This window comes from Talpa occidentalis, unplaced genomic scaffold (genome assembly GCF_014898055.3).
Source record: "Talpa occidentalis isolate TD23 unplaced genomic scaffold, MPIMG_talOcc4v2.1 talOcc4.2, whole genome shotgun sequence".
NCBI classification, from domain to species: Eukaryota; Metazoa; Chordata; class Mammalia; order Eulipotyphla; family Talpidae; genus Talpa; species Talpa occidentalis.
The window spans coordinates 103,304,969-103,367,721 of record NW_023602073.1 but is presented as its reverse complement, the minus strand read 5'-3'; the positions used below and the strand labels follow the sequence as shown (position 1 = coordinate 103,367,721).

General features: G+C 42.8%; 1 protein-coding gene across 2 annotated transcripts; it reads left to right on the top strand.

Moving 5' to 3' along the window:
• The first annotated feature begins 6,117 nt into the window (after positions 1-6,117).
• FAXC (failed axon connections homolog, metaxin like GST domain containing) lies at positions 6,118-61,964 on the top strand. 2 transcript variants are annotated; one of them, XM_054699046.1, is made up of 6 exons: positions 6,118-6,140; positions 12,641-12,776; positions 22,463-22,659; positions 31,860-32,083; positions 53,711-53,827; positions 58,351-61,964. In XM_054699046.1, exons 2-6 carry the CDS (start codon positions 12,738-12,740, stop codon positions 58,638-58,640), a joined length of 867 nt encoding a protein of 288 aa, XP_054555021.1. In that variant the 5' UTR covers positions 6,118-6,140; positions 12,641-12,737; the 3' UTR covers positions 58,641-61,964. The 2 variants fall into 2 exon arrangements, with proteins under 2 accessions (XP_054555021.1, XP_037376037.1); XM_037520140.2 differs by lacking the exon at positions 6,118-6,140 and adding an exon at positions 6,735-7,000.
• The last annotated feature ends 789 nt before the right edge of the window (positions 61,965-62,753 follow it).

Below are 62,753 nucleotides of genomic sequence, written 5' to 3'. Positions count from 1 at the left end.
AGCTTCTCACCCCCACCCCCACACCTCTGGCCTACACCCCAGTTCTTGTGTGCAAAAGTAAATCTTTAAAAAAAAGTGTGGCCAAAAGATGAGAAATAGAAATATCTATCCACTTATATCTATTTAAAATCAGCACTAAAATACTGTCATGTGGAAAATAGTCTTTACTCAACATAGTTTGTAGAAAAAGAAAAATACAGTCACTCTTCTCCTATATTTGTAAAAGTGAACATGAAGCCTATCAAAAGTCATAAAAGGCAAAATCTTCAGCAATATTTAAATTACCCTTTTTGGTTATTCTTTTTATATTGAATGGGAAAGACTTTCTAAGAATCTGTTTTTAGACTTAATTTTGTTTTTTTTTTTTTTTCCCCAGGTTGGGATGGGCCAGTCTGGATTAATTAGCATATTTTTATAATGTTTAAAGAATTTCAACTCATAAAAAATTGCTGATTTTAAATAGATATAAGTAGATTAATAGATGACCAGATGGATGGATAGGTGGATAAGTGGGTGGGTGGATGTATGGATGAGAGATGTTCTACCACGATGTTGTCAAAGAATCTAAGGGGACTGATTTAATGCAGATGATTAACCATGTACCTCAACTCCCCATCCCAACCACTCACACCCCCTCACAGGTGTGACCTGGACCCCAACCTACAGTGAACGGGTCTTTGTCCTTTTAGGCCGCTGCTTTTTCACTTCTTAAAAGTCTTCCTTTGAAATCAATTAGTTAAGTCTTAGGTGATTGGCACTCAGGCACCTGCTGAGGTCACATAGTTTTGACATTCTTGTAGCCTAAGTAAGCATAACATCTATTTCTAGTCATTGTCCAAGATTTGGACACCCAATACCAATTCTTTCATTGAATCTGTCCCTGATACAGTTTTTTGCATTCATCTTCCCTAGCTCTACCTCCCACTGCTTCCTTCTCCCACACTTTTCTTTTCTGCTGCAACTTTTATAAGCCTCATTTCACAATTTACCAATTACCCTACTTTTCAAGTCTCTATCAAAGTTTCCTTTATTTCCTACCTTCACTGAAATTTGGCTCTCCTCTGAAGATATTGTTTTATTTTCATGTTATTTTGAGAAGTTTCACATTTTCTATGAACCTCAGAGTTGGGAGATTGGGTTCATAGGACCACAAGTTTCCTTGGCTTATTGTTATTATGTTACAGGGCAGGGAGAGGGGCACCCCAGAATCCCCAGACCTGCCTGCTCTAAATAGGTTCTGCCATCCCCGCATCAAGACAAAACATATAGACCTTTAATGGAAAGGAACTTTAATACAATTAGTGTGCAATACAGAAAAAAGACAAAGAATATGGTTTCTAAATCAGCCACCAAAGTTACCCATCCCCTTGTGGGTAACGCCCAACCAAACAGGATTGGCCCAAAGCAAGTCCCAAAGGCCTGCCACAAATCTAAAGCACCTTCTGGTGGAGGGAGATCCTTGGAAAAGGGTCAAAAACAGCCAGACAAGTCTGGGAGGAGAAGAGCAAAATCAAAATCAAAATAAAAGCTGCCATTGTCACCTCCCCATGGGTCTCTCACCCTCATCTGTTTCACCCAGTCCACGACCAAGAAACAAGAGCAGCTTTTTCACATGTCTCTCTGCTCTGTGTGCCTCCTCCAGGTCTCCTTCTGGCTCTCCATCCTGCTTCCTCCTTCCCCAGTATCCTCTCCAGCTTCTCCATGCCAGCTCCACTCTCCTTTGGGTGGGACAGGGAACCTGGAACCTCCCCTTTTCCTGGGGAGCACCCTGGTACAATTACACTTGTGTAAAAGCCCTTCCTTCTCCAAGCTCACAGATGGGTCTCCTGTTCTCTGCTCCCCTGTTACCAAGACCCATTCCCCTTAATCTCAGAGTCCATGTTCTTTTCTCTAAGGTCTCACATCTTCTTGAGTCATGTCTAGGTGAGTGGTTTGTATCCTATCTACACAGAATTATTTTTCTCTATTAGGAGCTCCTAAAAATACTAATAATCCAGTAAAAAATAAGTAGTTCACAAAAAAGTCAATACAAATGCATCTTCCAAAAAATACATTCGAACTCACATAATAAAAGAAACACAAATTTAAAACTAGGAGACACTATTTTATCACTTATCAAACTAGGAAAGATCAAAATATTTAAGAATATGTGAGGTAGGTGTGTGTACGGGGAAAGAGACACTTTCAAAACTATTGAGAGTTTAAACCGACTCCATGGGGAGCAGTACGACAAAATCTATTGCAATTACAATCCATAGGTCTTCCACTTGCACTTCCAGAAATACATATGTACATATATGTGTTATATGCATGTGTACATATGTATAACAGCTATATTCTATGCAGCTTTAGAAAAAGAACTAGGAAGATTGGAAGTTCTGTTTAAGATTAAAAAAAGAGGACCTCCCTGGTGGCACAGTGGTTGAACGCTGGGTTGCGAAGCTGCCTGCAGCCTCTGCGGCGCCGGTTTGATCCCTGGCTGCTCCCTGACCACCGGAGGAGGGTCCCACATGGTGCGCAGACCTCTCCTGCCGCCCGCTGCTCCCCTCAGCAGTGTACTTTGGTCCTTCTGCCTGCTTTGCTCCCCGCTCTGGCTCTGGTGAATTCTCTCACCCTCCCACGTTTCTGACTGTACCCAGTGCTTGTATGTATAAACAAATAAATAAATAAATCTTTAAAAAAAAAAGATTAAAAAAAGAGAAGAAAGTAAGGTGCAGGATAGGCAATTATATGCTACAATTTGTGTAAAAATATTTAGAACTATATATGTGCAAATATGCAGGTATATATAAGTAAATAAATATGTAATGTTATTATAGTGAACAAAAGAACTGGAAATAAACACAGAAGCAGATGACTCTTTTCTCTGGGGAGGAAAACTGGGGAATAGTTAGGAGGGAGAGTGTGTCCCAGAGAGTCCCAGCAAGAGACTGAAGGCACACTAATGACATTTTGAGGAACTTTTACTGAGAGTTCTATGTACAAAAGTGTAGAGCCCCAAGGCTAGAACAGTAGAAAGTCATTACCACCCCTCCTGCCTAAGTAGAAAATGTGCCTTACTTCCTGAAACCCAGGGAGAGTAGCAATGTGAACAATTGCCTGATGCCTTGACTCTGCAGGAAGAGATGACTTGATTAGTTTGGGTAGGAGCCATCCAACATGGAGTGTCCCTTTGGAGCAGAGTTTTTGATTCTCTTCATAAACAGTGGACTAGCCCATTGTTAATCAAAATGTGGTCAGGTCTCACCTGGAAGCGTGTTAGAAATTTAGAAATGCAGAATCTCATCCCTCCCTGTCCCGCCCCCCATTGGAGTTTGAATGTTCACAAGATGCCCAGTGATTCACATGCATAGTAACGTTTGACAAGCACTGATGTAATTGTCTCTTATTTGATGATCATGGCAGAATGCCAGTTGACACTTGTACACTTGAAAGACTGGAAAGAACTGATTAGCTGTCCCCTGTCGCATCGTCATGGCCAGGCTGCAGAGTCACATTGCACAGGCATAGCAATATCTGCATAAGCAACTGTCTGAATCTACCTTTCTCCAAAGGTGACAGCATAACCGGCAGGCATTGGAGACTTTGTAGTCACTGGATTTAATTCAGAACTGAGTCACAGACTGAATGCAGAAAGAATCAATACCATGGACAGCGCCCCAGCAGGCTCTTGGTGCTAGTGGTGGAAAGCCCCACCTGCCGTGACACTGTGCTTGAATTTGGGCTCTAACCTGGCTCTGGGAATTGGACTAAGTTAATTTACCTCCCCAAACCTCAGTTTCCTCATTTGTAAAATTTGGATGACAATAATTATCCAATACAGGTGGTTACTGGAAAAAAAAAAATCACTAGGTAAGCAGGAAAATGATGCCTAGGCTGACAGAAGTGGCAATGGTGGGAGTGGTGGAGTAAAGATGCTCAGTCTGGCTCTCAAGGTCTTCATACCATCTCACTAGCTGAAGGGGCCTGCGAAGAGGGCTGAAGGGCAGACATGCTAAGCTCCCTACACCTTCACCCCATTGGGTAAAGGACCTGCACAATCAATCGGGGTAAAATGGGATCACATCCTACACTGGGGATTTGGAGAAGCCATTCTTTGAAGGGCCAGTGTCCTTAGCAACTCTGTTAACCCCACCCTTTTCCATTCCCTCGGGCTGAGTTAACTATATCACTATCACTCCTCCAGGGCCAAGTCTCTGCCCTCTCTGTGATTGAGTGGCACCCATGTTGGAACAGCTTTTCCTTGTAGGGCTTAGTCTGTTCTTGCACAAAAAGTTGGCTAAGACTTGTGTCATTGCTGTGCCTTCTCAGCTTAGCTGCCTTCCTTGTTCCCCAAAGCTTTGCTCTGACGTCCTCATAACAGACTCTTGCCCAACCTTTAGGTTTGTTGACACCTCAGAAGCCACTCTATCTCCTTTCATCTTTATACAAGCCTGGGTTCTAATAATCTTCTGTCTTCTGTACCATGGGTCCAAAGGCTAAAATATAGTCTGCATCAGAATGTTTAATGTTATATTTTAGTTTCTTTCACAGGATTTAATTTTACCTATCAAATACTAGTTTACCTGATTTTTTTTTAAGATTTATTTATTTATGCATACAAGAGCTGGGGTACAGGCCAGAGGTGTAGGGTGAGTATTCACCAGAGACAGAGTGGGAAACAGAACAGGTGAATTGACCAAAGTACACTGCTGAGGAGATCAGTGGGGAGGCAGGAGAGGTCTGCCGCACCTTGTGGGTAACTTCTTGGCCGGGGATGGAACTTGTGCTGCAGAGGCTGCGGGCAGCTTCACAGGTTGCGTCTTAACCCCTTCGGCACCAGGGAGGCCCCTAGTTTACCTGATTTCTAACTGATTTGTGAGCAGAGGGTTTGTCAGTCTTTATTCTCCCATTTGCCTTCTCTATTTATCTATGTCCTCTCATCGAATCTCCTACCGTCTGTATTCCTCCTTGTGTCCATCCCCATGGCTGAACCTAGACACCCAGGTAAATAACTTGGTGCCAAATATCAATCCGATATTCCTTTAATGTTGGGTCAGCATTTACTGACTGAGTAAAGACAGTGCTGTGAGGGAAGCACATAGAAAGCATAGAGGATCATGGGTGCCTCTGCTCCCTCCTCTCCCCATCTCAGCCCAAAACATTTCTGCTCTGATCCCCAACTTGCCCGCTCTGCTCCCCGTGGACAAGGCCCTGCGTCTTCCTGACTCGGGTCCCTGGAACAGTCTGGCGACAACTGCTGTCACTCCAGCAGACCGTTGTGCTCCATTCCTTTACCTGTTCAGGCAAGGACGACTTCCAAGTGCACACACACCACTTCCTGAGAGGTCACACATACACCTGCTGCAGGGTTTGGGACGCCTCAGGAGCTGGTGCCTGGGAAGCAGCCTGGCTCCACCCTTTCCTCATCTCCTTGGAGCTGGCAACAAGTCCACGTTTTAATAATAAGCCCACACTCACTGCCTGTTCTAGGAACTGCGTAGTTGGGGAAGTAGAAAGGAAGGGGGAGTCGCCTTTCACTCCAATCTCCGCTGCTTCACACAAAAGCCTGGAAGGTTTTGATAGCTGTCCTTTCATCCTAAAAGCAATAAACCCCCCTATTCGAAATTCTTTCAGCTCTTCCATTTTTATACTATCCATGTTCTTGCTTAGTTTCACGTGCACATCATAAACTTCTATGAAACACCGTCCTACTCTTTGTAGTGATGAACTTTAAAAAAATGAGCAGACACGCAGATACACACACACACACACACACACACACACACGTTTGGCAGATTTTCTGCACGGAAAAAGAATAAGGAAAACAAACAAACGAACAAACAAACCAAAATAGCCCGCGTTAGCGAGTTCGGTGATAATTTCAAGGAGGAAAGCCTTGGGTGGGTCTGAGAGGAGGAATTTCTGCAGAGTACAGGCTTGTTGTTTATCAAATCAGACATCTGTCCGCGACGGCCTGCGCAAGACCTGGGTAACTGTGTAATGTAATAAGCGTGTTTTCGTAAGTTATGCAAACACACAGCATTTGCACGAGGCCAGAACAATCTAATTCTCGCTCTTAATCCGGGCCCTGGTGACCAGCCCCGCCCGGCGGCGTTCCAGCCCGCAGCCTCGCGCCCCGCGCCCCGCGCAGCCCCCAGGTGAGTCCCGCGCGGCGCTCGCGGCTGTCGGGCCCGCGGGAGGGGCTGGCGTGGAGGCGGAGGGCGGGCCGCGGGGTGGGGGGAGCCGAGATCCGGGTCTTGACTGCAGCTTCCTCCCGGTGGAACCGCATTTCCAGCCGCCTCCGCAGCCCTAGCCCCAGCGCGGCGAGCCGTTCCAGGCCGTGCCGCCTGGAGGCGCGGAGCCCGCCCGGCGCGCCCAGCCCTGCAGCTCCGGCCGGGGCGGAGGCCGCCGGACCGCGGAGATGCGGGGCGGGGGCAGGGCGCGGGGTAGGTGACTTTATCCCGCCTCTGTTTCCCGGCCCCGGGGAGCAATGACATCACGCGGCCTTCTCCAGGCGCCGACACAAAGAGCGGCGCGGAGAGGCCGCTGCGGGGGTAGCCGGCGGCCGCCGCTGCCGTCCAGGGCCCCGGGCCCCCGCCGGCCAGGCCAGCCGCCCGCGGCCCGCGCCCCTGCTCCGTCGCCGCCGCCGTCCGCGAAGCCCGCGCCCCCAGCGCGCAGCTGAGCCCGCGCCGGGCCCTTCCCATGCGGGCGGCGCGGGCCCTGGGAGAGGCGCCCGCAGCCAGCCACGCAGCATGCACTGGGGGGTTGGCTTTGCCTCGTCCAGGCCGTGCGTGGTGGATTTGAGCTGGAACCAGAGCGTCTCCTTCTTCGGCTGGTGGGCCGGGTCCGAGGAGCCGTTCTCCTTTTATGGGGACATCATCGCTTTCCCTTTGCAGGATTACGGTGGGATCATGGCAGGGCTGGGCTCCGATCCCTGGTGGAAGAAAACCCTTTACCTGACCGGGGGAGCTTTGCTGGCCGCAGCTGCGTATGTGCTCCACGAACTCCTGGTCATTAGGTGAGCCGGAGAGAGGGCCCCGAGGAGGGGCAGCTGGTCAGGGCAGCGCTGGCGCCAGGGGGGACTCGTGCCAGCCCCTGGGTCAGGCCACTCAGATGCCCAAGAGTCCGACCCTTACCTTTCCCCAGTGGTGGCCCGTGGTCTCCTCGCCGTGCAGGGCACTTTAGAGTTGACAGGAGAATGACAGCGGTCTGGGAGGGAAGAACATTTGTCTCCCAGTCTTTTGGTGCTAGATGTAAAAATTTTCTGGGTTGTGTTGTCTTATGAAAAGCTCTTGCGGAGATCCTAAGTGCGGTGTGTTTGCAACAATAGAATTAGGCCCTGTAGAATACTAAGTTGCTTTTTAATGAATTGCCTTGTGTATAGGCAATAATACTCGTGTATTTACCACTCGCTTTATCTTTTACTTAACGGTTAGTTCTCCACCACCCTTCTTTGAATGTCAACATCACCACAAGGTTGAAATCGCAAAATCTCCAGAGACCTCTGGGTCCCTGTTAAAGATGCATGGCTAAGGTGCAGTTTTAATGCAGCCTGAACCTGGTTATTTGCTCATTTTGTATTGAAAGCTGGTCACCACGTTCAGTTTTAAATGCCATTGTTGTGTGAGCAGTAGAAGATCTGAGGACAGGACTAGCACATGGGCGGAGAAGATTGGAGTCGCCCAGTGCCATAAACAGTGCATCTTCTGCCTGCTGCAGAATGTTTACAGGATTAATTTGGAAATGGCAGAAAATGGACGCCCCTGCATCCAGCCTGATAGATGTTTGAGAAGGGCTATACCTTAGGCTCCTGGGAGGGCCCTTCAACTAATTGATACAGCAGCGTGAAAAGGTTGAAATAGCCATGCCTTTGAACCTTCTCAGTGGGAGACGATCAGAAACATTTTTCAGTATTCTTCTTGGCCAGTATTTTCTAAAGAGTGGGAAATGTATCCACATTTGCCTTTTTTCAGTGGGGAAATCCTACACAATAGATTATAAACAAATGCAGTGATGGGTGACCTTTAATAGGCTTGTGGGGATTCCAGGAGGACATGACGACTGCCTGCTTAGGTATTTTGGGTATTTCTCTTCTCTGACATGGAGAGAAATCATTAGGTCTGGGGAAATATATTGACTTTCATTGTGTTTAACCATAATTGAAAAGTATTGTTTTAAGCTTAGCATACATTGAATTATCCCATTTAGCACAATGCCTTGAAGATGGTTGAACTAAAAAAAAAATTTTAAGTGAATTATCTTTAGACTGTTTTATAGTTTTGCTAGTTTTAGAACTTTATTTCAAGAGACAGGAAAAAGTAAAACATTTATATAGCAACTTAAATGGTAGCCTCCTTGTTTTTCAATTATACCTTTTGAGGATCCTAAACCATATGGCTTCTCACCAGTTTTCCACTTTCTGAAGGGAATGAAGGCACAGCTAAACCTCGCTTAAATGACCTTGCAGAAATAGCAGGAATCTCAGAGCTCACCCTGGGGGCAGGCCACACCCTGGGAGGTGTGGTCATTGACTACAGAAAAGTGCTCTGCTCACACTTAGGACCTGCCCCTCTTAGGGGACTGCTTGGATACTTGTTTGGGCCAAGGCATTATTAATCCTTGGCTTATCCACTTTTATTTCTTGACAGATGCTTACATTGCATTGGAAAACCCGGTTATAATGCAAATAAAAATGGCTGCCCATCTTTGAACCCTTACTAGGCACTGTGCAAATAAGTGCTTTATATGCTTGATTGCACTTCTCCTTCACAACTCTTGTTGGATGCTTAGTCCCCATTTTATACTTGAGGAAATTTCAGCTGAGGGAGGTTAAGCTACTTGCCCAAGAGCACACAAGAGTGGTAAAATTTGACTAAAATCTGGGAATATGGGTCCCTGGAACCTGCACTTTTTACTGCTTCCTCCTAAAAACTTTGCAATAGGTTATGGTGGGGTGAGAGGATGAGGAATGTTGTGAACTGGGTGAGGCTCTGGGAGGACAGGTCTGACAGGGCCCTACGTTTCTGACAGCCTCTAGGAGCACAGAAGTATGGGAAAAGGCTGAGGGAAGTCAAGGACTGAGCTTCTCAAGGTTCTATGTTGACCTCCACTTAAGGTGAAATCTAAGTGTCAGTTGTCTGTGCAGTTTAGGTAAAACACAAAATAATCTGAAATATGCAGAATGGAAAATACTCCTTGAAATGGCTCTTCTGTTTGAGTTCTCTGGTAATTGTAAGGTTTTTAATCTTCCTACTTGGATTTTTTTGCCATAAAGTTGGCCAGTGAGAATTATTTAGGAAGTTTAATTAATGAGTATAACTAAAGTGGATATTTTGGATTTTACCCTCTTTTTTCCCCCACCACAATATTTTAAAACAAATATAGCCCCAGTCATTTACTTATATTCTCCCTGAGTAGAGATAGCCTAGCAGCTATCCTAAGTTCAGTTTGGCACTTGGAAATGTGCATTGTTTGTTGAATGAGGAAGTAATGACTTCCTTACTGGTAGCTCATTTGCACATTAGGCACTTAGGCTCAGCCTGTCCTAGAGAGCTTCATTAGGGAATGAGAGCACCATGAGTCAAAATCTAGTCTCCAAACACTGTCAGCCCAGCAGCTGTGCATACATACTGACATAGGAGTAGTAACTAGTCCTGCTGCTCTTTGGGTGCTCCCTTCTATTGCCCTCATTATAAGGCTCTTTATAAGCTATTACCATGCAGGAAGCAGCTCACTTGCTCTTATGATCCTAAGCTAGAAACAGGGTCCTGATGTGTGGAGGGAGCCAGACTGGATTCACATTCACCCTGCCTTTAACCAGTTTTATAACCTCGGCTATGAGGGTAAATGTCTTGGCTACTCAGTTTTCTCATCTGTAAAATGGGATAATCTGTAAAATGGAGAGTTCAAATGAATGAGTTAACACATCTAAAATGCTTAACAGAGTTTGACATGTAATGAATATTTAATAAAAGTTGGCTATCAATAGTTATTATATATTTTCATCAGAAATTTCCAGGCTTGAGTGGTCTGAGTCAAACTGACTATTTTAATAAAATTACCTGAGGTAGTGCCCATTTCAATGTAGTTGAAGTACTTAAGAGTTTGGGAGTGGAAGTATTTTTTTTTTAAAGATTTATTAATTTATGCACACAAGATTGGGGTACAGAGGTATGAGGGGTGAGAGGATTCACCAGAGACAGAGTGAGGAGCAGAACAGGCAGACTGACTGAAATACACTGCTGAGGGGAGCAGCAGGAGACAGGAGAGGTCTGCTGGGCCATGTGGGTAGCTCCCTGGTTGGGGATCGAGCTCATGCTGCAGTGGCTGAGGAGAGCTTCATAGGCTTTCCTTTTTTTTTTTTTTTTCAGATTTATTTATTTATTTATACATACAGGCACTGGGTACAGTCAGAAGCGCGGGAGGGTGAGAGAATTCACCAGAGCCAGAGCGGGGAGCAGAGCAGTCAGAAGGGCCGAAGTACACTGCTGAGGGGAGCAGCGGGGCAGCAGGAGTGGTCTGCGCGCCATGTGGGACCCTCCTCCGGTGGCCACGGAGCAGCCGGGGATCGAAACTGTGCTGCAGAGGCTGCGGGCAGCTTCGCAACCCAGTGCTCAACCGCTGCGCCACCGGGGAGGCCCATTCATAGGCTGTCTTAACCCCTTGTGCCACCAGGGAGGCCCTGGGAATGGAAGTATTAGTGACTTTATCTTAAGATGATATTTAATATCATTCCCTAATAAACTTGGGCAAGTTATTTAACCTCTCTGAACTTCAGTTTCCTTGTCTACTGTGAAATATAAGTATAATATATACTCAATTTAAGCTGTAACACTCTCCACTCTATAGTGTTACTGTCAGAATAAAATAAGTTAATATATATGATGTAAACTAAGCCTCTGCCATGTGCTTGTCAGTTAGCTTCTATTTTGTTTTATGTGGTTCAAGTTAATCAATGCGATTAGATTGTTCTAGCTGGTGGAGCAGAGGACATTTAATCTCTTCTCCTTTCAGTTATTAAAATTTTGCCCAGCTAATTGACATGAATTATTTGACTAGATAAAATCACTTACTTAATTGTCACGTCCGCACTTTGCGCTGTCTAGGAACATAGTCCAAGTGGCCGCTTAGTTTTACTCTCTGACCTCCCTCACCCAACATTTCATCTAATAAATGAAAACTTGTTTTTGTTTTTATTCAGCAAGTATTGCCAGAAAGCAGCAATTAAAAATTTTTCTTTGACTAGTATTTTTCCAAATGAGTCATTCCTTACTCTTTAAATGCAATGGGTACTCTGGCAGTAAACTCCAGAAGAGTTTGTTTTACCTACCGAAAAGGAGACAGTGCAGTAAGAGAGCAGCTCTTGCGTGATGATGATGCGAAGAGCTTGCCCTTGCTTGCTCTGGTAGAAGTAGATGTGGGATTAACTTAGAATGGTATAGGAGAATCGGAGGCCCAGGGCACGCCAAGGCAAGAGTGAGGTTCAGCAGATGGGGAAATCGTTGGGTAGAGTCAAAGATGGAAATTGCAAAAGGTCCTAGGAAGGTGGTATATGGGTTAGGTCTGTGAAGAATGATGAGATTTTTGTAGCTGTCTCTGAACAACTGAACAAGAATCAGTTCCACCACTCTTACCTAATGCTTTATAGTTCACCAAATATTTATGCAGTACTGTCTTGCTTTCTGTGTGAGAGGAGGAGCAGTCTAAGGTAACATGGACCCTGGGAAGCAGCAGGGCTCAGACGTGACCCCAGCTGTCTACACTAGGAGCCCAGCATTTCTTCTTACTACCACATGGTGGTTATTGAAAAGTTCTCCCTACCCAAAAAAGTCTACGAGGGAAAAATGGATGTGTAGGTTAGAGAAGAAAGTGAAAAGCAGGCCTACTAAGATCCTTGCGGCATGGTGAAACTGGGGCCCTGTGTAGGCAGAGAGAATGAGAGCTTAGAAGCCTACCTAAGGTCTTCACACCACAGGTGAAAGGCCAGAATATTGAGGCTCAGGTTTCCTGCAGACTTGGTTCATGGTAGAGTAACTGCCCTGTTACTCCAGGGTCCTATGGGTGCACAAATTGTTTGATGGTACAAGCTAGTGGTCCAGAGCATAAGCTCTGACTACCTGGTTCATTCCAGATTCTGCTTTTAAACAACACTGTGACTTTGGGCAAGTTAATCCTCCATGCCTCAGTTTCCTCATCTATAAAATACAGATAACAATAGTACCTATCTCATCAGGGACTGTTGTAATAATAAAATGAGATTATGCTTGTGAAGCTCTCAGAGCAATACCTGACGTATAGTAAGCACAGACTATCATTTTTATCCATCTGCATTGTCCCTGGCAGGTAGACAGCCAGCTGGAGAAGAGGTGAACCTGTACCAGAAATTTCTCTTTCTGCCCGTAGTATGCAGGTAACAGAGGAGATTGACATAGAAGTACTTATCTGAGCCCTTAGGGTTGTGGTCATGTCAGAGATTGTGAGGGTCTCTGGAGTTTAGGCTAAGCTTCCACTCTAAGTGTTTGCAGCTATGGTAAGCCCCTAGCCAAACAGATCTGCTTGTTTTTCAAGGAGCTACACCCCACCGAGGACCTCTGGGAAACCCAGGGAACTGACTGTATAACACTTGGATTGTTCTTTATTTCTGTTTTGGTTTTGACAGGAAACAGCAAGAAATTGACTCCAAAGATGCTATTATTTTGCATCAGTTTGCAAGACCTAACAATGGTGTTCCCAGTTTATCACCTTTCTGTTTGAAAATGGAAACTTATTTAAGGATGGCTGACTTACCCTATCAGGTACTTGTGTGCATATGTTTTTTTCTCATGGTATAATATTAGTTAGAGGAGGAGTATTTTATTTTATTTTATTTTTTAATATTTTATTTTATATAATGCTTACATCATTTTTCATCTTTGTACAATGTATGCATTTTCGTTTTGGTTATATTCCCCAGACAATTGCACCCCCCCCTTATTTTGACTCTAGTTCTTCCTCTAGAGGGAGAGTATTTTAATATCACATGGTGGGAAGGACTTGTTCTTGGTGCTAGACGGAGTAGGTATAAGGGTAGAGTAGCAGTGCCCAGTTCCTAGTAGATTCTCAGGGAACTGGATTTCCAGGTCTGCTGATTTTTACATGCAATTTAATGAGGGACCCAGATTGTAGACTTAAGGAGGGCTCAGCGCCTTGTTGTTTTCCCTGACATAGAGTATACTTTGGTTAATATTAATAATTCCAATAGGCCTACCCGGGTGTGCCATTGCCTGGTGTGTTTTTTTTCCTTTGGGTTTCTATTTATTGACAGCATTATATTTTGTCTCTCATAACTCCCGAGGGCTTAGCAGCCCACTGGGGAGATATTGTCGATTCTGTGAGAGCTTTTCTCTCACAGTACCCCGTGTTCTGTTTGAGTGACTTTCAGGGAAACACTTGCTCACTTCAGCATTACAGAATGAACTGAGGAATAAATTTAAACATTTTTCTTCAAGTAATGAATTGAGCTATGTCTCCCAGATTTGACAGTTTTTATTTTGGTTGTCACTCAGTTCTGTGTATTTAAAAAAAAATTCTGTTTCTCCTTTTCATCTAAATTCTAGCCATATGCAGTTTTTTAAAGAAGCTTTGACTTTTGTTATGTTTTTTTTTTTTAATTTTATGGTCTCTGTGATGTTTAATTCCTTGGAATGTACTGAGGCTTTAGCCCTATGTGTGGCTACTTATTATAAAGGTTGAGAATGATTACACATTCTCTGTTTGGGCCTAGATCTTTCTACGCTTACTTACTTGAGCATGTATAGTATTTTATTTAGATCTTCATTTTTGCTTTCTTCTTGTCTGTCTGTTCTAGAAGTTTCTGAAAGGAATAGGCTGAAATACTTGTATTTGTAGATGTTTTTCCTTTCCTGCCCTTCCTTGCTTAATGCATGAACTTGCTTAAAGCATGAAGAGAATACATGCAGTTATTTTGTTAGGTATATATAAAATGAAAGACCCTATCTTTCACTCCTTTGTTTCTTTGTAGTATGAGTCACTCATCTCTTCTTGCTATGATTTTTTGTAACCTTGAATTCTGTGTTATCAAATATTGAGGTTGATGCTCCAGCTTTCTGTTCATGTTTGCTTGGGACATCTTTATTCATCATCTATCTCAATTTTTGTTTAATTGTCCATTATGGGCAATACATTGTGCTGTTGGAAAAGTCATGAGGTATTTTTTTGCTTGAAAAACTTAGAAAAAATACGTCATGACTTTTCTGACAACCCGGTATTACTTGTAGCCAAGCTGAGAGACCTTTTAATTAGTGAATTTAATCCTTTTACACTTGCAATAATTGTTTTACTAGAAGTTATTTGTAACATTTGTTTTCTCCTTATTTTACTTATTTTTTCATTTCCAGCTCTCTAGTGGATAATTATATTTTTCTTTTTATTTAAAACAGATTCTATTTTTGTTACAGTGGTTGTTCTTAAGATTCCAATTTATGTTTATTTGTGTTTGCTTCTTAAGTGTATCAGATTCTGTATTTGCTCTGTAATGATACGTGTGTTAAGAGTCTTAGGTGCCTCCCAGAACTCATCCCAGTTGTGTAGCTACTATTAATGTTTTAATTTTGGAATTTGAAAATTCTGTCTCTTTATGTTGGTCCTTTGTTAGATAGGGAACCTTGCTAAGTTATTTGACTAGCCTTATTTTCCACATATTCTATTCCACAGCATTTAACATTCTGAGTACTTCATGATGAAAATTTTCAAAATTTTGCCTTTATGGGGCAAACCTTCAGTGGCTTTGTATGCCTGGTTATGTCCTCACATTTAATAATTTCTTTTTTTTCCAAAGATTTATTTATTTTATTTATACAAGCACTGGGTACAGTCAGAAGCTCGGGAGGGTGAGAGAATTCACCAGAGCCAGAGGGGAGAGCAGAACAGGCAGACTGATGAAGTACACTGCTGAGGGGAGCAGCGGGCAGCAGGAGAGGTCTGCGCGCCATGTGGGACCCTCGCCCGGTGGCCCAGGATCAAACCGGCACTGCAGAGGCTGTGGGCAGCTTCACAACCTGGCGCTCAACCGCTGTGCCACCGGGGAGGCCCTAATAATTCTATTTCAAAGTTCTTTTCCTTCAATACTTAAAAAATAATATTCCATTGTCTTTTTTGTATTGATGTTGCTGTTGAAAAATCTGATGCTAATCTGAATCTTGCTCTTTGATCTGCGAGCTTTTAGAATTTGTGTTTAATCTTAACATTCTTATATTTCACTATAATGTGACTTGATGTGGGTCTCTATCTTGTTGGGTCCTTTATAAATGTTTTTAAATGAGGTCTTCATCTCATTTTAATTCTGGGATATTATCAATTTTCTTCAACTATTTCCTTATTCTTTTTAATATGTTTTTCCCTTCTTCTTTCTCGTTCCCTGTTATTAGATACTGAAACCTTATGTCCACTTTTTTTCTCCCTTTGGGCAGAATTCTCCTTTTTGAACTTGGGTCGCATTGCTCTGTTCTTTTCTTATATTGCTTGTGCTGTCATGCTTTTTATTTTGACACTTAATTTCTTTTTTCTTAACAACTCCCCTTGGTTTGTATTACTAATTTCTTCCTTTAGCTCATGGAGGGTATTCATTATGCTAATTAAAATAGTTTGCTCTGTCCCGGTAGGTCTGCTTCATCTTGTGTGTATTCAGTCTGCTGCCCTTCCCTTATACAAGGTGTTCATCTCAGGTGTCTGGTTATTTTGGTTTGAGAGCTCCTTTTACCAGTGATATCAGCTTCCCTGCCTGGGAATTCCTACTGGACCAAGGCTAAAGGTTAGCCCACAGATTGTGTTCCTCAAGGGAACTCCCCAAGGGAGTTTAAGAAAAGGAAGGAGGTGAGCGCCAGACTTCCTCAAGCCTCTGGTTCCTTTGGTTTGCAGCCACTCCTCCCAATGGTTCCACTGGTCTGGGGTCCACCTTTGAGCTCTTACAAGGTCGCAGTACTGGAAGCAGGTGGTCTCCTTAGGTGGCGTCAGAGTAGCTAGGAGGTGGGAAAGGTGGGGGGGCCTCCTCAGCCAGTCAAGGTTTGGCTGCTCTGACAAGCACATTCATCACCCCTGCATCTCCTGACTTCACATAGCCTGTTCTTCTGACCCAGTTTCTTGACAGAAGAGGGCATGGGGCTGTGGTCCTCCCAAGGCAGTGCGCGTTCGAGGTGGTTGGCAGGCACTCAGTGTGGTAGGGATGGTTATGGAGGTCCTCTGGCAATGTAGTAGGCAGCAAACAACCTCAGGTGGGGAGAATCAGGGAGGGCATCGCATGCTTAGGGCACAAAGAATGGTCTTTATTACTGGGAGCTGGCACACGGAGGGTGAGACTGGAGACAGAAGAAGGGAGATTCTATGGGAATTTCTAAACCAGCAATGGAGGAGAAAATAGCAGTGGAAACAGACAAAGCTTGAATCATCTAACTGCACTGGATCAGATTGGAAAAGTCATTGTTCACTTGGTGTCGGCAGGCTGCTCTTTAGGAGCTGTGTCCTGAGGGCTCAAGTCCAGGGAAGAGACTGCTCCTCAGCAGCTGCCTGTCTCTAGTGCACTGCTACTCTTGGCCAGTCGACCTCTTTGGCCATGACAGCTTTGGGTCATGTAGCGTCCAAAACCGGGGTTTGGGCTCTGCTGGCTCTGACTAATTTTATGATTTTGTGTGTCCCCTCCTTGAATGAGGTTTTCTGTTTGCAGAGCCTGCAGCAGCTGCCAGACAGTTCTTCTCTTTGCTGTCTTGGCTTCTAGCCGGCAAGTACTCGTTACCCGATTTACCAACAGCCTGACTGCCTTGTTCATGGTTCAGAGTAGCTGCTATTAGTGATTAGGGCAGGAGCAGCAGGACACTTGCCTCACTGTGAAATTTAAAGAATGCTAGCCCCGTCCAAAATTATTATTTCCTAAGCTTATTTTTTAAAAAAGGAATGCAGAGGAGTATTATCTGTTCTGTGAGGTCTCTATGAAAAATAAATGGAGAGCTCAGTGGGTAGCAAAGAGTTTTGGTGAAAGGAAAATGGTTTTCTGTGGTCTAGAAAAGGCTGCGCTCTGCCTACCGAGGTGCCTTGTGCCCTGAGTGCCATCATGGAGGGCTTGTGTTGATGTGTGCGGTGCTTGGGGAGTGCTGGTAGAGCTCATTTCTCAGCTTCTCAGTACAGAAGTGTTTAGTCATGGACCCAGGAAGCCTCCCTCTCACCCTTCTTTGCCCTGTGCCTTTTTAAAAAAGATGAAAATACCATGTTCTCAAGAGCTTTATATTTGAAGCTTTATATTTGAAGCTTTTTTATTTTTTAACTCAGATGAGACTGTAATAAATATTTGATTGGTAGGAACTCCCAAGCTTTTTTTAAAAGCTAGATATGTTGTCACAGTTACTATTTTTTTTAAAGATTTATTTTATTTGTCTATGCATACAAGAGCCGAGATATAGGCCAGAGGTGCGGGCAGTGAGAAGATTCACCAGAGACAAAGTGGGGAGCAGAACAGGCAGATCTACTGAAATTCACTGCTGAGGGGAGCAGCAAAGTGAGACAGGAGAGGTCTGCTGTGCCGTGTGGGTCAGCTCCCTGACCAGGGATTGAACTTGTGCTGCAGTGGCTGCAGAGGCCCCAGTTACTATTTTTTTTTTAATTAAGATATAAATTTGGTAGGTCAACTTAAAAAACCTTTATTTTATAATTATGGATTCATAGGAAGCTGCAAAAAAAGGAGGGTCTATTGACTTGGTTAAGTTTTTTTTTAAAAATAAAAATAACTTTACTCTTTTGATACTGAGCCAAGGGGTTGCTGCTTGTTCCTCTCACAAACCAATATATATGACACCTGCATTTTGATAGAAGAAAGTGTTGAATTGCAGAGATGACTGGCAACAAAGCGGAAACCCAAGCTCAAATCTGTTTTTCCATTCAGGAAAGGGAAGGGGATTTGTGTATTTTTAGGGAATGGGGTAAAGAATGAAAGAGTTGAAATTTTTTTTAAAGATTTATTTGTTTATGCATACAGGAACTGGGGTACATGTCAGAGGTGTGGGAGGGTGAGAGGATTCACCAGAGACACAGTGGGGAGCAGAACAGGCAGATTGACTGAAATACACTGCTGAGGGGAGCAGTGGGTGAGACAGGAGAGGTCTGCTGCACCATGTGGGTTGTTCCCTGGCCGACCATTGAACTTGTGCTGCAGAAGCTGTGGATTGCTTCATAGTGCAGTGCTTAACCCTTGCGCCACCAGGGAGGCCTGAAAGAGTTGAATTTTATTAGCTAAGGAGTGGGCTAAGGGTGAGGGAATGTGGACTTGGCTGAAGTCTATTGGAGAGTTACAAATTAAAGAGGAGAGATCTTCCTTTAAATGACTGGGTCTCCTTAGTGGGTGGACCCCTCCCCACTAAGTGTGGCCCAGGTAGTTCTTTTTCCTGTCTTCTTTCAACATCCTATTGGTTTGACCCAATTTGGAGTTTAAGGTCAAAGCCTTTGTGAATGGTGTGACTCCTACCTGGGGTTACACCCTGTTACTTCTGTGAAACAAACTCAAAAGATAGTTAACTAAACCTATCCCTACTGATGGTGGATTGGCCATGGTGTCACTTTTTTTTTTTTTTTTTTTTTTTTTTTATAGAGGCATGCTTTATTTATTTGTTTGCTGGTTTGTTTGTTTGTTTTGTTTATACATGCACTGGGTACAGTCAGAAGTGCGGGAGGGCGAGAGAATTCACCAGAGCCAGAGCAGGGAGCAGAGCAGGCAGAAGGACCGAAGTACACTGCTGAGGGGAGCAGCGGGCGGCAGGAGAGGTCTGCGCGCCATGTGGGACCCTCCTCTGGTGGCCGGGGAGCAGCCGGGGATCGAACCGGCGCCGCAGAGGCCGCGCGCAGCTTCGCAACCCAGCGCTCAACCGCTGCGCCACCGGGGAGGCCCTGGTGTCACTTTTTTTGATTACATAGAAGTGACATAGTCTGTATTAAGAATTTCAAACAATAGGGCCTCCCCTGGTGGCGCAGCGGTTGAGCGCTGGGCTGCGAGGCTGCCCGCAGCCTCTGCAACACCGGTTCGTTCCCCGGCCGCCGGCGAGGGTCCCACCAAAAAAATAAATAAATAATAAAAAATTAACATTTAAAAAAAAAAAAAAGAATTTCAAACAATACAAAAAAGTGGAAAAACAAAATCCTACCAGCTAGAGATTACATCACTGGTATTTTTGACATCTTTCCTTCTAATTCTTTAGACATAAAGGCACCTACATCCTTTGGCACAACTCATTATATCAGAAGTATGTATTCACTCAATACTTTTTTTTTAATTAGAGAAATTAAAAAAGAAAGAAAATGGTTCCTTTGGGACTCTGCTTTGGCTCTCAGCCCTCACTTTTGATACTTTTTTTTTTGCTGATCTTGTCTTTTTTCCCAATTTTTTTTGAAGTTTTTCTAAGCTGCAGGCAAATTAAAATAAAGTAGAGTGAACACCCATAAAGCCATCACCTAGATTCACTGATTGTTATGTCACTCTCTTTGCTTTATTTCTCTTTATATATACTTTCCTGAACTTTTTTTTTGATGAATCATTTGAAAGTATGTGGAAATCATGACATGACTCCTCACTACTTCAGAGTGCATTTCTTCCACAAAACTACAATACATAATGGATGCATGTTTTTTTCCCCAATGTATTATAATCCACAACAGCTGCTCAAATTATCTCAAATTTAGTCAGCAGACCTTTCAAGATGGATACAAGGATGTGGTGAATATAATGGATATAAATTTAGCTGAAAAATTGGGGGTGTTATGACTAGTGGAGCAAATTGGAGTTGCAAGATTCTGGGATTTCTTTTAAAATCTCAAGTTCTCCAACTCAAAGTGGTGATTTTGATGATAAACTTCTGATGGAGGTACTTTATCAAACACTTCATGGATATCTTCTCATTTCATCTTAGCAACTGGTTTTGTCTCCATTCTTTAGATCAGGAAATTGAAGGCCAGAGAAGGCCAAGGTCACAGTGAATAAATGAGGGAGCCAGAACTACAAACCCAAAGCCTATGGCTCTCACTGCTGTGCTAATAATGCAGTGTGAGTGTAGATGCTTTAATCTGGCATAGCCTTGCAGGGGAAAACATCAACTTGGGAAAAATCTAGAGGATTTACCTCTTCATCTTTTTTCTCAAAATTAAACTACTCTTGGTATACCAGTTAACGCCAGTTGCTTAAATAAAAATAGACTAGGCATTCTTTAATATATTTAAAGATTTTTTAGGATGGATAGGACATTGCAGAGGATGGGGAAAGAAATTACTGTAAAAGATAAAAGGGATACAAAAATCAGAGGTGACAAAGACCTTGATTGGGTATTGGATATTGGGATTCAGGAGACAGAATTTAGGATACAGAATTCAGGTGGGTGGTGGCTAGATGGTGTGCGCCTAACTGTCTGTGAAGGGGGTTAAGACTAGATCCACTAAAGCCACTGGAGACTTTTTTAAACTAGTGTTTCTGTGGTTTAATTTTTATATTAAGATCTATTTGGAATTTTAAGATAAAAATCCAAATTCCCTTCTCAATGTTATCTATATATATAGGTATTTATAAAAAATTGGCAAATTTGATATTGATTAAAAAATATAAATATTCATTTATTGAATAAACCATCATATCTTCTGCTGATATGAAAAGTCACTTGTATCACATGCAAAGTTTCTATGTGGACTTAAGTCTCATAAGATACACAATGACCAATAAATATGAAAGATTGGTCAGACTCACCAGTGCTTTTAAAATGCAAATTTTAAGATTAAGTAATTTTTTTCTCATTTATGAGCTTGGCAGTAGCCCAAACATTTATCAATATTGAGTACTGGTGAGGATGCAAAGAATAACAAGTATGTTTGTACATATTTAAAGGAAATTTAATAAATTGGTCCAAATCCATTTTTTGTAGAGGAATTTTTTTCTATAAAGCATTTATAATAGTGCCTAGTACATAGAATGTATATTATAGAAGGGTTTGTTATTACCATCATTAAAATAAAAATTTTAAATGAAAATGTGTATGTCCCTTATCTAGGAATTCTAGATGTTTCTCCTACAGTGAAACTTGTACAAATAGATTAATATTTACATGGTTATATCTACATTAGTCATACAAGAATATCCCATACAGTATTTTAGGTAGTAAGAAAAATAATGAAGAATCCCAAGTGCTCATCAAGAAGGATTACAATATTATACATTCATTTAAAGAAAAGAGGTAGAACACATTTTAGTAACAAATTATGTGCAGATTTATCATTAAGCAAAAGTGGAAATTTTTACATATTATATAATATATATGTACATACCACACAAGTCATTTTCAAAACTAAAATTTGTGTAGTTTGTAGATGCATAGAAAAACTTAAATGTAAGCATTATGTTTTCATATATCTTTGATTTATAAGAACCTTTTATTTTTCTAATGACTATTGAGAAGACAGTATAATGTTGAAGAATAATGTTACTATAAAGTTGTTCATAACTGCACCATCCTAATGCAACTATGTCAATTTCTGACCATACTATGTTATGTTTTTCTAGGTAACTAGTGTGAGCTGTCTTCCCATCCATTATTTCAATTAACTTTACATTTTTTCTGAAGAAATATTGTAAGCCAAAGTTAACTCAGTAAAATTAAAACAATTTTAAAAAGAAATAAAATTAAAATGAGCAAAATAATAAGAGTATATAGAACAATTTACAATAAAAAGGGTATGATTACAAACAAAAAATATTGCAAACATATGGAAAATACAGAGAATAATATAACAGATCATATACCTTCAACTTAGATTTGCCATTTTACCATTTTTAAACCCTTAGGAATTTTGAGCATCAGAGGTCTTCTGTCCTATTTGCATTTCAAGCAGTTCCCTCTGATGGCAGTGGAGGATATATTGCATCTGCAAATGACAAGAGTCCAGAAGGAGAGGTATTAAGAGGGCTATGAGTGTTATCAAGAAAAATCTGAAACAGATGCAAAGTTAGGTGGTAAATTTACATCTTCAGTATACAAATTACGAGAATGTCAGATGTACCTGCAACTTTTAAAGTAGGTTGGCATTTATCATGGTTTATTTTCACTTTTTTGCATTTCTGGATTATTCATACATTATAACTAGACTATTACCAGGGTCATTTCAACACTCCTCTTCCCTGGCCTTTTTTATTTGTTGTTTTATTTATTATTATTTTTAAACAATAAGCCAGATCCCTTGATGAAATCTATGGGAGTAATGGGAGTAAAATAATATCTTCTTGTAGTTTTCTTTTTTCAGGAGTAACCATTTATTCTCTTTCAAGAATTGATGTGCTGAGTTTACTCACTGGAATCATTTTCTCACTATTCAAGTGTGAAGTCATGGTTAGAAAGTTTGCTTCTGTTCGTCAGACAATGAAATTTAAATAAAACAATGCTTTTCTCTTTTTAAAATTTACCCTGCTTAGAACTATTTTGGTGGAAAACTCTCTGCTCAAGGGAAAATGCCTTGGATTGAATATAATCATGAAAAAGTTTCTGGCACAGAGTTCGTAATTGACTTTCTGGAAGAGAAGCTTGGAGTGAATTTAAACAAAAACCTCGGCCCTCATGAAAGAGCCATCTCCAGAGCGGTCACCAAGATGGTAGAGGAGCATTTTTACTGGTGAGTCCCCCTCCTTCAGAGTGAGCCCCAGTTCTGTTTCAATTTTCAGGCCCCTCCCCTGCCCTGTCAAAAGTTTTCTTAATGTAACCGAGATGGGTTTAAAGTTGTGACTAAGGGGCCTCCCCGGTGGCGCAGCGGTTGAGCGCTGGGTTGCGAAGCTGCCCGCGGCCTCTGCGGCGCCGGTTCGATCCCCGGCTGCTCCCCGGCCACCGGAGGAGGATCCCACATGGTGCGCAGACCTCTCCTGCCACCCGCTGCTCCCCTCAGCAGTGTACTTCAGCCCTTCTGCCTGCTCTGCTCCCCGCTCTGGCTCTGGTGAATTCTCTCACCCTCCCGCGCTTCTGACTGTACCCAGTGCATGTATAAACAAAACAAACAAATATAATAAATAAATAAAAACATGCCTCTATAAAAAAAAAAAAAAAAAAAAGAAAACATATAAAGTTGTGACTAAGTTTCCAAGTATCTGGACCAGAGGTGGGCATTTTCTATAGCAGGCTGGCTGGCACAGCCTTTCCCACGAATGTCTTTAGAGTAACTAATCAACTCTGCCATCGTGTTACAGGCCAGGGAGAGGGGCACCTCAAACCCCCAAACCTACCCACTCTGAATTGGTTCTGCCATCCACCACATCAAGACAAAACATATTCTAGTGTGTAAGACCTTCAGTGGAAAGGAACTTTAATACAATTAGTGTGCAATACAGAAAAGGGGAAGAACGGGGAAAATAGAGTTTCCAAATCAAGCACCCAAAGTCATCCCTCGTGGATAAATGCTCAGCCAAATAGGGTTGCCCCAAAGCAGGGCCTCTAAGGCCCGAAAGCCTGCCACAAGTCTAAGCCACCTTCTGGTGGGGAATCCATAGAAAAGGGTCAAAAATGGCCAGCCAAGTCTGAAAGGAAAAGAGAAAAATCAAAATCAAGATAAAAGCTGCCATAATTAACCTCCCCACAGGTCTCTCACCCACATCTGTTTCAACCATTCTAGGACCAAAAAGCAAGTACAGCTTCTTCACATGTCTCTCTGCTCCATGTGCCTCCCCCAGGTCTCCTTGCTCTCCATCCTGCTTTCTCCATTCCTTCCCCAGTCCCCTCTCCAGCTTCTTCTCCTCCCAGCCCAGCTCCACCCTTCGTTGCTTGGGACAGGGAATCTGGAAACTCCCCTTTTCCTGGGGACCACCCTGTTATAATGGCAGTGCAAGAGCAGCCATAGGTGAAATGCAGACGTATAACCCTGACTTTCCACAGAGCAGTAAAAGCACTAATGTTTGAATTTTATTTAATACAAAATGTTATTTTACTTTTTTAAAAATTTTTCCTCGACCTTTAAAAAACATAATTAACTTCTTAGGTTATGGGCTGTAGTTGGTTGACACCTCATCGAGACTGGATGTCTTGAGGTGAGGGAGATATTTCAGTTAGTTGGGCTTTTTAAAACTGACAAACTGCTGAATTAAAGTGATAATAAAAAGCAGATCCCAGAGGAAGGGACAGAAGAGTCACAATAGAAATCAGAGGTGGAGGAAAGGATGCAAGCTTTGTGGGATCACTGTTCATTTACCTTTCCATGACAGGAGCTTCTCTGTGTTCCAGAGAAGACACACTTCTGCTTTTTGAATGTTTTTGTCCTCCTTGCCTGGCTCCTAGCTTGTGTTCTCCGAGTCTGACATGTCACACACGCACTGTGGACGTGCTGCTTCTGCTCTAGACATGGCATGCCTTGGCTGTGCCACCTGAGTCCAGCAGACATGGGTGGTTCTTCTTGCTTGACATCCTCATTGTCATGTGGGCTTCTTTCTTTTTTTTTTTCCATCATTATCTGGAACTTTAGCACCTCTCTATATATCCCATTAGATACATTTTCTTCCTAATTTTGGAGCAAATTTTACCTTGCTCCAAAGATTAATTAAGAATGGTTAAGTCACTTTTTTTTGCATTATTATTAGTACTCTTGAGTCTTTTGCTCACTTGCTAGCTTTCTCTCCCCAACTGAGAGAACATTCAGTGTGGGGTTTATTCTTGGAGGGTCTTTGCCATCACCTTCCTGTTTCATCCATTCATCTCTCTTTTTCAATGTAAAACTTGCTGTTCTTGGCTTTTAGATTTCAAGAGTCCTCTGCTTTTCCTTTCCCTTCCTGCTTTTGGTTCTTGCCTGATTTATTCCGGAACTGACCTGAGGCACCACTTTCTTGCTGTCTTCTGCAGGTGAAGGGGTGGCAGCAAGGAGGGAGCAGGCAGAGAGTGATGATGGGGTGGAATAGGCAGTGTTCCTGGGATGAATCTGGGTCTCAGAGCACCTGTGTGCTCCTGCCTCAAAGTATATGGGTTGCAGTGTGGAGCAGACCTCTTGGCTGCCTGTGACCTGCTAGCCTCATGGAAAAGCCTTTTGGCACTGAGCCCATCAATGGAGGGAAATGAAAAGTCAGTACTGGGCCCCTCTCCACCCACCCCTCCAAAGCACAAACTAATTTGATTGATGGCCCATTAATGTGGAGAGCAAGTGCTTTGTCAGCTTCCTGAAAGGCTCTACATTTTATCTGGTTCTTTTGCTACAACCCTTTGATTTCTGTAGTGGTTCATAAATTTATATTTAGTTAGAAAGAATAATCTAGTAAGATTCCCAATTACCATGTGTCATTGCTTCTTGCTCTGAGATGTGTGTTTACTCCTCGGTAGAAGTTCATTTTCTGCTCTTCCCTTCCTTTGTTTTTCTACTTGGACCCCAGCTAATACTTGTTGGTAGGGGGGCATCAAGGGAGGGAGAAATGGGTGGTGGTGGAGGGGTAGGAGGGGGAATTGGGAGTTGGTACCATGTAAGGAAGAATCTTAATTTTGCCAACCACAACCCCACAAGTGCTTGATTGGGTACATGGGTCATTCTAGACTTTTCTAAAGATAATTTTATTTCTATAATTTTAAGTTAAAAATAGTTTTAAGGGTGTCTACTGGAAGGCAGAAATAGTGAAGGTGGTTGATCGAGATGCAACTATGATGGTCTAGATTGAGATACACATATCCTGTGAACTTTCAAAATAACATCCCTAATTCCTCCACTTCCCTTTGGTCCCTGGTAGTAGAAGGAAAAACATGACTTTCTCTGTATAGTAAGCTTTCCAAAATTTTGGCAATCTATTGCTTGGTGAGACTCTATTTCCCAAGAGCTCAAATCTCAATGGAGAAAAAGACTCAAGAAAATTCTTGAGTCGAAGAATTTGAACACCCCTCCTACCAGCCCCCTTCTTTCCCTTTCCTGTAACCCAAGTCACACAGAGAATATGCATCTGTGAACACTGGGGGCCAACCTGGGGAACTGACCAGAATATGTAGGAAAATATTAGAAATATAATCTTTCCGTGAGAGCTTGTTAGATCCTGAGCACTGATGAGCTCTGAGGCCATCTGTACACTTTGATTTGGTTGATTGAATAATCTGGAGTTTTCAGATAAGTTTATTTTGGTCTGAACCTTAAAAATACTCCACTTACGATTTTCTGAAAAATCAAAGCCAATGGAGAGCTATCATGATATAATGTTATAGTTTTGAAGCTCTGTTTTACATCTGCTCAAAAAAGCACACTCGGTGACAAAGTAGTTTTTCTTGTACTTGAAATTCATACAGTTACGTCCCACTTATATAATAAAGCTGTTTTTAAGATGGAGGAAACAGGTTCTTATCCCCTTTGTTTCACTAAATGCTTAGATGTCTTGCAAGGATGCCTGTATGAAGAGACGTGTGAGAGACTCACATTACTTAAATGAAATTGATTTTACTAATAGACACTGTGGCTTCTTCTGTGTCACATGCTGCCCCCCTGTGGACACCAGTGCGTATCTTAATAGTTTTCCCACACCATGGGAAGTGGGCAGGACACTGCTGTAAAACTCTCCAATCCTAACATGTTCATCCATAAAAATGTAGGCATTAAAACAAGGAACTCAAATTCACTCAAAATTTTGAACTTTTGAGTTTGACTTTGATGTGGTCTCAGTGAATGGGGCAGGTGGGATGCTTTAATGAAATGACTACCCCAAATCTTTAAAAGCCAGGAGACATTCCCTGATTATAACTCAGTTGACTTACTTCTCTTTTTGTTCTTGTGTTCCCTCCTCCTTCTGGTTTCAGATGTAGTGAGGACTCCTGTTTAGGGAGGCTGATCTAATCTAATGCCTGTGAAACTTAGTGAAATTATGGAAGCTTATTATGGCCTCTGCACCCTTGAGCATTTAGAGTACAAGTTAAAGATGACAAGCTTGTGGCAGAACTCCGAGAAAAGCACTCTCTTTATGGGAAGACTGCACACTAGGCTTTATACATCAAACAGTTGTTTGCCGTGATTTGCAGTTTCCCGCTACTGGTTTCTGCTGTGGGCCAGGCCTCATGTTAGAGATTTCTTCATTAAGACATCAGGAGTTCTCTTGTGTTTCCTCTCTTCTTGATCTCTTTTAAAAATGCCTGAGCAGGGCTTATTCTTCTGTTCTGAGGTAATCAATCTTAAAAAAAAAGCAAAACTCCTTGACCCCATTTTGCAGGCGAGATCAGATATATCAGCTGCAATAAAGACTGTATCAACTTCCTGGGAGAATGATAAATTATTTTAATTGCTCAGCCCAGTCTAGTTTCAGGATTGGCCTCCTCGTCCTATGGTTAATAATTCATGATTCCTGTGCCATCGGCCTCTTCTCAGTGGAGAGTGATGAGACGGATTCCAGAAGAGAGCAGTGGCAGCCCCTCCTTCGTTTTCCATGGGCGCCTCTCTCTTCCCATTGTTCTGTTTAAATATCGTCATCCCTTAGAAGCACTGCTTAGTAGTAGCTGGCCTGGAAGTAAAGTCTGTTCTCTTTCAATCAATAATTCATCCTTTCAGTAAACTTAATGAATGACAACTCGCGGTCAGGCAGCAAGCTGGACGGGGGTGGGAGGAACAGGGGGAGATGATTCTGTCTCTTTTGTCAAGTGGCTCGCAGGCTGGAGGAGACATCAGGCCTTTGTAATGGTCGTTGCTGGCAGGGGAACTTGAGGAACCAAGGAAAGGCAGCCTGCACCTGCCGGAGAGATGAGGGAAGGCTTCTCTGCAGAGATGGTTTTGCAACAGCACCTGGGGACAGTTGGAGGGCTGGTAAAGAGGCTGGGCATTGGGGATATTCAAGAGAGGGAGCAAAAGCTTAATGGCGAGAAAGAGGCCTTTTGGAAGGCTTGTGTAGTTCTGTATGGGTGAAGCAGGGGAGGCAGTGCCGGGCGATGTGGCCAAAGCATGGCAGGCCACAGCGGGGTCAGAGCAGGCACAGCAGCCTAAGGAGCTGTGGGGAGTTAACGACCCTGAGAAGCAGCGTGATATGATTGGATTCGTGTTTTAGGAAGCTCTGTTTGGCTGACTTGCAAATGGATTTTGAAGGGTCTTGAGAGGATGTCAGGAGAACTGCTCAGAGGCCACTGTGTTTGGAGTTGAGAAATGATGATGGCCTGGGATATAGTGTTGAGTTGGAGAAAAGGACAGATTCACATGGTGACTGACTGTCAGGAGTGAGGCATAGGGATGAGGAGTGCAGCAGAGGGGTAGGAAGCAACGGAGACTAACTCTTGGATTCTTTCTCGATTGAGGAAAGGCAGATCGAAAGGGAAAGATGGTGAGTCCAGTTCTGGAAATGGTGGTTTGTGGTTCCATGTGCCTTCCATACATGGTCTCAGGACAGAGGTCTGGGCTGGATATGGGTTTGAAATCATGAGTGTGAATTATGTCACCCCATCAGTGTGGACTTAGGAGACTGGAGAAGTAAAGATAAAAAATTGTTGGGAGCATGTAAGAGGCGAGAGGAGAGGCAGTAGAGACATACAAGCTAAGGGAGACTTCTCAGAAAGAGATTGACAGTGTCAGATGCTGCAAAGTTCCAGAAAGAAGGTTTATTTGGATTTTGTGACAAGGAGAGATTGTTGACTTGGGTGAGAATGGCTTCTGTGAAATGGAGAGGGGGAGGGTGGGCGCTTCCAACATGCAGACAGTTTTCCAAAAACTTTGTTGTGAGAGGAGATGGATTCTTGGCCGTTATGGATTCTTGACATCACATGTGAGTGATGTCTTCTACCTGTAGTAATTGATTTGGGAATCCATCAAGTGCCCATTTCCTTTAGTATTTAAAGCTGATACACACGTATAAGGGCTTGACCCTTGAAGGCACTGTCTGGCCTTTATTTGCTTCTCTTCCTTCATATTGGTTGAAAATATCAGGTTGAGGGGATGAGAGGAGTGAAGCCAGGAGCAGGGCAGGAAAGAGAAGAGGAAGATCAGACAGCTTGGGTTTATGTGTAGCTACAAAATTTCGAATCAACCCAGTGGTCCTTCTGTGCTCTCCATTCAACCTGCCACATAGAAGAACCTTCTACCTCTGCATTGCTGGGATGTCTTCCCCACCCGGGTCCCTGGTCCAGCACTGCCTCCTCCACTGCCCCCTGCTCCACTCACCCACTAGCCTCCCCGTCACTTTGCTCTGTGTTCCACACAGGCCCTCAGTTCTTGCTGCACAGAGTTCATTAGGGTGAACGCGGACCCTCTCTGCAACCTCTTACCATTCTCTCTCCACTGCAGTGAAGGGGGCATCCCTACTTCTCTCTAAGCTGGTGCTCCAGCCTTGCTTTTTCATTTTTTTTACTTGGCCTTGAACTGTGGTTCCCCCACATGACTCCTTACCCTAGAAACTTCCTTACATGATTTTATTTCCTCTCACAACTTTAAAACTGTCACCGACATGCTCTTGTCCACAAATTCTTGAGCTCTTGATCATCTGGGCTTCCTCCCTTAGGGTCCCTGGGACCTTTGAATGCAACAGGCTAACTCTTTCGTCATCTGACCCTTCTCCACCTTGTGTGTGCCAGTCAAGGTTAGAGGCATCATCTACCATTGAAACCATCAGCCTGAGAGGAAAATACCTCATTTTTCCTTATATGTAATTCTGCATTGGTCAGTGACTTTCTCCCGTAGCTCAGAATCTCCCCTGGCATTTCCTGTACAGCCTCCCCTCTGCTAGTGCCTTCATTTAGTGCATCATTATTTGTCTGGCCTCATTATGGTCTTCTAACCTGCCTTCCTCTGCCAGTTTCTCCAGTCCTAGTCCTTCCTTCACGTCACCACCAGTTTGATTATGTTTCCTGTCTGCTTAAAACTTTTTAGTGGTTGTTCTTTATTTTCAAAATAAAGTTGAGCATCCTTTGCATCAGACCTGTCCTGGCCTATCCTCACCTACCCTCCCAGCCCTGCCCGTCATATGCCCCATGTGCCCTTCCCTGCCCTGTGAGCTGCTGCTTATCTTTCAAGATCAGTCCTGTGTGGGATAAAACCCAGGTCATTTGTCTACAAAGAATGTATTTTTTTCCACATCATTCTGTTAGTTTAGTTACCATATTCACCATTTTTATGCTTTAGATGCCTCCTGGATGCTATTATTACCCATTCTCATTTAACTTAGGGTGATTTAGTTTTATTCTGAGATCATTTCTTTCCAAAATTATCAAAGATAGTAGCCCTTTTGTTGTGAATTTAGATCTAGTACAATTAGAATCAAAGTGCTGAATTATTCTAATGGAATATGAAAATTGCCACTTTAATGACTGCAGAGATAAAAAGAAGAGCAAATAAAAAAAAGTAGTTTGCATGTTTATGTAGAATTTACTAGAATAAGTTTGAGACATTGGTGCAAAAAGTCCCTTGTGACTGCTCTGCCTGTACATGGGAGTTTGTCTTTATTGTGAAGCACCTTTTCCTCTTCTCAGCAAAATCCAATTCTTGACTCTTCAATATTTTATATATGAGAGACTTATAAAAAAGAGGTCCACCAAGTTTTCTAGCAGGACATGTAGGTATTCTTTTAAAAAGGTTTCAAGAGGAGCAGTGGTTGCAGGGTAGAGAATATGTTGAAAGAAGTGGTAGAACTTTTCAGTAAAAATTAGAAATGCTTAAAAACATTAGAGAATGCTTTTCTTTCTTATTTTCAGTTTTTAGAAGAGAGAACACTGAAAAAAACAACGTAGAAAATGGTCAAAATTTTAGGGCTTTTTATTTGCTTTTGTTTCTTCTCGAGGTGCAAAGTAGCTACAATTTACTGCCATCCTCGTGTTTTCTCTAAAAATATTTTTCACTTTTCTGATTTTTTTCAAAGTGACTGTTATTCCCGCATCTACCAGCACCAGGTGTAGGCATAGCTGCTGAGGCATATTTTGTTGCTCCTTTGTGAGGAAAAAATGTAACTATCTTACACCAGGATGCCCTGCTTAATTCCCTCCTCACCCCCTACCTTCAGGAGGAAACCCTTTTCATTTCTACCTACCAGTACTGCTTAATATACACAGTCCTGCAAAGGCACAGATTTGGGGGACAAAGTCAGCGGAGGCCTGGCTGTTGTGGCCGGCTCTGCACATTCACAGTGAGCTGCTGCTTACTGGCCCTGACATGTAGGAGCACCTGGACGGGAAAGTTTGTTCCACGCACCACCCAGAGGGAGAAACGATTCCACCCAGTTCCTGGTGTGTGTGTTCCCTCCACGTCCTTGAGACTAATCCAAAGCAGAGTTGACTTTCTGGAGATTGAATTGCCCATATATTATTTATAGTTTGTAGGTTTATAGTTAACATGCACAGGTTTATCTACTCCCTAGCCCTGTCAAAATGGTAAAACATTTTTTTTCAAAATAGTCTCTCTTATGTGTCCACCAAGTGTGCAAAAAACAAACAAACAAACAAACAAACAAAAACATGCAGCTTGATTAACATGGAGCATTTACCATGCAGCTATTACTGTGAATAAGACAGAGCTTGATCCCAACACCCCAATCACTGCTGCCTCCTTCCCTGTGCCCCCCTTTCATCATTCTGCTGAAAGTCTTTTGAAGGGACTTTCCACTGGCCTTGTCCGGAGAAGAGCCAGCAGAGCAGGGCTCCAGGAGGCTGGAGATGGAGGGGCTTAGGGTGGGGAGGCTTGGCAGAGAGTATACCTTGGCATCTTGGTCTGGGTCTGTTACAGCTTTTCTCACGGGCACCAAGTCTGGGCGCGGACTGGAGCCTGCTGTAGTCTCAGCCGTGCGCATGGCTCCCTGTAAAAGCTGCCGTGATCTAGTCCCTCTGGGTGTGCTAAGTTCTGAAAGACTCCCTGGGAGCTGATTCTGTGGAGCTGGTATGTACCTAACACAGCAGTAACTTGTTTCCACACAATTGCAGGACATTAGCTTATTGCCAGTGGGTGGACAATCTCAGTGAGACCCGGAAGATGCTCTCTCTTAGAGGTGGTGGTCCCTTCAGTAACCTGCTGAGGTGGGTCGTGTGCCACATAACGAAAGGAATTGTGAAGCGCGAGATGCACGGCCACGGCATTGGCCGCTTCTCAGAGGAGGAGATTTACATGCTGATGGAGAAGGACATGCGGTCCTTAGCGGGGCTGTTGGGTAATGTACCACGCCTTCTATTCTTTCTTTCACACCCTTCCTCTTTGCATGATTAGTAAGCGCTGTTAGTTTGCTATGTAAGCTTTTGTTTGGTGGGTTTCTCCACCTCCTCATGTGGGTGGCAGGCCCAAGGTTCATGTCATCTCATTTTTAGGCAATGGTTCTCTCTGATCACTAGCATGTGGCTGTGTAGTGCGGCCTTTGGGAGGAAAATATAGATGGTGTTGCAGCATTTCTGCCATCAGGGATGTGGGAGCTTCTGAGTGGGTCTCGAGCCAAGGGTGATCTGGAGCAGGCAAGGGGTGATCTGGAGCAGGCAAGGGTGATCTGGAGCAGCCAAGGGTGATCTAGGGCAGCCAAGGGTGATCTGGGGCAGCCAATGGTGATCTGGAGCAGCCAAGGGTGATCTGGAGCAGGGCAACTCTTTTATTTACAAACAGGCCGGGGTGAAAAGCTTCCTCCCTGAAGCCCGGGTCTGCATCCAGGTCTTGGCTTGCTCTGTTATGTGGGGCCCTGGATGCTGATGAGCCTCTTGCTTTAAACCGACATTTAAAAGCTCTGCCTAACTTGGAGATTGAGCGATCTACACCTGCTTTGCCTTCCTGGGCCCAGGTAGACCCACCTGATACAGATGTGAGTGGAGTGAGTTGAAGGCCTGAACAGAAAAGGCTGAGTCGCCCCTAAGTAGAAAGAATTCCTTCTGCTGACTGCCCTTGAACTGGGACATATGCTTTTTCCTGCCTGGAGACTCAAGCTGAAACACTTGGCTCTTCCTGGGCTGTGAGCCTGCTGGCCTTGGGATTAGAACCATATCATTGGCTCTTCCAAGGCTCAAGTTTGCTTCATTCTTCTGGAAACTTAGGCTGGGCCCTTGGCCTCACAAGGCAGGCAGTTGGGTGAGCCATTTCCTCTGTGTCTGTGGCTCTGTCTGTTCCTGGCTTTCTCCCCTGTCTCACTAGCTCACTCTGTTGGGAACCCTGGCAGGTCTGAGAATCCCCAAAGTGATGCCAGAAGTGCAGTAAAGTGCGCTCAGCTCTCACAGCTTAACAGCATTGGCGCCTTAATCAGGAAGGGGTGATGTTCGTCTTGGGAGCTCTTCTGGATGGGAGAAGCAGGGAGTGAGTGATGGCCATGATAATGGTAACTGTTGGTGTTTCTCTAGTGTTTATGACTTAGAAAACACTTTCTCGTGTTATGGTGGGATGGGAGGTAAATGAATAGGTAGGCTGTGTCCCTGGCAAGTATTCAAAACAGCATAATTTATCTAAATGATTTTCCGCCATGAGAAAGTAAGTGGACTCCATGGCAAGCTGGGTTTTTGTGGGAGTTCTGTCCTCTGTGGGCCCAGGAGGCATCAACCCTCTCAGAGAAGATGTGCTTTACTCTTTTTTGGGGGATGGAGAGGCTCCATGCTGAGCTTCAGAGTTTTTCTTATTAAAGGAGGCATAAAAGACCCACCCTACTTCCCCCTCTGGGGACATAGCTTACTTTCAATCAGCAGATGCCTAAGAGATTCAAAATACAAAATTACTTTTTGTTGGTATCATTCAAAGTTTGGGAAAATTGTCCAGGGATGTATCTGAGCCATTCACTTGCCCCCAGTGATTGAATACAATCTATGTACCAGGAGCTGGGAAATGAAAGATGGATTCAAGAATGTTCCATCTCCAGTAGCTGCTAAGGAGAGCAGTGGGCGAGCCAGGAGAGTTCTGCTGCGCCATGTGGGTAGCTCCCTGGCTGGGGATCCAACTTCTGCTGCAGTGGCTGCTAATAGCTTCATAGTGCTATGTCTTAACCACTTGCACCACCAGAGAGGCCCCTAAGTGACTTTTATATTATTAAAATATTAGCACCCCATATTGGGAAGATGGGTGTGTTTAAAACAGAGATACTGTTTCTGTCTTGGACTCTGATAATCCCATCATGAAAGAAGTGCGCACATCATCTGTTTCCATCCCTTCCCCAAAAGGGAAGAGTCAAATAGAGCATGGGCGACATAACAATCAAGAATGAAAAGGCTAGGTTTGGGGTGCAGCATGCGTGGAGGCGGGAAGCCCAGTGGTCAGCCCATGAGAGAGGGAGCTTTGGGGTCACATCCCAAAGGTTCATGCCTTGGGTTCTTCCCTAACACCATGTGACTTCATACTTGAGTTTTCTCATCTGCAATATGGGTCAGAACAATCCTTACATCATAGTGTGTGAAAACTAAGTGAGATAATTTATGTAATGGACTTTACTATGGTGTTTGGTACAGAATAAATGCTAACTTAGTATTAGCTATTATCATTCTCCCAAATATTGTGTATAACGCAACTCCATTGGGAACATTGCTGGGAAAAAAGTCTTTGTGAAAAGATATTTTCTGATTTGTAAATTTGTTAGTTAATTGTAGAAATTTGGGAAGGCTCAGAAAAGTACAGAGAAGAAAAGTTATTCTAATCTTATAATGTGTCATTAGTTACAGTTAACTTCTTGGTACATATATTCCCAATACTTTATGCATACTTTTGAGTTGTATGTATGTATTTGTACACACAGAGAGACACGCTTTCCCAACCTGATTTTCCCTTACTTAATATTGCCACTATTTTTTTCTCTTGCTAAGCATTCTTCACCAATGTGACCCTATGTGCTTGATATCATACTTCATGCCAGGAAAACAGATGTAAGATTCATCAGCCAAAATTCTGCTTTGACTTCTGCCTCTTTTATCTTTCTCTTCTATTATTAACCCCAAATGTACAGGTATGATCTTGAGGTGGAGGGAAAACAAGAAAATAAGAAATACATAACTATGGTCTATATTATTGTGAAGATCCACAGCTCTGGCCATTAGACATGCGATTAAAGTGAGGCTAGCAGGTGAAATCCAGAACAGAGCTGAAGTAACACCACCCACGAGGCAGATGAAGAAGTCGGGGCACAGAAAGAGTGAGTGACTTGCCCAGAGTCAAACAGGAGTTAGAAGTGGAACCAGGGCTCAAACCCAGGGTGACTAGCTCCAGACTTGTGCTGTTTTCTGACCCAACAATAACCAAAGTTGCTTATAAATTGTGACATAAAGTGAAGAACTTGTAATGTGTCAGGATTTTTCCTTTAGAGTATTTCCTAAAGTTGCCCTAACTTCACTGGCAAGTTAAAATGTAGTCTCCAATGTAATTTAAAATGTTTTATGATGTTGCTCCTGAAGGTTGAGTACAGGTTTAAAAGCATGGAGTATTTTCACTGGCTTAGATTTCCTGGATTTGTGAGTTCAGGTTCTACTCTTCCTTAGGAAGCTGGCTCCCCTATAAAGGAGATGTATTAAAAACTCCAGGTTGAAGAGGAGAAATGATGAAATGATCTCTTCGGAAGCTGCTATTGAAAGTGCCAAGTAATAAAGTGGAATTTGTAAATGGAAAGAGAAAAACAGGCTGATTTCCAGCCAACTGTACTTGACTAATAAATGCAGTGCACTTCCTGCTCCTCTCCCCCCGCTCCACCCCCAAGTCTGAAGTCTTCCGTTGAGTCATAAAATGGCTCTAGAGGCTTAGTTTTTAGAGTCCTTGTTGACTTGGGTTGGCACATGTCAAAGAACCAAATCTGTTCGTTATTTTAATAACTATCAATGTGTGAACTTGACTGTTGATTGTTTGATGAAAGAAAAAGAAACGGAAAGTTGTGCAGAAAAGTGAGTCACTTGCCACATGTGCTTCATGTTACCCTTCTCAGCCTTTGTAGTTCCAGTGTGGTGCAGCATCACAGAATGATTGTATTTTGCTGTCGCATTGAATATTTTTTCATTTTTCAAGTACATAGCTATTTGATCACTTAGTTCTTAGTTAAATAACATGTAGGAGATTAAAGTCAGCTTTGGTAATTAGTAATAGGAAATCTCTAGCCCACTCTTAACTGGAAATGCCTTTGTGATTCCATACCTCAGTCTGGAAGGAAAGCCTCACTGTGGAGCAGAAGTAGCCATGCAGCTCGGGATGACGTGAGCCATGATAGTTTGGGATCTGGGGAGGGTGTTTGTCGAGGAAAAGGCCATGGCTGCGGTATGCCTGTAAGTTCAGGTCAGAAATCTTTGGAAGGTGGGAGTGCTGGTTTGCAGAGCCCCCTACTGCTCTTGCATATCAGAAAAAGACAGCTGATCCTAGTGAGCTTGCCCCAGGGAGGAAACTGGGCTCCAGTAAGAAATAGATTAGGGGAGGGGGGCGTTGTCACTGTGGTGCAGGAGCTGCCCTCTTCAGGGCAATGTGCTTAGGTTGCTGCCAGACCCTTTTTGTGGCTTTATACGCCTTGCCTGGTGGTTCTCAGACTTCTCCAGTCACAATACACGGTTGATGCTTTTGGAATGCAACTTTCTTAAAGTTGACTGGAGCTGGAGTACTAAGGAAAACTGAAGGGGCAGCCCCTTGTGTGTGTAGGGGTTTGAGGGTGGGTTGATGATGGACCTGTTTCTTTTTTTCATCTCTGTTGACCCCTAGGGCTTGGGCTGGGGTGACAGGCTGCAGGATGGGAAGTGCATAATAAAAATGCAGTTTCAGTTATGAGGCCTCACTGTGCATTGTTGGTGAGCTATGAACATCTGTTTGATAAATGAAGGAAAGAATGAATGTGTGTCACTTAGCAGACAACCAAGCCGGACTCTAAATCTGTGGATTTGGGACCAAAATGTTGAGATTTGTGGATGCATTTAAGGAGGTAGGGTTAGATGCAGTTCTGCTGAACCTGCAGTTTCCAACAAGGACTGCTCTTTTGAGCCATGGCTCGCGAGGATCTTAGGAAGTAAACTTTTCTGATAGGATTCAGACAGAAGGGTAATTCCTTTGACTTGTGACAGTATCACTCTGGCTAAATGGGTTACATACATTTATTCAGCAGTATTCTGGGCTCCTTGTGAGGGGTTGGGACTGTGGTGGGCAAGTTGATCTCAGCCCTGAACTACTGCTGAGAGAGAGATTGTGAAACATTTATTAGCAGCAACATTTGTACGGGGTACAACAAAGGCATTTTTGCAGGGGAAACTAACATGGCTAGAGGTGGTTTATAGAGTCTTTGGGGGGTGTGGGGGATGACATTTAAACTGGGCTGTGAAAGGTAAGCTGGAGTTAGGCAGCTTCTGTGAGGAAGAGGAACTGGGATGAGTCAGAGATTTGCATGGAACAGAGAAGGAACATCACCTGTGCAAGCTCTGAGATGAAAAGCTGTTGGTAGCCTTCCAGGAGTGAAAAGACAGCTAGTATGTTGGGAAATTGTACAAGAGCAGAAGCATGGCGTGAGGATGAGGTAGGCAGAGGCTAGAACAAACAGACCTTGCATGTCCATAAATAATTTTCTGCTCTGTCCTAAGAGCAATGGAAGCCATCAGAGATTGGGAGTAGGGAAGTGGCATGAGCTTGTTTATGTTTAATGGGTGTGGGGCTAAGAGTGGATTTGAGGGTCTTGGCATCCAGAAAAGATAATATGACTTTTGGATTATGGGCATGGTAATACACCGTTTTAGAAACAGCATCAATAGAAATTTAGTGATTTGATATGTGTGTGTGTGGGGAGGGAGGTAGTGACGGAGGGCTCAGGGGTGAAGAGTAACCAAGTTCTTGACTTAGTAAACAAAGTGGTGATTCACAGAGTTGGCGAGCCCTGGAGAAGAGAGGAGGTTCATGAATTTCAGTGGTGGATATTCTGGGTTTGAAATCAATACAAGACAGACACACAAGTGGAGCTGAAGGACATGAGGAACACAGACTTTTGAATCAGTGGAGAAAAGACTAACTCAGTAAAAGATGTTTAGACCGCAGACTAACCTTTAGAATAAGCGTGACCCTGACTTTATGCCATACACCCGGATAAACTCCAATTGGTTAAGGATGTAAAGGTAAAAAATAAAATCATAAATCTGTCAGGATAAAAAATGGGGAACTTTTATGGAATAAAAGTTCTTGAACTTTGGAAGGTTTTTCTAAACATGGCACCAAAGGCAGAAGCTATGAAAGAAATGTTGTATTGCTAGATTACATGGAGAAAAGAAAACATACCTCCTGTATGTCAAAGATCTCTACAAATAAAGTTAAAACTGTAACGGCAAGCAGGAAACATGTTTGTGTCATGTAAAAAACAAATATTACTAAATATGAAGAACTGCTACTAATCAGTAAGAAAAGTGAATATTTGAGCGGAACACTGGGCAAAGACATAAAATAGTAATTTGTAAAAATAGCACAAATGATGAGTAAATACATGAACAGCTCAGCCTCTTTAGTAATAGAGCAATGCAGTAGCAATGCAAGTTTAATAATGACGAACTCTGTCAATTGAATTAGCAAAGTTTTGTTTTGATATTTTATTGTATTTATTTTTAAAGGTTTATTTTTATTTATTTATGCATACAAGAACTGGGGTATATGTAGGCCAGGGATGTGGTGTATGTTTGTGTGTGTGTGTGAGAGAGAGAGGTTTCCCCAGAGACAGAATGGGGAGCAGAACTGGCAGATCTACTGAAATACACTGAGGGGAGCAGCGGGTGAGATAGGAGAGGCCTGCTGCACCATGTGGGTCAGCTCCCTGGCCAGGGATCAGGATTGAACTGGTGCTGCAGTGGCTGCCTATAGCTTCATAGTGCTGAGACTTAACCCCTTGTGCCACCAGGGAGGCCCTATTAGTTCTCTTTGGTCACAAATAAACGTGAAGGAATTATTATTGCAAAGAATAATCTAAAGTTAAGTAACATCAAGGAGTCAGGACATGCAACTCATAATTTGCTTTTGTATGTGTGAGTTGACTTGAGATCCAAACTAAGTGAGGTTACAAGAGTGCATGTCAATATTTTTGAACATCCAACAGATTAACAAGCATACTATTTGAACATTATTGTTATATTAGCTACACACCACTCGGCTCCTGGAAAACAAAGTTGAGTGAGAATGACCTCTGCTTTCAAAATGCTTTAATCTAGCAGTGCTCGAATGAAAAATGTCCCATGTGATGTTTGGAACTCCAGTTGTAATCTTTCAAAAATGGGGAGGATAGGAAAATTATGAGGAGTTGTAAATAGGACATCATTCCTATTTCCCTAAGGGGAGAGGGAAAGTAGATTCTGATATGAAGTAAAATACGAAAGTGTTAAATTGGTGATTGTTTTCATGAAGGACAGTTATTGATTCATTATGAACCAATCATCCCTATTGGTGACTACTGTGTCTTCTTGATTTGCTGGAGTTTCTTATTGGACAGATCACCCTCTTGGTAGCTTCAAACCATCGGAGGGCATTTCTTATGACATTTTTTGTGGACTAGATCGATGATTTTCAAAGCAGGCTTTATGGATGTGTATGGTGACACCCAGGTTTAGGTTTCTTGAGTGCTCTCGTGGGGAGGAGAGGGCTCTCTGCCCTGCTTCATCCAGAGCAACTCCTCTGTTACTGTCCACATATTAGGAATCTGTCCCGTTTTGTGTGATAGATAATTTTCCCTACAAAGAAAAAAGTTAGAAAGCCCCTGGATGAGATAGATTTGTGACTGATGGAGGAACTTTGTCCTCACAGTGCTGATTAATGGATTAAGGGACTCTGCTCCTGACTTTTCTCAGTCACCTGTTGACAACCTTAATGGCTTCTGAATGACTATAGGTGGATTGATAGCTAAAAAGTTGGGTGGAAAAAATCAGGAATCAAAACAGTCGACCTTAACAAGACAAAATCTAATGGGGATGAATGTCAAATTCTGTACTTAGATCTCCAAATTGAATTGTGCAAGTATAGGGTAGGTGTCCGGGCCAGCCGGGCAGATCAACGGGGTACCCGGGGGAGGAAACAGGGGCTTGGTATGGGACAGGGGTACGCGAGGAGTGGAGACAAAGCCAGGATCATCGCCAGTCTCATTTATTCAGGAATGTGTACAATGTTATATAGGGTTCAGAGGAGGAGGTCTCTCGTTATCTCTAGCAAGGAGAGACCACCAATGCAAACAAGCCACAGTAGCAAGCAGGGGGAAAGGTTCAGTCGTCACAATAGGAAACTTGAAACCTTCACTCGAGCTAACATTCAGTACCTGCTTCAGGCAAGAACCCGGATGTTCAGGTCTGGGCCCCAGGTCTGGGCCCCGACAGGTAGGGAGAGATGTGAGAGCAGACTCAAGGATTTTAGTTGATTTCAATCTCAATATGTCACCTGTGTGATGGATTGCCGTAGAAGCTAATAAAAACTTAGTCTGTTTACTCAGAGCATGGTCTCCCAACTTAAAAGTTGTTTCTTCAAGGAAACCTTTCTGGAACTTTTTCCCAGAGTGTAACTGGCAAACCTGTACCTGTGTTATAATGTACTGGGACTTTCTTCCTCAGTGTACTTTCTGCACTTTTTCTCAGTAGATCGGTTTGATTCATTTGGATTTTGTGCAAAGACTGGTGAATTCATTTATGTTTCTAGGCCTTACCCAGTGCCTGGCACATAGTAGGTATCTGGCTATCTGGCACACAGTAGGGATCCATCTTTCAACATGCCGGTGGCCAAACTGGTGGGTTTATAGAGAGGAGCGGTTAAGAAAGGGGGTTGTTTTCAAAATAATTTCATGTGAGGAATTGAGGCTACTGGGGATGGATGGTCTGGAAAAGTGAGGAAGTAAACCTTTTTTCAGTATTGAAGGTGCTGAGCTATAGAGATGTTGCTGCAACAGATTGAAGAAGAGGAGAGGAGGATGGAGGAGGGTGTGGATGTGGAGAAATGACAACAGGCTGCAACTCAGAGTAAGGCAGCACTTGAAACAGACTTGCCCCTAATTGGGGGGCTTGTGATATGGCTGGTGGAGCTGCCTCTCTTTGGAATTACCCCTGGTGATGTTAGATGACCACCACCAGGACAGCAGAGTGGTCTGATGAGATGTTTACCTCATGGGGTTTGGGTGTCTCCCCAGTTCTAATGATTTCGTTGTTTTGTAGTCATTGCCTAGATAGGAGAGCAGAGACTTTTGAATTGTAAAACAAGGCGAAGGCCAAAGTAGAGCTCATTCACTCATGTTGTGGTTGATTTTGGATAGTGATTTACGTTTAAGCTGCCACTCAGGTCTTCTGAAGGCATGATGCTTTAAATGATCTGTGTTTACTCCACATCCCTTGTTATTAAATCAATTTTTTGAACAATGGCTGATTGCCAATAAACCTCTATTCTAATCTTCTACTTCTTTTAAAGTGATTTTTATTAGAAGGCTCTTTGGATAATAACAAAACTTTTTGTTTTTAAGAATGTGTGGGAGTAGGACCTCCTTGGTGCAGGGGTTAAAGTCTTAGCACTATCAAGTTATCGCCAGTCACTGCAGCATGGGTTCAATCCCCAGCTAGGGAGCTACCCACATGGTGCAGCAGACCTCTCCTGTCTCACCTGCTGCTCCCCTCAGCAGTGTATTTCAGTGGATCCTCCTGTTCTGCTCTCCACTCTGTCTCTGGTGAATCCTTTCACAGCCCCCGACCACCTCCTGCACCTCTGGCCTACATCCCAGTTCTTATATGTGTTAATAAATAAAATAAATCTTAAAAAAATGTGGGGATAGGACTGGATATTTATTTACCATGGAATATTATTGGCATTCTTCTTACTCATGATTAAATATCTTCATAGCAAAAAAACTATATTCACATTAGGTGTATCAAAATCCAAAAAACTATACCAGAGACACTTTTTCCAGAATGGGGTGTTTGCAATTGTATGGGGGAAAGGGATAGGTTATTTTATTATTGGCTCTTCTTACTCTGTTAAATATTTCATGCAAACAACACTATATTCACATTAGGTGTTCAGGCCACATACCAGGCCTTCCAGTGGCAGGGGAAAGCCTTCAGAACTAGATAGCAGATAGGGATTAAGATGCCAGGTTATAATGCACATTTTAGCACATTTAGCATATATTGAGTAACTGTGACCAGGGGACAGAGGAGAGGAATAAAGACACACAAGTAATTATGCCTGCCAATCTAGCTAGAACAATGAAGACAATAATAGACACTAAAAGGAATGTTCTGGAACCTCAAAGCAGTTTTTTCCTGATTCCTCATCTAAGCCCTTTCTAAATTACAGAGGCCTGTCCAGGCAAAGGTTTTCAGCCCCGTTTGCTCATGAGAATCACCTTGGGGACTTAAAAAACACAGTATGACAGGTCCCATGCTAGACCAAAGAATTCAATCACTGAGAGTGGGTTTCGGGGAAAGGCATTTAAAAAACTCCACAGGTGATTTGAATATGTCTGCAATCTATACAGGGCAGGTGGACAGAAGGGCTGGCCTGGGAGCTAGGAGGACTGAGGGGGTAAAGAGCTAAGGAAAGTCACATGAAATGAATGTGTCTTGATGTGGTAGGTGCTAAAAGGGAGAAAATTATAGTCTTTTATAAAGGAGATGATAAAATTCACAACAAACTGGGCCTGCTTTGCAGTTCTGAAGAGAGGGCAACCCGGGTTGGGTCCTTCTGCAAGGAACTTAGTCCAGTCCTAACTCCTTTCCATGTCAAAACCCTCTTATAAAGACTGCAGGCCTTTTTGTGTGGATGCATTTTAAATACTATTTCTTCTAGATTTATTTATTTATGCATAGAAGAACTAGGGTATAGGCCAGAAGTGTGGGGCAAGGGTGGTGGGGTAAGAGGATTCACCAGAGAGAGCGTGGGGAGCAGAACGGGAGATTGACTGAAAGACACTGCTGAGGGGAGCAGCAGGCGAGACAGGAGAGGTCTGCTATGCCATGTGGGTAGCTCCCTGGCCGGGGATCTAACTCATGCTGCAGTGGTGATAGCACTGAGACTTAATCCTAGGCCACCAGGGAGGCACCTAAGCACTATTTTTAACAGCATCTTGAAGATGTTATGGCCTTATAGCATTCCTGAGTGGTAATTACTGTACAGATGGGAAAAGCAAATAGAGTCAGAGAGGCGAGAGGATACGTCTCAGACTCAGGCATTAAATACATGCTTTTCTTGTGCTCCTGTACAACCTCTGTATATCTGCATTGGTGGCTTTTTAAAATCACCTGCAAGGAGAGTAATAATTTGCCCTGGAAACCATAAAATCTATTTTTACCTGTATTGATTTGGTTCAAGTATTATAAGTTGATCCTGGAATCCTATACTTGGGACTAAAGTGGAAGTGATTTACTTTGAAAGGTCTTTACGTATTACTTAATAACTCTAAATTGCTCACAGTTCACTAATGGAGAGGATCATTAGATCAGATATTCAAAGCACTGCATTCTCTCTATTCAGATTTCCAGAGGGAGATGGGAGGGTTTCTGGCCTGGGGGCCCAGATATCCTTACATAGTCAGGGATTGGTGGAGCCAGGCCCTGCTGGTGTTAAAGTGTTTGCATTCTTACGGGGACCAGACAGTTGTGGCACATAGTTTGGCTCATTTCTTTTCCATTTTCATTGTTGCTATTTCAGTTGGTAAAAATATGTTCATTATTCATGAAAACAAAAAAATACTTTGAGCAAAATAAGATTCAATGCTAATAAGTACTGAGTTCTTGAAAATCTTTGTGGCTTGTTTATCATCATAAATTGGTTGATATAATTCTGACAGAAGCGATCTGGTCTCTATGAGCTCTTTCTTCTCACTGAGAAAATTGACTTTGATTTTGTATTTAAGTTTTCAGGGTTTCATTCCTGAATAATTAGAATAAAATACTTTATAATGTATACACAATCATAAGAAAACCATTCTGATTACTGTCAGGGTATTTAGGTACCAACTAAGCCGCTCAAGTAGCTGAGTTCATTCACCTGCTAGATGAGGGTGATTTAGCATTGTCCATTTAAACATTGGGTAGTGTCTATCAAATGTTATAATTTAAGATTTAGCATATTTGATACAATTTCCCCCTGTGACTCAATATTAATGAACAAGATCAGGGGTTTTGATTTTTTTTATTATGAAAATTTTCAAGCACTCATACTTCAAAGATGCTAATGTGTCATCATATCTGCTTTAACAGCTTTTTAGGTGTGGAAGTATTAAAAGTAAATTACAAATATCATGACATTTAACCTTAAAATGCTTTTGAATGTAGTTCTAGTATTTTCCTCCTGTAGTAGGCAGCCTCAAGATGGCCTCCAATGTGCCTGCCTCCTGGTGTTCATCCTCTTGTGAAATCCCCTCCCTTGAGTGTAGGTGGAACATATTGATTTGCTTTTGCCAAATAAAATATGGCAGAAACAGTGGGCTTTTCCTTCTAAGATTAGGTCTCAAAAGGATAGCAGCTTCTGTCTTGGGCATTCTCTTCTATTCTTGCTTTCCAGTGCATGTACAGTGGTAGAAGTCAGCTCTGTAGCGAGCTGCTCTGTGCAGAGGTGCACATGCCAAAGAACTGATATTGCTGGCCAAGAGCCAGTAAGGATCTAAGTCCTGTTAGCAGGAAGTGAGAGGGCTGGGGAAGAGATCTGTCCAAGTCAAGCTGACATCTTGATTAGGCTGTGAGAGGCCCTGAGCCAGAGACACCCAAATAAGACTGTCTGGAATCTTGACACAGAAATTGTGAGGCGATAAATGTTGTGAGGCAATAAATGTTCCTTTTAAACTGCTGAATTTTGGATGAATTTGTTATGTAGCTAGCAATAACAAATATCATCTATATAGCTTCAGCAGTTTGTCTGTGGATGAGAGGGCCTCTTCTGCCACAGTGGATGGCAAGCACTGGATCTCAGTTGTCTCAAGTTATTTAGATAAAAGGTTTTACTTCTTTTAGAAGTGGTATCTTATTTTTCAGTCTCTCCAGAGACTATTATAACTACCCGTTCTGATTCTAGCAGGAATATTTTCATCTTGGCTGTGAAGAAACCGAAACTATTCCAAGATTCCATTGAGGTTGGCACACAGGAGGGTTCTGCTTTCAGGGTTACTGATCTTTGAGGAAGTAGTATGCTCTGGGGAGAGAGTCGTATGGGACATTCTTCACTATTTAATGGTTAGGATATGTGGACTAGAGAGTGCTGAGGCTTTCCACAGAATAGAACGTAGCCTCAGCTCTCTCTTGAGGAGAAACATCACACAGAATTTTGATGTGATGTCCAGCCTTCTCATGGGCATATCATTTGAAAAGGTACAGGAATCCTATTTTCAAGATGAAGTTGATTGCAATTTGATTTCATCCCAAAGGACCTGTGTCTATTGAGTGAATCTGGGTAATATCTGCTGCTCTGCATGGGTTCTCACTGGTTTGGCGGCTAAAGTTCTTTACCAGCTTTTTGGTGATTGCTCAGGTGTTTGAAAGTGTTGTTTGAGGATCCTGGAGTGTGAAACCCGGAGTTCATAAAGTGAAGAAAAGTTCTCCAGGAATGTGGAGAGGAGATTGGGAGAAAGAGACTGGGCAGCTGGAGCTGGCATTCAGTGGGGAGTGTTCAGATAGTTCATTTAAGCTGACATTTCTGTCTGTTCTTTCAGAGAATTTTATAGAAAATACCACAATATCTAATTATTTTCTAGGATAAAATTCTAGAGAGGTTAAATTTAGGAATTTCTGATGAGTAGCCCCACCCACCTTTATGTTTTTCCAGTGTGAGAACTGACAGGTACAATTTGTAGATATGACAATGTTGTCAAAGCCAATGGTTTTAATTATGAGCTTTACCCACAAGGACCATTAGTGACCTCACATATAAGGTGTAAACCCTCCTTGCCCCCCACAAGAGGGGGGCAGAATCACATAGTGATTTTAGAGTGTGCTGGGAACATGAATAAGCACTTTAAGGGAAGTGGGCTGTCAAATTATTTCTTACACAGAAAGGACTGATCAGGAATGAAAGCGAGAGCTGAAAGCAGATTTTGTTTTCCTTGTAGCTTTGTCCTTTGGAAGATTCAGGTACAGAATAAGAGCTTACAGTGTGTGTTATTTCAAGGGTGACGGCTAAGAGTACTGTGACCTGTGCTATTCTTGGGAAAACACTCAAAATCTTTGTTTCTCGGTTTTCCTGAAATTGCCCATAAATTAAAGGTGAGCTGGCTGGTGTAAATTACCCAGTAAGTGACCTAAACCAGTGGTTCCCAAAAGTGTGGTCCATGGACCATCAGCATCAGCATTTATCTGAGATCTTGTTGGAAATGCAGACTTTTGGGTCCCTCTCTATACCTGCTGAATCCGGATCTCCTGACATGGAGGTGGCACATCAGTCAGTGTTTTTAGAAGTCCTCCAGGTGGTTGTGATGCATGCTTGCATTTAAGACCCTTAATCTACTCAATTCTAGATCAGTGCTTCTCACACTCGGGCATGAGAGTCAATTGCAACAGTGTTCTTCGGAGAGTGACCTAAGAGCTGCAGGCTCTTGGGCGATATTTATGCTTCCAAGGTCTAAGAGTCATTGACCTGAAAGTGTGTTAAAACAGTGTAGGGTAAAGAAAATGTCAGGCTTTTCTGCCCTCCCGCCATCAGGATAGATGATGGATCCTTGCGGTCCTGAATGCATGCCTGATGGCGGGCACCTGGAGTGGGGTGTGGGCAGAGGTAGATGGGATTCACCTGGGCTGAGACTGGGCTTTTAAGGACGGCGTCACGGGGACGCCAGTAGAAGCCGAAAGAGAAGCCGAGAAGCAGAAGCAGAAGTAGAAGCAGAGATCACCGGAGAGCCCAGATAGAGTGAGGATTTGCTGGGGGCTGGAAGGACTGCCAGCCACCCGGCCCCCCAGCACCCTTGCCTGCCATATGCCTGGTGAACCCCAATAAAAAACCTGCAAAAACCACTGAGGACTCTGACTCCTCCATTACATGGTCTGCTGGATCATAGAAAACCTGCACTGGTCCATTCCTGCCCTTACAAACAGATTCTCTAATCCTATTCCCAGACATTTTGTCTCAGTAGATGGGACCTGAAAATCTGTGTTGCTGATTCTGTCAGTCTCAGTCTGTTTGAGAAACCCTGCTGTAAGTAGGGTTGCCTCTGTAATTTGAAAGAGGAGTGAGCAGTGAGAGGTGCTGGTTCCCTGGGAAAGTGCCAGTGGGCTTCTTGGAGTAGAGGGGGTGGGACTTGATCTGAGTGTTAAGAGAAGGCTTGGGCTTAGATAAATGGAGGTTATTTGAAACAGGGAGGATGGGGTGAGGGATGGTGATGGGAACACCTGGCATTCATGTGAGGTAGACCTTGCTTTGTCCTGCCTGGGCTTGGAGAGAATTATTGGTTATCAGCTGTCATACTCACTCCCCAAAAAGGAGGCTAAGAACCAGGCAGCAGGCAAACATCCTGGGACTGTGTCCTCAGTTGCACTGCCATGTGACCACCCTCCACTGGGACTTTTAAGACCCATATTACTCTCCACTTGCCCCTCCTCCTCACTCGGTTCCCCTGCTCACCAAGCCCAGCTTACTTCAGGTCTGAAGCTTGCTTCTGCTCTTAGTTTGGCCTGATTCGTCAGGCTTGGATCCTGGCCATTCTTCTTAGACGGCACCATGATAACTTAATTTTCCCTGGACAACTGTGTGGCTTTGCCCTCTCATATTCATCCTTTTCCCATCACCTCAGTCAGTCCTAATGGGGCTGAGAGGCTGATAATGGGGGTGAAGGACCTAGCCCACATGTCAGTCTTCTTCCATATACTCTTGTCTGTGTTGGGTCCTGGCCAACCCTGTGTTGCTGCCCATCACAGGAGACATAGAGGACAACGTGGGACTGGCCAGAGGTCAGTTTTCAAGGTCACGATGAGCAGCCTTGGGTTAATGGGGTCACCTAAGTTTTCGATCAACAGTAAGACACATTCCAATCACAGTAAATGTAAGTCTTACGATACAAAGAATAAATATCCTTTAGGGCCCTGGAACACTCTTGGTATTCATGTCTTCATGCTGCCCACTCAACCATTTGTCATCTGTGGATGCCCCAATGGTTCTTGCATCTACAACATGATCTTCTACACAGAGAGGAGCTGCCTGAACCACTGACAGGTGTCAGATTATAATAACACCCAGCACCAGTTGTCATTCCCCAGCCCTCAGTGGAGCCAACTCCTATTGCTCTTGCCTTGGGCTCACCTCCAGATCCACAGATCCCTCACTTTTAGCTGCTTGGTGGTTGTGCTTGCATTTCCTCACTGGTCTCTGTTTCCTGGTGGCTACTTGAAGATCCAGCCATGGAGGTCTGTGAAATCACTCTAGGTTCTTGAAGTCACTCTGCCTTCATTTGCTGGGTGTACTCCATGACCTGCTGTGATTTGGGCTCACCTTCATGATCAGGAGGCTCTGTACCCTCATGGAGGTGTTTTGGGTGCTTGGAAGCTGCTCCTGGTGGAGCACCCCTCAGGGAGTCTGATGTACCCTGGGTCCCTCATACCCCGGGTCCCTCATATCCCAGGGTTTGGTTATCCTCAGCCTCTGCTCTCTTCAGTGGCTCATGGTCCACACACTCAACTGGAGGCTGGCAAAGAGTTACAGGTGCTCAGACAGCCTTTAGCTCCTTATGTCTATTCCTCCAGAAGCTGGAGGGGTAGTTTACCTACTGAAAATTGAATTGCTTCACCACCCAGGCCTACTCCTTCAGTGCCCTTCAAAAGTGCCCTTGTTGTCTTGTTTTTTCTAAAACCTTCTTGTTGTGTGATCTAGGACCACTTGACGAAATCTGGGCATGCTAAAGACTTTGGCCTCTTCATCTCTAAACAGAGTCAAATTTAAATTGTTTCATTTATAAAAACACTAAGTTCCAAAAGACCAAAGCTGGGACAATTTGAGCAACAAAATAATGAGAGTACTGGGATAAAATAATCATCAACAAGTGTGTACTTACATAAATAAATAATTGAATGCATTAGTAAATGGGATTGAAGAGGACAGTAGAATTCTAATCAATACTGTTAAAGGAATGAGAGAAATAGAAAATCATGATTAGGCAAACACCACAGTAATGACTATTTCAGATGACATCCACCAGTGGATGCTAAAATTAGTGGGCCAAAGTTTGAGGAGAAATAAGATATTTATGTAGTCTCAACGAATTTCTCCCAAGATCATTAATTGCAAAAGGAAAAAATGGTAGCACTATAGTGAAAAACCTTACAGACGCTGACCTTGCCAATGGTCAAGATTAACATCACCAGCAATAAGACATACAAATGTTATGGCTCCCCTGATGTGATGTCCTGAGAAAGTGTATTAGTCAAAGTTCTCTAGGGAAACAGACTAATACTGTGTGTGTGCGCGCATGTGTATGTGTGACTGACTGATTGATTATAAAGCATCGCTTCATGAATTGAGGCGGCTGACTAGCCCCAAGAGCCACAGGGCGAGTCGGCAGGCTGGGGAGTTGATGTGGTACTGGTCCAAAGCTGGCAGGCTCAAGACTCAGAAAGAGCCTGTGTTTCAGTGTGAGTCTCAAGGCAAGAAAAAGCACATGTCCCAGGGCCTCCCTGGTGGTGCAGGGGTTAAAGACAGCACTATCAAGCTATCACCAGCCACTGTAGCATGAGTTGGATCCCACACTGGCCAGGGAGCAACCCATAGAGTGCAGCAGACCTCTTCTGTCTTGCCTGCTGCTCCCCTCAGCAGTGTAGAACTCAATAGAACTGCCTGTTCTGCTCCCCACTCTCTCTGGTGAATCCTCTTACACACACATCCCCTCCCCCACACACTCACAACAAACTGGCGATGGATAGCTTGATAGAACTGCATCTTAACCCCTTGCGCCACATGAGAGGCTCCAAATAAATAAATCTTGAAAAAAAAAAAGAAAAGAAAAAGCACATGTTCCAGTTACTTAGGGGACACCCAGCCTTTTTGTTCTCTTCTGGCCTTCAAGTAATTGCATGAGACCCACTCTCATTAGGCAGGGTAATCTCCTTTACTCAGTCTGCCACTTAAATGTTAATCTCATCCAAAATAAACCCTCCTGAAAATACCCAGAGTAAGTTTGTGCAGATTACTAAGTGACCCTGTCAAGTTGACATAAAATTTGTTGTCACAGAAGGATATAGAAAAATGCATCATCTATTAGACAAAATATTGGTCAACATTTTATACAATAGCTGACCAGTATTGTTTAAAAGTACCAAAGTTATGAAAGACCAGCAAGACTGAGACATTTTCACAGGAGACATGACAGTGTGGGAGCCTGGGCTGGATCCTGCAACAGAAAAGGACATTAGCTGAAACTAATAAAATTTGAATGAATCAGTAGTTATATTGTTTGAATTGTAATTTCTTTATTGTGTTATTTGAGTGGTAATTTCTTAGTTTTGATAAATTTACTCTGGTATATAAGATGTTTAATCTTAGTAGTAATTGGTGGAAGAGTCTATAGCAATCTGCTATTTTTCAGCTTTTCTATAAGTCTAAAATTATTTCACATTAAAAAGTTAAAGAGAAGCTTCCTGTCATTGGCTACTTTGAGAACTTTATAATAACAGGGATATTTTTACATTCCTTATGTTTATAACTGTTGCGTGTATATATAATTTAATACATATAATTTTGTATCTGCTATTGCACATTTTCCACAAATGCTAAATTCTATCCTTTTTTTTCCCCAAAAAAGGTGCCTATCTTAAAAAAAAAAACTGTTAGATTTCGGCTATACTTTCCCCTCACTGTATTCTGTATTCCTGCTTGATTGAAACATTCACAGCTTAACCCTCCTGCTAATCCGTGAGATGATGACCCATGTGGTGTCTTGTGCAGGGCAAAGAAGTCAGGAGAAAGGGGTGCCAAATTCTTGGTCTGGTTCTGTTACTAACTCAGCGTCCTTCCAGTTTTGGTGCTCTGAGGCCAGATGGCAAATTTGGACTGAACACTATATGTACTAGTTGGTTCCATGTATGGATTAAATGATTACTTTTGTTATTCTTTTTCTTCATTTTTAGGTCTCCCAAGTTTTTTTTTTTTTTTTTTAAATCCTCATACATTTTTACTTCTTGCCCCTAAAATCTTTAGATTCTACAATATATAGATTTTACTCTGACAATCCTATCGACCCTTTTTTTGGGTAGCAATTTAAGGAGATCAGCATTATTTTGGGGGAAGGGTCAGAAAGCCAATGTAACTCTAACCTTTTTTCCTTCTTTCTGAAAACTCTACATAGCCCTTTTCACACTTATCCCAAAAACTCTCTCATGGCTTCCACTTGTGACTTCCCTTTGTTCTGACCTTGAACGGGCTGAGCCCTGGTACACTCCTGTTGAGAAGACTAGAGTTCAGACCCATCCACCTCTGACCTTGCCAGTTAGCAGGAGAGCTTTGGGCGAGTGTCCTTTGCCTGCCTGCATCACTGAGGCCAGATGGGATGTGACTGAGGCTTTGAGCCAGCAGGATGAACCATTAAGAAGTAATTGATGCTCTTAAGAACAAATGATATACCCAGTTTTTCTTTGTTATTTTTGCCCAGGTAGTATTTTCAGTGGCTTAGATCCCAAAGTGAGACAGATAATGGAGAGGTTGGTTGACAGGGGGAAAGACTTAAGAATAGTAGCTTGGACATTTTTATTGGCCTCACCAGAGAAGATAATTTGGTTAGGTCCTGTATGTTGTACACCCATCAGTCCTTGGTTTCTGTGGAATATAGAGTAGAAATGATTTTTAAAATATCGCTTTCAGCTCCATTTTTTGGTGGTTGTTTTAAGTTGATATATAATTGACATATAACATTGTGTAAGTTTAAGTTGCACAATGTGCTGATTTGATACATTTGTTTATTGCAATATGATTGCCACCAGACTGCCACCATAGCATTAGTTGACACCTCTATCAGTCCTCAGCTTCACATGTGTTAACTGCACTCCCACCTCAAGCTGTTTCTCCATCCTAGCCTGCCTATGTGCTGTCACCAGATACTTCATTTTCTCAACTTGCCACTCAACACCATTGAAATGGGTGGATATTTGGAGGATACAGCAATTAGAACTATGCCTGGCATGTTGTAAACATTGTGTTAAAGTTTGTTAAATAAAAAATGAAATTACCTTTACTTTCAAAGAGCCTGCCATCTAATTAGAAAGATAAATGCACAAATGAAAAACAACTCTCGGCTGTTCTCTAAACAATTAGGGAGTATATGATTTAAGAAATAGAGGCTAATAGGCATTAAAAGCATTAACATCCTTCAGGGTCCTCTGTGTGACAGTGAGATTTGAACACCAGACTGTCTTAACTGAAAGCCCCGAAGGCGCCAGGTAGAGTAGACAGGGAAAGCTTTGAGAGGAGGCTTTGAACTGGACATTAAGAGATGGTTAGAATCGTCCGATGGAGAGAAGTGGGGAGCGAATATATGTACTGAGGGGCAGGGAGTGGAATGGGTACAATATGAACAAAAGAATAACAATGGAAAGCATAAAGCTGGGGGTAGGGGGTGATCCCAGTATTTTTCAGAGAAAGGGAAGATGGAAGGTAAAGCTGGAATATGTGTTGAAGGTAGAGTGTAGAAAGTCTTGAAATCCAAATTGATTTTGGATTTTATTTCATAACCCATTTCCCACTGAAAGTATCTATGAAAGAGAGATATAATGAAAAGAGCATCTTGGAGATTAAGTCCAGGTGGGGTGTGGAGAGGACTAGAGGAACAGACAGGCAATCGGCATGAGAGCTGGTGTTTACTGAGTTATTTCAAATGATGCTAAGTGTTCTACCCACAATATGTCATTTTATCTTCATGAAAACCCTAAGAAATAGGTGCTGTTAATATCATCCCCATTTTTCCAATGAGAAAAGTGAGGTTTTGAGAAGCCAGGCCATGGCCAGGCTCCCACAGTGAGCAGCAGTGGTGCCACGATGTGAACTGGGAGGCCCATTGGCACCCATGCTGCAGCGCTGGACTGGGGCATTTTAACAGACAGTCCAGGTTATAAGACCTGAGCTAGGTCAGTAGTGGTGGAGGAGGGAGGCAGCAGCAGTGAAACCTCCTTGTATGGGGGCTGGATCCCAGGACTGAGCCTGGAATTTTATCGCTTCTTTTACTTAGTGTTTCTCCCTCTCTTTCTCTCTCTCTCTTTAAGGATTTGTTTATTTATGCATACAAGAACCGGGGTACAGGCCAGATGTGCGGGAGGGTGAGAGGATTCATCAGAGACAGAGCGGGGAACAGAACAGGCAGACTGAAGAAATACACTGCTGAGGGGAGCAGCGGGTGAGGCAGGAGAGGTCTACTGCGCCATGTGGGTAGCCCCCTGGGTGGCCTGGGATCAAACTCGTGCTGCAGTGGCTGTGTGTAGCTTCACAGCGCTGTGCTTAACCCCTTTCACCGCTAGGGAAAGCACCTCTTTTACTTAGTGCTTTCTGTGGAAGTTGGTACTCAGCCTTGCCACAACATGGGGTCATCGTGGGAAACCTTGCTTCTGAAGTTCTAAAATAGCTTAGGTCTCTCATTTTTCCTGAGGCAATATATTAATTTAATAAAGAAGGTGTTGAGGTTGGATGTGCTCAGTTTGTTTTACTTTTGAGATGGTTTTGCAAGCTTCCACATAGTCTCAAACATCTCAAGCTTCAATTACTAGAGTTTGAGATGGGAAGTTGCCACCAGAGGTCTGTTAGTGGGCCATTTAGACCTTTCACCCATGAACCTTCATTTGTTTTTAATTTTTTTAAAGCAAAAATGCATGCATTTTCAGTCTTTAGAACTTTGGATGCACAGTTAAATGTGTGAGTGCTGAGATCACATGACTGTCGGGCAGCATGGGGCCGCCCACTGACTTCTGTGCTTTGTCTGCTGTAGGTGACAAGAAGTACATCATGGGCCCCAAGCTCTCCACTCTTGATGCCACGGTCTTTGGACACTTGGCACAGGCAATGTGGACCTTACCTGGGACAAGACCTGAACGGCTGATCAAAGGTAAGCCCTGAGAACCTCCTTAGAGTTTGGGAGTTGCTGGAGAATGGAGAGTAACAGAACAGAGAATTCTAGGTCAACACCTGTGAACTTGACTGTGCTTTATGGAAACACCAGGCTATGGTGTCCATGACCAGCGTCAGGACGTATAGGAGTTGGGAAGAGACTGGGCTTCTCAACTGCTGTATTGCACAGATTGTCTTCTTAGCAAAGCTGGCATAAATATTGCCATGTTTTACACCAGGGCCTTCCTGCCCACTCCTTACATAGTTGACTTACTACTTATCGCTAAGAGTGCCCTTGTTTTGTTGGTCTTCCTAAATTTTCTTTGGACATGGTCACTCTCTGCTTTGTACTTTAACCAATGCTGCAGCAACGTTGGTTGGGTGGGGCTGATGGACTCACTGCCCGTTCAGATACCTTTTTTGAGTCTGAGCTAGTGTTGGACATTTCATACACATGAATAAGTCATATAATTTTGTGTCATTTGAGTTTGAAGTTCTCCTTTCTTCTATTCCAGAGGGATGTCTATAGATCATATACTGAGAGTAATAGAGCTGGATAGTTCAAGATTGTGGGAAAATGGGAGTGTCAACAAGTGCTTTGTAAGCCTGGTATATGGGAAGTGGTAGTATCTGTATTATTATATGTATCTTTTCACCAAATTGACAAAGTCTTGTATCTTTGTTGTGTGGTCTTACCTATAAGACCTGTTGGGATTACAGTTAAGGACTGGAGCATGAAAGTGGGGATGAATTGGGTCAGAGCTAGGGCATGAACATATGTTTGGGGGTAGGGTGGCTTGGGAGCTAGAAGTAAAATTCACATTGGCAAGGGGGCAGTAAAAGGCAACCTTGGCTTGATATCAAGGTTGCAGATCTTGGGGGGGGTGTGTGTGTATGTGTGTGTGTATGTATATGGTGGAGGAGGGTGTTGGGATAAACATACACATAGCAGCTGGGATCTTTGGGAGAGGCTTCCCCTCTACTGGTGACTGGGAATTGTTTGAAGTCAGCGCCAAATTGAAACCCTTAGAAAGTCCCTGGGGGCTGGGGTGGTGGTAGTTTTTAGGATTGGGGGAGGAATTGATGACAGTTAATCAAAGTGTTTATGCCCCAGCTGAGCAGGAGAGGCGTAAATGGGATCAGCACTAAATAGCATATAATATACAGAAACCAGAGGGGGATGTGCGGTGGAAAAGGTCTGGATGTGAAATGTGCTGCCAAGGAAGGGTGGCGACCTACTCCAAGGGGAGTGTGGTCATTGTGCCACTGAAAAGTTTCATCTTTAATTCAGGAAGGCCAGGGACACAAGATTCAAAAGAAAAACCAAATATAACAAATTTTATTTTTATTTTTTTAAGATTTATCTGTTTATGCGTACAAGAGCTGGGGTACAGGCCAGAGGTGCGGGGAGTGGGGGGTGAGAGGATTCACCAGAGACAGAATGGGGAACAGAACAGGCAGACTGACTGAAACACAAGCTGAGGGGAGCAGCAGGTACGACAAGAGAGGTCTGCTGCACCATGTGGGTTGCTCCCTGGCCAGCCAGGGGATCAAACTCATGCTGCAGAGGCTGTGGATTGCTTCATAGTGCTGTGCTTAACCCCTTGCGCCACCAGGGAGACCCTATAACAATTTTTAAATATGCAAGATTGGAAGAAAGAACCTCAGATAAGAATATGGTAGATCAGGGCAGTGCCCAGTTTCTTGTGAGTGTCTAGCTTTTCTCACATGCCATTCAAAAAGTGGATGGATGAATGGATGAATGAGTGGAATTGATAGATGGATAGAACCAAGCAAAATAATATACAAGAAACTGAGGCAGGGGAGCAGCATGTCAGCTTATCAGTAAGATGGCAGAGTAGAGACACACTAAAAGGCATGGTGTCTGGAGACCTCTTGTGGTTGACTTCTGGCTCTGCCACTGTGTGACCTTGGGCAAGTTAATTAGCCTCTCTCTTGTTTCAGTTTTCCCATTACAGATAGGAATACTAATAATTCGTGCTTCATAGGATTGTTATAAGAACTAAGGGAGTTAATATAACTTAAGTAGATGAATAAAGCACTTCAAACAGTGCCTAGTATTCGGCAAGGACTATATATATGTTTGCCTTTATTATTAATTTTTACTATTGCACTCCAAAGCGGCATTAATGCTACATATTCATGAAAGGGAGCAGTTCTCCTTGAAGAAAGGTGAAGAAACAGGCTGTAGAAGACCAACCAGAAAAGAAGCAGAAAGAATTATAGAGCGTACAGATGTTGTGGATCTTGTGAACAGATTCTGCTTTTCTAGTTGCTCCTAGGGAATGGACTTGATTTGGACAAAGTGGTCACAGGGTCCCCAGAGATTGCTGTGAAGTGACCATAATTCATCTTCAGTGGCTCCTCCACACCCCCCTTACCCTCTTGCTACTGCTTCCACACTTTTCTCTAATCTCAGTTACTGTGACTGCAGCAGTACCTGGTGAGATGTTTCGTGAATGCTCCCTGAGGGGGAAAATAAGTGAAGGTATTACATGCACCTTCCCAAGCGGAGCAGCGATGTTCCTTCTCAGCTTCTGGCTCCTGAGAGTGTACATAGACATCTTCGAGTAGAGGACATTAGAATGGACTTACGCAATGGGGGTTGAACTTTTATGATCTGAGACTACTGAACATGGTGACCTGGAAGCGATACGAGTTTGCTGGGCCGCAGGGCCTGTGAAGCAGGGGCTTAGCTTTATGCTGTTTTTAGGGGGTGTGTTTATTTAAGCAGAATAGTGATCAAGTTTTGAAAAGTTAACAATAGTGCTGTAGGAAGTGATAGTTATATTACTGGTAAATGATAACAGTAAATAAATAGAAAAAATACTGAAAGAAATTAGTCCAAATTGTTAATCACTATAAATTTGGCTTGATGAGGTTATAGATGCTTTTTTTCCCTAAGTTTTATTTTATTTATATTGTGTAGAAGAACTGGGGTCTGGGCCAGAGGTGCGGGGGAGGGGGAGAGGGAGTGGTGAGAAGATTCACCAGAGACAGAGCAGGGAACAGAACAGGCAGACTGACTGAAATACACTGCTGAGGGGAGCAGTGGGTGAGACAGGAGAGGTCTGCCCCACCATGTGGGTCACCTCCCTGGCTGGGGATTGAACTCATTCTGCAGTGGCTGGTAATAGCTTCATAGTGCTGAGACTTAACCCCATGGGAGGCCCTTAACCACTAGGGAGGCCCTTGTTTTCTTCTATATGTATTTTTACCCGTTTTATATACAGACTTCTAATTTTCCCAAATGAGAATATATTCCGTTCTTTGATAGAAAATAGAATACAGACTATAATCAGTAGACCTATTAATATGGATATAGCAGGTAAATAGGGGATTGGTAAAAGCAACGTGAAGCTGGTTTATCTGTATAATGAAATGCTAAGCAGTTTCAAGGTGGTCATAACGTAATATTGAAAGATTTTCATTATAAGCTGTTAAGTAGAAAAGGTAGCATAGAAAACAATACATAGTAAATGCTATGCAGTAAAAATGAAAATGGAATTTTTGGCAATTCTTTTATTTTTGCTTATCTGTATTTCTAATTTTCTTCAATAAAACATGGACTAACTTCATAAGAAGTGTACATAATATATATATATATAAATACATACATATATATATATATATATATAAAACTTAAAAAAATTAACATCCAAAAAATATTCTCAGGGCAATATAATCTTGTGAGAGAGACACGAGTTATATATTTGTCAGCAATGTTGCCATCTGGTGGATCAAAGGCAAAACCTCACCCTTTTTCTTCATTTTTCATTGGGAATTAGTAACTGAAAGCCAGATAAAGCGCCATGTTTCAGACAAAGGCCTGGACAATGTTAGCAGCTTACACAACAATTCCTTTGATCCACACAAGAAAAATGGCCCATTCGTGGGGCAGCAGTGGAATTATACTTAAAATCTTAAAAAAACACCTGTTTTACTAAATGAATTTAGTAGGCACACTCATTGTAAAGGCAATTCTGAGTAACCCATTTTATGATTTATTTAGGGCAAAGTTCCCATCCTAACATGACTTTCTTCAACTGTTTGGCCCAGTGCCCAGCCCATAGTAACACTGCAAATATTTGTGGAGTGAATGTTTACTTCTGGCAGCCTTAATCTAACAGTTGGTATATTTCTATGAACTAAAAATTATTTTAAATGAACCAGTGGAAACACTAGTTCTCTTGATAGGCAAACATAAAATAATAAAGTGCTTTACAAAGCCAAGTGATGGTAGTTTAACTGCCGTTCTGGATAGACTCCCCCCACTTGTCATCACCCTAGGACGCATTCCTAAATCTCATTCAGCCTCTGAATTAAAATTTTTCCACTCACCTGTCTTATGATGTGTACAAAAATTTCAGTATTTTGCTGGTCTCTCTGTGAGAAAACCCCACAAATGTCTTCCTCACTCTGTTCTTCCAATTCCCAGAAAGACTGGCTGGAAGATTGTCGCCTTGGAGCACTAACCCTCCCTTGCTTTCTGCACCGCAGGTGAGCTGATCAACCTGGCCATGTACTGCGAAAGGATAAGGAGGAAATTCTGGCCCGAGTGGCAGCATGACGATGACAACACCATCTACGAGTCTGAGGAGAGCAGTGAAGGCAGCAAAACCCACACTCCCCTGCTGGATTTCAGCTTTTACTCAAGGACAGAGACCTTTGAAGATGAGGGAGCAGAGAACAGTTTTTCCAGAACCCCAGATACAGATTTCACTGGACATTCGCTGTTTGATTCTGACGTGGACATGGATGACTACACAGACCACGAACAGTGCAAGTGACGTTTGGCTTCCCTGACCCCTTCTGCCAGAGCTGCCCCTACCTGGGCTTGGTCTGGTCTCCTAGGTAGAAATCCATCCAAGCTGGGAGGAGGTCTTCGTGCTTGGCACAGTTCTCACAAGCTAACTGGACGATAGCAGCCTTATTTCTTTTTTGTACAAACGAAACACGGAACTGTTCATTCATATGGCTCCATTTAAAACCAACAGGCAAAAAACAAAAAAAAAGTCAGCATGGTTCCTGAAATCCATTTTTGTTTTCATTAGAAAACTAATACTGTGAGGTAGAGCTGGTGAAAGAGCTGGTTATCCACAGAATGCTCATGGTGATCTTCTTCAGCCTGAAGGTTTAGTTGCAAGGTAGATTCTTGAACATCCCTCATCCATCAAGGTTTGTAGTCGTGAGAGATGTCATGAGAAAAAATGTAGGAGGTAAATGTTCTCTGGTGGCTGCTTGTGTTTTATGTGTGGATGTTGTATGTTGAGATAAAAGTCAAATAAAATCCATAGATCTTCAATGAACACCTACTATGTGCAATGCACTGTGCTAGGTGCTAATCAGTATAAGTTTTATTCTAAGCCCTGCCAGTGACTAGCTGTGTGATTTAGGGCAAGTCCCTTAATTCTGTGTGCCTCATTTCCCCCACTTGTAAAGTGGGGATAACAATATTCCCCACCTACCTACCTCACAGGGGTGTTGTGAGGATTCATGTGGTAACATTTGAGCTTTCAACCTCTTGGAAGAGGTGTGATATAAACACATTTTATTCTTTATTGTACTTCATGTGTGCGAAGATTGAGGGCAAAGGAGTTCCATATTCGGGCCACAGCAACCACAGCCACTTGCAAAAGTTCAAGCAGATGTAAGACTCACAAAGGCACAGTTAAGATTCTGTCATCACTCCTCTCTGCGCTCTCGCTTGAATCAAAATCTTTTGTTGAAAGAACCTTGGAAATATTTTCACAAATCATCAACAGCTACAGTTCTTCAATTCTACTGTGTATTTGCAGAACAACCTTTCATTGCCTGAATGCACACTGGAATGTTGTGCTTTGTTGACTCTGGGGTGTTAACTTGCCTATGTTTGACTTGGAGGGAAAAAAGCTCAGGAAAATGATGGATTTAATGGAGGTGGAGGGGAAAGTTTTTGATTTTTGTATGAAGCTTGCCAATTTGTTATTTTTTTTTTTTTGGAAAACAAACTTTGCAAGATATGTTGAAAAGCTGGAGTAGGAAGAAGACTGTGTTACTGGTATCAAAGCACTTTGTGCAGTGTAGACTCTATGCAGTTTTATTAATGGAACTTTTCTAGGGATTTCAGTGAGAAGAAAGTAATTCTGAGGACAAATAGATTCGTTTCTTAAGACTCTCTTCTTCCCTCTCCCTCCCCAGAGAGCACATGAACACGGGATTACCCATATTTACAAGACATTTTGTCTCTAAAGATGGTTATTTTTTTGTTGATTTAAAACTTTTTCCAGTGAAGTGTAGGGTGAAGATCTTGGGGTGATGGCCATGGATTTGGGCTAGGAAGAGTCAGTGCTAAGATTTTCAACTGTAAACAGAACAACTTTGCTTTTGACCTCAACTAACTCACTGAGTAAGAACTCTTTATGGGATTAAGACAGCAGCTTCTGAGAGTTCATATGCTTCACCTGAAGAGGACTCTTTGAATACTGCTGTTGCAAAAACAATCCTAAAATGCTATGGATTCATAGAAAGAGGTAAAGGGGGAGCTTTTTTGAAGCTGCTTACCAACTGTGTATGGCATATGGAACCGGGGAGAAATATAAGAGACCCTAGATTAGATATTCTTACTGTGCAGAACGTTGTATTTTATTAAAACCATTCATATTTGAGAGTACTGTTTGATGCCTAGTGACAGTATGGTGGAGAAGATACTAAAGGATAAGTCTGTATTTATTTTCTACTATCATTTAGGAGGCATATTCTCTTGTCTCTCTAGTAAATGTGTTCTCAGGCTGGCTGGGGGTAGTTCTGTGTGACTCGGCAAACTTCTGGCTGAAAAATATGAATGTAATGAACAGGTGGACACTGGACCTGTCTGCAGAAAGACTGAGTTGTCTTTTCCCTACCCTCAGCTGGAAAGAATTGTGTTTGAAATTTTGTCTACCATTTATTCTTACTGTATAGCACTAAATGTGATGTGTGTTTACTCCAAGAATGATTATTGTGAGTATGTAGAATTACAGATACTTTTGTTTATGTTACTTAGAGAGCCAATGTTCAAAGTGAAGTTGTGAAATTCTTCTATCCAGGTGCCTCTTACTGGGGCTTGAATGGAGAAGAGTTAGTATTGGCCTGAGAGCTCAGGAATGGCTGCTTAATATTTGTAGGTATAACTAGACTATCCCCAGGTTTTATTTTCCCATCATGGCCTATGGAAACAAAATGGCCAAGACAAAAATCACTGTGCTGTGGGTGACTTCTGTAGTCTTTTGGGGGTGGGGGGCCACTTAATTTTATGTGATTTATTCTTAATGTACCCAGATTTGAAGTGTTTTCCAATTTGATGAATAGGTGCTACTAATAAGGAAAAAATACAAGAAATTAGGGGGCATTTTGGTCATTGGGTTTACTTGTTCAAGGTCTGTGTTTCTTTTTTATTGGAAAGTAACTTAAGGAAGTGTGAACTTTAATTTTAACAGGTGCTTTTGGTTGAACAGATGACCCATGACTGGCTCCTTCTATCTCTCATTGTAAAAATAAATTCTGCCCCTCTATCCACAGCCCCACTCATCAGGAATAATGAACAGCAGCAGTACACTTTGCTCTGCATATATCAGAGTAGATGTAAGGATAATATAAATTTATGTAGAATTAAACTATATTATCAAAGTTTACCATTTTGTTGTTATATCCTAATGGATTGCAAACAGCAACAGTACTAAGGTCATGGGCTACACAGCTGACTGATCACAGACATAGAACAATGGGGCATTGAGTCACATCTGTAGTATAGACCTCATGTGAGCCTTGCCTGTGCACACTGAGGTATTAGGTTATGTTTTTGTGAAATGGCTAGGGTGCAAGGAAAGGGAGCTTTAAAGATTTTAGCATTCTGGGTCTTGCCCAGATTATTTGAGAGAATTCATAGTATCACAGACATATATATCTGGGCCATGAATTAGCTCTAGGAAGCCTGGAAGTGTAGAATCATAGAAATGTATAGGTGGCCATGGGTTAGCTCTAGAAAGTCCCTTGCAAGAGAGCCCCAAGGTTGTTAGTGGCTCACTGTCACACACATGCTTATTTTAAGGGCCAGAACTGTTCACCTGCCCATAGAAGTTTCTTGCCATTTTATTACCTTGACTTTTTTAAAAAGATCTTATTTATTTATTTATTTATTTATTTATTTATTTATTTATGCATACAAGACTGGGGGTGTAGGCCAGAGGTACAAGGATGAGAGGATTCACCAGAGAGAGTGGGGTGCAGAACAGGCAGATCTACTGAAATACACTGCTGAGGGAAGCAGCAGGTGAGACAGGAGAGGTCTGCTGCACCATGTGGTTTAGCTCCCTGGCTGGGGATCGAACTCATGGCACAGTGGCTAGTGATACTTTGATAATGCTGTGATTTTAACCCCTGTGCCACCAGGGGGGTCCACCTTGACTTTCCTTTTTTTTAACCTGAGAAATAACTCCATGTTCATAGAATCAACACATACCCAGCTTCTTTCAGAGAATGCTTGGAATCATCTACTCTCATCCCTATGTTCATCTGGTCCAGGTCAAGTTAAGAGATCTTTCTTCAGTATGTACACAGGGCTGTGCTAGGCTCTGTGAGTAGCAAGATGGCTATCTAAGTCACCAGGACCCCTCATTCTTAGTTACTTAGGAACTCTGTGCCCAGATGTTTACTCACTGTATTTACTGCATGCCTTCCCTGTGCCTGGCCTGGGGGTCCACAATGGAGCTACAGTGGTGAACAGATATGGCTCCCTGATTTCAGGGCATCTTTCTTTGCCTAGCATCTGCAATAGCCTCTTTGCATACTTGATCACATCACTAATCCATCCTATCCATCCATATTTTATTAGTCTTTCTAAAATGATCTAGTACTGATGGGGTGCTGTCTTGCCTCAGGCTGGG

Bases quoted from the DNA above. Each gene is read 5' to 3' on its own strand.
- FAXC (XM_037520140.2), top strand. From the start codon at position 6,735: ATGCACTGGGGGGTTGGCTTTGCCTCGTCCAGGCCGTGCGTGGTGGAT. The intron at 7,001-12,640 runs GTGAGCCGGAGA...TGGTTTTGACAG, and splicing joins CACGAACTCCTGGTCATTAG to GAAACAGCAAGAAATTGACT. The intron at 53,828-58,350 runs GTAAGCCCTGAG...TCTGCACCGCAG, and splicing joins ACCTGAACGGCTGATCAAAG to GTGAGCTGATCAACCTGGCC.